The sequence below is a fragment of the Salmo salar genome, unplaced genomic scaffold (genome assembly GCF_965601325.2).
Source record: "Salmo salar unplaced genomic scaffold, fSalSal1 ptg000136l, whole genome shotgun sequence".
NCBI lineage: Eukaryota > Metazoa > Chordata > Actinopteri > Salmoniformes > Salmonidae > Salmo > Salmo salar.
The window spans coordinates 854,428-917,500 of NW_027675321.1; the positions used below are offsets into that span (position 1 = coordinate 854,428).

Below are 63,073 nucleotides of genomic sequence, written 5' to 3' on the forward strand. Positions count from 1 at the left end.
TGAAAGGGCTACCTGGGTTCATATCACACATTGCAGGAGGGTAAGACACACTGACACTGTCAAACAATCACAGAGTTAGGAGAAGAACCAAATACCAATAAGGTTCGGGGGTTACCTCTCTAACGAAGATTCCCTAACCCGCCTGATCCTCACTGTGTGCGTTCATAGAAGTGAAAGTGTGGGTTGGCCTCTAGCCAGTGATATATTCTCCGGGAGGGGGTGGGGCTTTACAGGGGTACTGGTCAGTCTGAGCTGTCTGATTGTGGGAGCCATATTCCTAATACACCATGAACCACTCGAGAAGTCAGAAAGTGGTAACTTGACCCATAGTGTAGAAGATGATGAGTTTTTATGGCCTAGGTACAAAAGGTCACTCGATCTGGATAAAAAGGAATTGAGAGTAGAGTTAGGGAAGGATGTCTCAATAGAGTTCTCTGCAGACCAAATGGGGTCCCTAACCTCCTGGCAGTCTAGGACTCGGACTTCATGGGGAAGATATCTGTGTAGATCCCGGTGTAACTCATGGAATCAGGTCATAGCTCACACAGAGAGAGAAGGCTATGTCAATCCACACACCCAATATAGAAACAGATGGAGTATAGTGAAGGCCAGGGTTTTTGACTGCAATCCAGAGCAAGGGAAGTATTGCTTGAAGATAGGAATGACCAATTAAAGCATAAAGAAAGAGGATTTAGGGTTATGGTATGTTGGCCTTGACCAGACCATTGTCGACACTGCGGTACCATTCTGAGTAGTAGAGGTTAGGACAGGAGATAGTTCTACCGCCAGCCAGAATACCAGTAGTACCCCTGATAAAACGGACATTACCCATGTAGTCATCCAGAGCCAAGGACCGGTGAGGATAGTTCAGACGAAAGATCTTAACCTCTATGGGCTAGGTGGGACGCTAGCGTGCCACCCGTGGTGCACTCCATCAACAGCAGGTGCATTTCAAGAGCGGCAAATTTGAATCCAAATAAATGTCAAAATTCAACTTTTTCAAACATACAACTATTTTACACCCTTTGAAAGATAAACATCTCCTTAATCTAACCACGTTTTACGATTTCAAAAAGGTTTTATGGCGAAAGCATAAATTTAGAGTTATGTTAGGACAGTACATTTACAAGAGTTGTGTGTAATGTTTTGTCAATTCAAAGACAGGCGTCACCAAAACCATAAAACCAGCTAAAATGATGCACTAACCTTTTACAATCTCCATCAGATGACACTCCTAGGACATTATGTTAGACAATGCATGCATTTTTAGTTCTATCAAGTTCATATTTATATCCAAAAACAGCGTTTTACTATGGCATTGATGTTGAGGAAATCGTTTCCCTCCAATAACCGGCAGTCAAGTCAGCGTCACAAATTAAATAATTAAAATTAGAAAACATTGGTAAAATATTATATTGTCATTTAAAGAATTATAGATTTACATCTCTTGAACGCAATCAACTTGCCAGATTTAAAAATAACCTTACTGGGAAAATCACACTTTGCAATAATCTGAGCACTGCGCCCAGAAAAATACGCGTTGCGATACAGACTAGACATCATGTTGGGGAGATCTAAAATCGAAAATACTATGTAAATAATCCATTACCTTTGATTCTCTTCATCAGATGTCACTTCCAGGTATCACAGGTCCATAACGAATGTAGTTTTGTTCAAAAAAGCTCATCATTTATTTCCAAAAATCTCCGTCTTGTTAGCACATGATCTAAGCCAGCCGGACTTCTCGTCATGAACGAGGGGAAAAAATATATTTCCGTTCGTTCAAACATGTCAAACGTTGTATAGCATAAATCATTAGGGCCTTTTTTAACCAGAACATGAATAATATTCAAGGTGGACGAATGCATACTCTTTTATAACGTATTGGAACGAGGGTACCCAACATGAACTCGTGCGCCAGGTGTCTAATGGGACATCATCGTTCCATGGCTCTTGTTCGGTCAGATCTCCCTCCAGAAGACTCAAAACACTTTGTAAAGGCTGGTGACATCTAGTGGAAGCAATTGGAAGTGCCAAAATATTCCTCAGCCCCTGTGTTTTTCAATGGGATAGGTTTAAAGTCAATACAACACATCAGGTATCCACTTCCTGTCAGAAAATGTCTCAGGGTTTTGCCTGCCAAATGAGTTCTGTTATACTCACAGACACCATTCAAACAGTTTTAGAAACTTTAGAGTGTTTTCTATCCATATATAATAAGTATATGCATATTCTAGTTACTGGGTAGGATTAGTAACCAGATTAAATCGGGTACATTTTTTTTATCCAGACGTGCAAATGCTGCCCCCTAGCCCTAACAGGTTAAGGAAGTGATTGAGGTGGAGACTTGGTTTGGGGATTCCAACCTATGGCTGGAATGGATTCAGTATACAGCTAGATCAGTAGCTAAAGAAGAAGGTTATGCCTGCGCAACAGCCAAACTTCAGTTGACAACCATCCCCTTTCTACTCGATGGAATTAATTTACCAAGGGGAATGGCCTGTATGGTAAAGCTGTTCATGAAGGCAAGGAAGCCAGACAGTTGCACTGATCTGCATTATCTGTATCCTATGTGTCCATTTGATTCAGACTTCCCCCTTTCACAGTCGCAGGAGGAGACTATTATTGTGTTGTTCGACACAACACATACACGGATGGAACGTAGGGGAAGTAAGAACATGCAATAGGACAGAGAATGTTACAACTGACGAGACAATGAGGGACCTGACTGGGTGGTTGAGTTCCGAGGACTTTAGTAAGATAAAAAGGCCGAGAGCGGATGTCTGGTGGTTGTGTGGAGGTATGAAGCTGTGGCCAAACCTGCCTGCAAATTGGACTGGTATTTGTGCATTAGTACAGTTAGGCATGCCCTTCACCCTTATACAACACAAAGACCTAGTGCCAGGTGAAAGAGAGGGGAGGAGTGCTCTGTCAGGGTCCTTTGACGATAGAATTTACATTGATAGCATTGGGGTTCCAAGGGGGGTGCCTGATGAGTTTAAAGCTAGGAATCAGATATGGGCTGGATTGGAATCAAGTCTTTTTTGGTGGTCGACTCTCAATAAAAATATGGATTGGATAAATTACATTTATTATAACCAACAGCGTTTCATCAACTATACCAGAGAGGCAATTCAAGGGTTAGCAGAACAGACAGCTGCGACCACTTTGATGGTATTGCAGAATAGAATAGCTTTGGATATGCTTCTGGCTGAAAAGGGTGGTGTGTGTGTGATGTTCGGATCTGAATGCTGTACTTTCATCCCTGAGAACACAGCTCCAGATGGATCAGTGACCAAGGCCCTGGCCGGTCTAAACAATTTAGCTCAGGAGTTAGCAGAAAATTCCGGGGTGGACACGGCACTCACGGGATGGTTTGATAGTACGTTCGGAAAATGGAAAAAGGTTGTAATCACTGTGTTGTGGGCTGCTTTCACCTGTATGACTGTGTTGATATTATGTGGTTGTTGTTTGGTCCCTTGTGCGAGAGGTCTCATTTCCAGGGCTCTGGAGAGATCGATGACGGAGCAGATGGTGAGATACGGACCGATTCCAAGTTCAGACCAGTGGGATGACAAATACCTACCGCCGAGCCTGGTGGAGGATTCATTCAATTACGAGGAGCCCATGTTTAGCAAGACTGTTTCTCTAAATGAAGGTCATAGCAAAAATCCTAATCCGAAGAGTTATGACTGGACATAGGCTTAGAACAGTCATTGATAAGTATGTAATGAAAATACATGTATTCGTTTTCTTTGATCTAGTTTGATTTTGTGTGACATTTCTGAATCCAATAAAAATAGATGTGTTATAGTGTATGTGAAATATTTAGCCTATAGGGTGGATTGTAATGGAAATAATATGATTAAAGTTTTGACTAAATGATTTCACCCTGAAAAGGTATAACCAAGTGATTATAAGATGAATGTACTAATGTGTGTGTGTCGGAAAAGTTGAAGCTTAACCTCTCTAGGCTAGGCGGGACGAATTCGTCCCACCTACGTAACAGCGACTGCTATCCTGTGGCGCGATTTTCAAAACCTTAAAAATCCTATTACTTCAATTTCTCAAACATATGACTATTTTACAGCCATTTAAAGACAAGACTCTCGTTAATCTAACCACACTGTCCGATATCAAAAAGGCTTTACAACGAAAGCAAAACATTAGATTATGTCAGCAGAGTACCAAGCCAGAAATAATCAGACACCCATTTTTCAAGCCAGCATATAATGTCACCAAAACCCAGAAGACAGCTAAATGCAGCACTCACCTTTGATGATCTTCATCAGATGACAACCCTAGGACATTATGTTATACAATACATGCATGTTTTGTTCAATCAAGTTCATATTTATATCAAAAACCAGCTTTTTACATTAGCATGTGACGTTCAGAACTAGCATACCCCCGCAAACTTCCGGGGAATTCGCTAACATTTTACTAAATTACTCACGATAAACGTTCACAAAAAGCATAACAATTATTTTAAGAATTATAGATACAGACCTCCTCTATGCACTCGATATGTCCGATTTTAAAATAGCTTTTTGGTGAAAGCACATTTTGCAATATTCTAAGTACATAGCCCAGGCATCACGGGCTCGCTATTTAGACACCCGGCAAGTTTAGCACTCACCATAATCATATTTACTATTATAAAAATTTCATTACCTATTGTTGTCTTCGTCAGAATACACAGCCAGGACTGCTACTTCAATAACAAATGTTGGTTTGGTCCAAAATAATCCATCGTTATATCCGAATAGCGGCGTTTTGTTCGTGCGTTCCAGACACTATCCGAAATAGTAAAGAAGTGTCACGCGCTTGGCGCAATTCGTGACAATAAAATTCTAAGTATTCCATTACCGTACTTCGAAGCATGTCAACGGCTGTTTAAAATCAATTTTTACGACACTTTTCTCGTAGAAAAGCGATAATATTCCGACAGGGAATCTCCTTTTCGGCAAACAGAGGAAAAAATCCCAAAGGCGGGGGCGGTCGGGGTCACGCGCATAAGCTAGTGTCTCTTGATGGGCCACTTGAGAAAGGCGATAATGTGTTTCAGCCTGGGGCTGGAATGACGACATTCTGTTTTTTCCCGGGCTCTGAGCGCCTATGGACGACGTGGGAAGTGTCACGTTAGAGCAGAGATCCTTAGTAAATGATAGAGATGGAAAAGAAGTTCAACAAATGGTCAGACAGGACACTTCCTGTAAAGGAATCTCTCAGGTTTTGACCTGCCATTTGAGTTCTGTTATACTCACAGACACCATTCAAACAGTTTTAGAAAATTTTGGGTGTTTTCTATCCATATGTAATAAGTATATGCATATTCTAGTTACTGGGTAGGAGTGGTAACCAGATTAAATCGGGTATGTTTTTTATCCAGCCGTGTCAATGCTGCCCCCTAGCCCTAACAGGCTAATGATTTAGCAATGTAAGCAACCAGACAGCAGACAACTTGTGACCACTGTGAAACTGATAACAGGAAGAAGGTCTCCCCACCCAGGGAGGGGAGAAACCTTTAGGCTTGCAGTAGATTATGTAACATGGGGCAGGATATGATAAGCAATGTATGAGATGGAGAAGACTTGTAAATAAGCATTGACAGTGTTAAAGAAGAGGAGGGGCATTTGTAAGGGGTATGACATATGGTATGACCAAATGTCAGGTATAAAAGGCTGTGTACATTGTATGATATTCAGAGCTCTCGTAAATAATCATTCTGACCAATTGTAGGCTGGCTCTCCGTCTGCTTCATTCAACCAGAATCTTACACCCTCTGGGGGGCAGACTGAGTAGTTTAATTGAAGTTCGGTTTATGAACATTGGGAACAGAATTCCCATGACAGAAGGTAGAAACTAGAGCCTGTAGGACCTGCCTTGTTGATAGTGTTGTTATTAACACCCCGGCCGTCCTACAATCCAAGCTAGATGCCCTCAATCTCACACAAATTATCAAGGAACCCACCAGGTACAACCCTAAATCCGTAAACATTGGCACCCTCATAGATATTATCCTGACCAACTTGCCCTCCAAATACACCTCTGCTGTTTTCAATCAGATTCTCAGCAATCTCTGCCTCATTGCCTGCATCTGTTATGGGTTCTCGGTCGAACGATCACCCCTCATCACTGTCAAACGCTCCCTAAAACACTTCTGCAAGCAGGACTTTCTAATCGACCTGGCCCGGGTCTCCTGGAAGGATATTGACCTCATCCCGTCAGTAGAGGATGCCTGGTTGTTTTTTTAATTATAATTTCCTCACCACCTTAAATAAGCATGCCCCTTTCAAAAAATATAGATCTAAGAACAGATATAGCCCTTGGTTCACTCCAGACCTGACTGCCCTCAACCAGCACAAAAACATCCTGTGGCGTACTGCACTAACAGCTCCCCACCCCCCGCAGCTACTTCCCCAAGCCTCCCCAAAATCTCCTTCTTCTTCCATCTTCTCGAGATTCCTAAAGATTGGAACGCTTCCGTGGTCATCCCCCTCTTTAAAGGGGGTGACACTCTAGACCCAAACTGTTACTGACCTATATCCATCCTGCCCTGCCTTTCTAAAGTCTTCGAAAGTCAAGTTAACAAACAGAACACTGACCATTTTGAATCCCACCGTATCTTCTCCGCTGTGCAATCCAGTTTCCGAGCTGGTCACAGGTGCACCTCAGCCACGCTCAAGGTACTAAACGATATCATAACCGCCATCGATAAAAGACAGTACTGTGCAGCCGTCTTCATCAACCTGGCCAAGGCTTCCGACTCTGTCAATCACTGTATTCTTATCGGCAGACTCAACAGCCTTGGTTTCTCAAATGACTGACTCGCCTGGTTCACCAACTACTTCTCAGACAGAGTTCAGTGTGTCAAATCGGAGGGCCTGTTGTCCGAACCTTTGGCAGTCTCTATGGGGGTACCACAGGGTTCAATTCTCAGACCGACTCTTTTCTCTGTATATACCAACGATGTTGCTCTTGCTGCGGGTGATTCCTTGATCCACCTCTACGCAGACGACACCATTTTGTATACATCTGGCCCTTCATTGGACACTGTGTTAACCTCTCTGGGCTATGTGGGACGCTTGCGTCCCACCTACTCAACAGCCAATTGAATCCCGTGGCGCGTTTTTCAAATACCTTAGAAATGCTATTACTTCAATTTCTCAAACATATGACTATTTTACACCATTTTAAAGACAAGACTCTCGTTAATCTAACCACACTGTCCGATTTCAAAAAGGCTTTACAACGAAAGCAAAACATTAGATTATGTCAGCAGAGTACCAAGCCAGAAATAATCAGACACCCATTTTTCAAGCCAGCATATAATGTCACCAAAACCCAGAAGACAGCTAAATGCAGCACTCACCTTTGATGATCTTCATCAGATGACAACCCTAGGACATTATGTTATACAATACATGCATGTTTTGTTCAATCAAGTTCATATTTATATCAAAAACCAGCTTTTTACATTAGCATGTGACGTTCAGAACTAGCATACCCCCCGCAAACTTCCGGGGAATTCGCTAACATTTTACTAAATTACTCACGATAAACGTTCACAAAAAGCATAACAATTATTTTAAGAATTATAGATACAGACCTCCTCTATGCACTCGATATGTCCGATTTTAAAATAGCTTTTTGGTGAAAGCACATTTTGCAATATTCTAAGTACATAGCCCAGGCATCACGGGCTCGCTATTTAGACACCCGGCAAGTTTAGCACTCACCATAATCATATTTACTATTATAAAAGTTTGATTACCTTTTGTTGTCTTCGTCAGAATGCACACCCAGGACTGCTACTTCAATAACAAATGTTGGTTTGGTCCAAAATAATCCATCGTTATATCCGAATAGCGGCGTTTTGTTCGTGCGTTCCAGACACTATCCGAAATAGTAAAGAAGTGTCGCGCGCATGGCGCAATTCGTGACAATAAAATTCTAAATATTCCATTACCGTACTTCGAAGCATCGGTGAAGATAATGTCTTAATTGAGCTTCTTGTCTGTGACTGAGATACGTAATCTGCACATTTACTAAAACGTCAGCTCTCATCTCTCCCAATGTTCTCAAAGTCAAACGATGAAGGCTGGGTAGTTTTTTTTCATGATTGCAACCCAGGTCATTTTAGTCGGCTGGCCCTCGCTACATATTCGTCGCCAGACCCACTGGCTCCAGGTCATCTACAAGTCTATGCTAGGTAAAGCTCCGCCTTATCTCAGCTCCCTGGTCACGATAACAACACCCACCCGTAGCACGTGCTCCAGCAGGTACATCTCACTGGTCATCCCCAAAGCCAACACCTCCTTTGGCCGCCTTTCCTTCCAGTTCTCTGCTGCCAGTGAATGGAACGAATTGCAAAAATCACTGGTTGGAGACTCATATCTCCCTCACCAACTTTACACATCAGCTATCTGAGCAGCTAACCGATTGCTGCAGCTGTACATAGCCCATCTGTAAATAGCCCACCCAATCTACCTACCTCATCCCCATATTGTTTTTATTTACTTTGCTGCTCTTTTGTACTCCAGTATCACTACTTACACATCATCATCTGCTCATCTATCACTCCAGTGTTAATCTGCTAAATTCTGATTACTTTGCTACTACGGACTATTTATTGCCATACCTCCTCACGCCATTTGCACACACTGTATATAGACTTTCTTTTTTCTTTTGTGTTGACTGTACGCTTGTTTATTCCATGTAACTCTGTGTTGTTGTTTCTGTCGCACTGCTTTGCTTTATCTTGGCCAGGTCGCAGTTGTAAATGAGAACTAGCCACCTTGTTAAATAAAGGTGAAATAATACAAATAAAAAGATCCTATATCATAATGAATCAGATTACATGGAGAGGGGGGACCTGATCCTAGATCATAATGAATCAGATTACATGGAGAGGGGGGACCTGATCCTACATCATAATGAATCAGATTACATTGAGAGCCGGATATATATAATATACTGTGGCAAACCTCTTCAAAGTTAGGAGCGTTTGTCACAAATTAAGTGGGAAACTGTCACCAAAGTCAGCCCAGAATGAAAGTTATTTCGAACATGACAGTACCTGTGTGTTTGTTTCGCTGTCCTGGTCCACCCAGGCCGCAGGTAAGGTCAAGGATAGCAGGGTTCGGTACACAAATCTGGTTCTCGGTAGGTCCAGGTCTAAACGGCAACAGGTAAGTCCAAAACAGTCCAGCTCGTACACGGTAAATCCAGCCAATGTAGATTGTCTCTTTCTCTATGGTTCATAGATCCTTCCCGCCCTCTCTCTCTCTTCCTGGTTTTTCTTGACCTTTTATCTGTGGGTCGGCTCCACCTTCTGAGGGTTCCCCTTGCTTCTGGGAATTGTAGTTTTGGCAGTCGGCCATTTTGTGATCTGTAGTTCTGATCGGGGTGGCCATTTTAGTGATCGGGCAGAGCCCGTTTATTAGTTCTGCCCTCACATATCTGCCATTTATCACTCGACCCCCTTCTTTGCCACAATACCCTACTATTTTTTTATATTTAATATGCCATAAACAGTTTTTTTTTAACAGTTTCATTAATTCATTGTAATTAACTTAATCATTATGTCACACCCCTCTCTATTGTCATTGGTTGCATTAATTGCACTGTTCGTTTACATAACCTGGTTCAAGTATTGATGACATCACCCTGAAGAAGGCACAGTGATGCTGAAACGTTGGTAAATACTGTCGTGGCTTTGGCTATGCCGGATTAAGTGATATGACATGCTAACTTATAAAATGATTTCTCTGTAATTAATATTACCTGATTAAGCTAATCATGTAAAAGTAATTAACTAGAAAGTCGGGGCACCACGGAAGAACGTTTATAGAGCCGTTATCTTCCGAATAAACTCTTAAAATACTTTGTAATATTTTACATCGATAGCAGTCAATATTAACCCTTGTTTTATTTTCAGTCTCATAATGAAAGTTTTAAGTTCTTGGCTATTTTCACGAACCCTGGCTAACAAGTTGAATCAGCAATACAAAATTGGGTTTAATTATTTATTTACTAAATAAACTAAGCACACAGAATTACAAATACACAGAATACAGATGATGTCATACAGAAAACGTCCCGGTGGACGGAACCTGTATGATGGCTGGTTACACAAAGGAAAGGGGGTTGGGCTTGAATGAAAGAGCGGGAAGATTTAGGAACACAGAAACAGCAGCTATGCTATCGTAAATACATTATCTTATGCATTCTAAATTACCGCCCATTTGGAAAAGGAAAATGCAATAAATATTTACTCTGAGCTGCGCTTCAGTAGATTGGTCGTAGATGCTGGCCGGGTTGGCCAACAGATCTTCCTGTTTTTGGAAGAATGTCAATGGTGGTCAATTGGATACGTGGTGGTATCTTCATCTGGTTGTTAGACTGGATCCGTCGTCCGTCCTTTCCTAGCCCACGTCTACAGCGGCCGCTGCTAACTCAACGGCTAGGAAGTATCACTTCTGTAGTGAATAAGCTCAAAGTTCATACCATTCGCCACCAAAGCTCACGCCGAGGTTGGCTTAGTTCTGTACTTGACATGTGTGTCCTTCTAACGTAGAGGCTGAAGACCTCCCGTACTGGAACAACGTGATTATCTTTTCGTCAAAGGCTTATATAGTGGAGAGGGGGGAAGGATGTGTTTCATCGTTTATAACCCCTCCTCTTCACAGGGGTGGGCCACTGATCAAGCAGGGCACTTTCCTTATGAAAACACAATTCTCTCATTTGGAAGCTAAAATTACATTTAATCTCCTAACAAACAATTCCAATATCAAACATTTCAATTGCATAACAATTCCATGTTACTCTGATAACTAGAGGGTGTATACTTTCTCAGGTACAGTTTATGTCGTCCTGTCATCAGTCATAATGTCTCAGATGACAACCGAACCTTACATGCATACTCATTACGTTCCCAAGCATATTTCCAACTGGTTTTATTACCAAAATATGGTTCCTTTACCCCATTTGTTTGATGTTCCCAGACTCTCTATATTTAACACAGGCTATTCAAGTCCTTCAGTAGGGTCAGAGAGGGGAAGGGAGAAAGGTATTTATGGGGGGTGGTCATAAACCTTACCCACAGGCCAACGTCATGACAATACCATTCCACTTATTCCACTCCAGCCATTACAAGCCTGTCCTCCCTAAATAAGGTCCCACCAACCTCCTGTGGTACAAACACAAACAGTAAAATATATCATAAAAAAGGCAAAGTGGAAAAAGATCAGAAAATATTACAAGCCTGTCATGTGTGAGTGTCCAGTGTGTGTTTGTCCATTGTGTGTGTTCAGTGTGTGTGTGTTCATTGTGTGTGTGTGTGTGTGTGTGTGTGTGTGTGTGTGTGTGTGTCCAGTGAGTGTGTGTGTGTGTGTCCAGTGGGTTTGTGTGTGTGTGTTCAGTGTGTGTGTGTGTGTGTCTGTGTTTATGTGTGTCAGTGTGTGTGTGTGTGTCAGTGTTTGTGTGTGTGTGTCCAGAGTGTGTGTGTGTGTGTGTGTATCCAGTGTGTTTGTCAAGCATGTGTGTGTCAAGCGTGTGTGTGTCAAGCGTGTGTGTGTGTGTCCAGTGAGTGTGTGTGTGTGTCCAGTGAGTGTGTGTCCAGTGTGTGTGTGTGTTCAGTGTGTGTGTCTGTGTCCAGTGTGTGTGTGTGTGTGTGTGTGTGTGTGTGTGTGTGTGTGTGTGTGTGTGTGTGTGTGTGTGTGTGTGTGTGTGTGTGTGTGTGTGTGTGTGTGTGTCCAGTGGGTTTGTGTGTGTGTGTGTGTTCAGTGTGTGTGTGTGTGTGTCTGTGTTTATGTGTGTCAGTGTGTGTGTGTGTGTGTGTCAGTGTTTGTGTGTGTGTCCCCAGAGTGTGTGTGTGTGTATCCAGTGTGTTTGTCAAGCATGTGTGTGTCAAGCGTGTGTGTGTCAAGCGTGTGTGTGTGTGTCCAGTGAGTGTGTGTGTGTGTCCAGTCAGTGTGTGTCCAGTGTGTGTGTGTGTTCAGTGTGTGTGTCTGTGTCCAGTGTGTGTGTGTGTGTGTGTGTGTGTGTGTGTGTGTGTGTGTCCAGTGGGTTTGTGTGTGTGTGTGTGTTCAGTGTGTGTGTGTGTGTCTGTGTTTATGTGTGTCAGTGTGTGTGTGTGTGTGTGTCAGTGTTTGTGTGTGTGTCCCCAGAGTGTGTGTGTGTGTATCCAGTGTGTTTGTCAAGCATGTGTGTGTCAAGCGTGTGTGTGTCAAGCGTGTGTGTCAAGCGTGTGTGTGTGTCCAGTGAGTGTGTGTGTGTGTGTCCAGTGAGTGTGTGTCCAGTGTGTGTGTGTGTTCAGTGTGTGTCTGTGTCCAGTGTGTGTGTCCAGTGTGTGTGTGTGTGTGTGTGTGTGTGTGTGTGTGTGTGTGTGTGTGTGTGTGTGTGTGTGTGTGTGTGTGTGTGTGTGTGTGTGTGTGTGTGTGTGTGTGTGTGTGTCCAGTTATTATTTCAGGGACACTGAGGAGTCAACATCACAAACCCTAAACCCTGGATAGAGGGGCTCAGGGAATGTGGAGGTGAATGTGATCAGGTGGGTCAGTGTGTCAGAGGAGGCTCTATAGAAGGACAGAGTGCCGGCTGGCCAGTCCAGATACACTCCTACTCTGTGGGGGCTGGAGGAGGGGACGTCTATGGTAGTGGGATTATTATTGTGACAGGCAGTGTATCTGTTGTCAGAGCAGAACAGACACCAGGACTTGTCATTGTATCCAAGACAACAGTCCTTAACCCCTCCTCTCCTGCTGATTCCTTTATATGTCACTCCTATATCAGCCCCCCCATTCCACTCTACCTCCCAGTAACAGCGCCCAGTCAGACCCTCTCTACACAGCACCTGTCTACAGTCCTCAAATCTCTCTGGGTGATCAGGATACAGCTGCTTCTCTCTCCTCCATGTCACATTTCTGTTCTCCTCAGACAGAGAGAGGAGTCTGTTTACTGTGTTTAGGTCCAGTGTGAGATCACAGACATCTGATGGATGAAACCAGACACAATATTAGAAATCATCATCATTCACATTAGAATGTTAACTCACTTTTCACTAATTCATTTAATGTAGATGTTTCTAGGTATCAAAAGGAGAAGTTAAGGTAACTTGAGACTTGTTGAATGATCATATGTTATACTGTATGGTAATATAATACACACTTATTCACATTAATTACACACACACACACACACACACACACACACACACACACACACACACACACACACACACACACACACACACACACACACACACACACACACACACACACACACACACACACACACACACATCAACTCTTTGTAAACTTTGGTGTCCCTGATTTCTGCTTCTGTAGAACTCCAGCTGATATTTAATATGACCAAGTCAGTAATGATGGTGGTCTTTGACTTTGACTTAACTTGAATTAAGACTTATTCTTAGTCATATTCTTCACAGCAGTCAACACTCACATTTTCTAAGCCCAGGTTTCATTCTGATCTCTTCACCATGTTCCACACTGTAGCGGTAAGCAGAAAAACAGACAGTCATTGAGGGATACACCTGAACTCACACACACACACACACACACACACACACACACACACACACACACACACACACACACACACACACACACACACACACACACACACACACACACACACACACACACACACACACACACACACACACACACACACACACACACACACACACAGCATATAATTTTGTCCAAGTGGTGGTCAGAATGTTTGTCTTAACTAGCCTGAAAAGTCAAACATGTCTGATATGAACATTGACATAAACCCTCTACATACTTGAGTTTCTCCAGTCTGCAGTGTGGATCCTCCAGTCCAGCAGTCAGCAGTCTGACTCCTGAGTCTCCTGGGTGATTGTAGCTCAGGTCCAGCTCTCTCAGGTGTGAGGGGTTTGACCTCAGAGCTGAGACCAGAGAAGCACAGCCTTCCTCTGTGACTAGACAGCCTGACAGCCTGCAAAGAGTAAAATCATATTAAAATCACACTGCTAGTCTTTGGTGGTGAAAATAGTGGCAGTATATTTCTTAAACATATTCAGATATATCAGTGTCCTGAAACCTTCCATATCTATTCATAAATTAATGTATCATATTATGAATTACAAATTATCAACGTTTTGCCTGCAGATAGAAACATGTATAGTACAAATATTTGAGTAGACTGACCAGACCAGTTTAAAAGCAGTATCAGTCAAAAGACAGACAGTGAGGTATCAGATTTAGATTGTATTGAGTATACAGTCCACACCATATCTATTTTGACAGTGAAGATAACATTTTAAATGTGGCTCTAAACTCCAACATTTTGGATTTGAGATCAAATGTTTCATATGAGGTGACAGTATATAATGTCACCTTTTATTTGAGGATATTTTCATACATATCTGTTTCACCATTTAGTAAAATGAAAGCACTTCATGTATCTAGTCCCCCTATTTAAATAAGTCATATGTTTTCTGACCAATTAAATCATAGTGTGTTAAAATAGTCAAAAGTTTAGTATTTGGTCCCATATTCTTTGACTGCAATGACGACATCAAGCCTGTGACTGCCATGATTGAGAAGGATCATGAAAAATAATGAGTGAAAAAGTTACAGAGGCCACAACAAAACATGCTAACCTCTGTCATGACGTTGGCCTCTTTGGGTACAGGAAGGACACTTGACCCCCCTCCCCTTTGTACCAACACCCATACAGGACCAGGCTTCATTTGACAAGCTGTTCTATGGGCACTATAAAACACTCCCTGATTTACATTTCTCCAGACCAGGCCTACACTCCGTTGGCACATAGGTTCTACCTTCCAATTCCTCTACTGAAAGTGAACCATACCACGTGGTTAACTTTTAGACTATTGATACCGACAGAATAAGAACAAGTCTTTGATATTAATTATTAGTCTGCAGCTAAGTAAATTATATCATCGAACGCGAAGACCAACGAAACCACCATTCTATGACGACATTAATGAATGTTGCTTTGAAAGATCCATTCTAACCGAGAGAGAGACTCTCCAACAGAACCGAACTCTCCAACAAAGAACGACGACACACTGAGCGTAAATATATATTGATTGCAATTGTTCCCGAATGAGTGAGCCTTCAATTGTCAATTGTTAATATTAATGAACTCTGTGTAACTTCTCAGCGGACCGTTTATGACCCATTGTTCAACAGGCCGACCTGCCTGTTTAGCCCACAAGGGCACATTCCTCTACCAATCCTTTGTGACGATAATTACTGTTTGTATGTTTTTCTGTTAATTACTTAGTGTAGTAAATAAATGATTTTAAGACAATTGATGTATCGATGATTTTAGTAAAGACTGGGTTCGTGCAGATACAACAATTTATGACGTTTTGGAATGAGACTGGACTAGAGGTAAATACACCATTTAAACTTAGAAGATAATCGACCTATATTATAATAGAATATAATATTATAGTACAGGAAAGTTATATTAGGAAAATTATAGCTTTGTAATCTGAATATTCTCCTTGGTGCCCCGACCTCCTAGTTAATTACAATTAAACGATTAATCAGTTTAATCGCGTGATAATAATTACAGGGAGCTAATTGATAAACATATCTTCCGTTTAATGGTACCCCCAAAGACACGACACCTCTCACCATTACCAATAACAGAGGCTACAACAAAACATGCTAACCTCTCACCATTACCAATAACAGAGGCTACAACAAAACATGCTAACCTCTCACCATTACCAATAACAGAGGCTACAACAAAACATGCTAACCTCTCACCATTACCAATAACAGAGACTACAACAAAACATGCTAACCTCTCACCATTACCAATAACAGAGGCTACAACAAAACATGCTAACCTCTCACCATTACCAATAACAGAGGCTACAACAAAACATGCTAACCTCTCACCATTACCAATAACAGAGGCTACAACAAAACATGCTAACCTCTCACCATTACCAATAACAGAGACTACAACAAAACACTTGTGGACCAACTACAGGAATACTGACCTCAGAGTCTCCAGTCTGCAGTGTGGATCCTCCAGTCCAGCAGAGAGCAGCTTCACTCCTGAATCCTTCAGGTCATTGTTACTCAGGTCCAGCTCTCTCAGGTGTGAGGGGTTTGAACTGAGAACTGAGGCCAACACTTTACAGGATGTGTCTGTGAGTTTACAGCCAGTGAGTCTGCCAACACAGAAGAAATACAATGACAGACAGGTTGTATTAAAATTATATTCTTAGCTTTCCATGTTTACGCTGTTACCCGTTTACAAATAATGTGTTGGGTTTGACCACAGAGCTGAGACCAGATAAGCACAGCCTTCCTCTGTGACTAGACAGCCTGACAGCCTGCAACGAGTAAAATCATCTTGTAGAGAGAAAAATATATAATACAAATATTTGAGTAGACTGACCAGACCAGTTTAAAAGCAGTATCAGTCAAAAGACAGACATTGAGGTATCAGATTTAGATTGTATTGAGTATACAGTCCACACCATATCTATTTTGACAGGAATAGATGAATGAGGCTGAGGGTGATGACTACAACAACGATGGTGATATTGATGGAGGAATAGATGAATGAGGCTGATGGTGTTGACTACAACAAGTATGGCAAAGTCAACAACGCAGCCACTGCTAGCTAGCCTACTTCACCAGCCAGCAGTACTGCATCATTTGTAATTTTAGTCAATAAGATTTTTGCAACGTAAGCTTAACTTTCTGAACATTCGAGACGTGTAGTCCACTTGTCATTCCAACGTGATATGGACCTGTGGACTATTGCGGAGGTTAGGAGGAGTATATCCAGGGCTTTGGAGGAATTAGGGGCAGGAGAAAAGCACCTCCCACGAGAACAGGTGGAGGCAGCGAGAGCGCGGCAACAAGGGAAGCACGAGAGGCAGACACACCCCCCCAAAAAATTAGGGAGATTGGCACAGTCAGGTTGGAGACCTGAGCCAGCTCCTCATGCTTACCGTGGGGAGCGAGTGACTGAGCAAGCACCGTGTTATGCGGTGATGCGCACTGTGTCGCCAGTGCGCATTCACAGCCCGGTGAGCTCTGTGCCTGCCCCACGTACCAGGCCTCCAGTGAGTCTATCCAGCCTGGTACGCCCTGTTCCTGCTCCTCGCACTTGCCCTGAGGTGCGTGTCACCAGTCGGGCGCCACCTGTTCCAGCCCCACGCATCAGGTCTCTAGTGCGCCTGCCCAGTCCGGTGTGTCTTGTTCCTGCTCCTTGCCCTGAGGTGTGTGTTACCAGTCTGGCGCCACCTGTGCCAGCCCCACGCATCAGGCCTCCAGTACGCCTTCCCAGTCCAGAGCTTCCGGCAACGTCCCCCAGTCCGGAGCCTCCAGCGACGTTCCCCAGTCCGGTGAGACCTGTTCCGGCTCCATGTAAAAAGCCTCCAGTGATGATCCATGGTCCGAAGCCTCCAATGATGATCCATGGCACGAAGACTCCAGTGATGATCCATGGCACGAAGCCTCCAATAATGATCCATGGCACGAAGCCTCCAGTGATGATCCATGGCACGAAGCCTCCAGTGATGATCCATGGCCTGGAGTCTCCAGTGATAATCCATGGCAAGAAGGCTGTTGGGATGATCCATGGCCCGGAGCCTCCAGTGATGATCCATGGCACGAAGACTCCAGTGATGATCCATGGCCCGGAGCCTCCAGTGGTGATCCACGGCACGGAGCCTGCAATGATGATCCAATGATGATCCAAGCTAATATTTTAAATGTGGCTCTAAACTCCAACATTTTGGATTTCAGATCAAATGTTTCATATGAGGTAACAGTATATAATGTCACCTTTTATTTGAGGATATTTTCATACATATCTGATTCACCATTTAGAAATGAAAGCAGTTTATGTATCTAGTCCCCCCATTTGAAGAAGTCATAAGTATTCTGACCAATTCATTTATAGTGTATTAAAGTAGTCAATAGATTAGTGTTTCGTTGTAAACTAGTTGGTTGCATTTGCAGTTTGTTTTGGTTGTGTTTTGCCCAATAATAAAATGGTGGATGATGACTGGATAATTTTCTGTCTAAGTGAGTAGATAACATGTTTCTAAACACTACTAAATGAATCCTGATTATGCCATGATTACTACAAATCATGAATGAATCATGAATAATAATGAGTGAGAAAGTTACAGAGGCTACAACAAGACATGCTAACCTCTCACCATTACGAATAACAGAGGATACAACAAAACATGCTAACCTCTCACCATTACCAATAACAGAGGCTACAACAAGACATGCTAACCTCTCACCATTACCAATAACAGAGGATACAACAAAACATGCTAACCTCTCACCATTACCAATAACAGAGGCTACAACAAAACATGCTAACCTCTCACCATTACCAATAACAGAGGCTACAACAAAACATGTTAACCTCTCACCATTACCAATAACAGAGACTACAACAAAACATGCTAACCTCTCACCATTACCAATAACAGAGGCTACAACAAAACATGCTAACCTCTCAACACTCCCAATAACAGAGGATACAACAAAACATGCTAACCTCTCACCATTAACAATAACAGAGGCTACAACAAAACATACTAACCTCTCACCATTACCTAAAACAGAGGATACAACAAAACATGCTAACCTCTCACCATTACCAATAACAGAGGCTACAACAAAACATGCTAACCTCTCACCATTACCAATAACAGAGACTACAACAAAACATGCTAACCTCTCACCATTACCAATAACAGAGGCTACAACAAAACATGCTAACCTCTCAGCATCACCAATGACAGAGGCTACAACAAAACATGCTAACCTCTCACCATTACCAATAACAGAGTCTACAACAAAACATGCTAACCTCTCACCATTACCAATAACAGAGGATACAACAAAACATGCTAACCTCTCACCATTACCAATAACAGAGGCTGCAACAAAACATGCTAACCTCTCACCATTACCAATAACAGAGACTACAACAAAACATGCTAACCTCTCACCATTACCAATAACAGAGGCTACAACAAAACATGCTAACCTCTCTCCATTACCAATAACAGAGGCTACAACAAAACATGCTAACCTCTCACCATTACCAATAACAGAGGCTGCAAAAAAACATGCTAACCTCTCACCATTACCAATAACAGAGACTTCAACAAAACATGCTAACCTCTCTCCATTACCAATAACAGAGGCTACAACAAAACATGCTAACCTCTCACCATTACCAATAACAGAGGCTACAACAAAACATGCTAACCTCTCACCATTACCAATAACAGAGACTACAACAACACATGCTAACCTCTCACCATTACCAATAACAGAGGCTCATTTATCATTATTCACGATTCATTCCTGATTATTCATAATCATGGTAGCATCCACATGAATGTAGAAGTGTTCAGAAACATCTTCTATTCTTACTGACAATACAAGTGAAGTGACTCCAAAATTACAGGACATTATTCACCATTAAGTTACTATTAGGAAAAATATTATCTAAAACACAACTAGGACAAACAGCAAATTAATTCAACAATTTAGTAGAATCACAAGCTTGATGTAATCACTGCAGGCATGAATATGGGACAAAACATTCAACTTTTGACTAAATACATTTGTCCAAATAATTAATCATTTTTAAATGTAAATATTGATTCATTGCTTCAACTTCATGTAATTGTCAATAAAAGCCTTTGACACTTATGAAATGCTTGTAATTATAATTCAGTATTCCACAGTAACATCTGACAAAAATATCTAAAGACACTGAAGCAGCAAACTTTGTGGAAATTAATATTTGTGTCATTCTCAAAACTTTTGGCCACGACTGTATATGTATGAATACGTTTAAATAAAAGGTGACATTCTGTACTGTCACCTAATATGAAACATCTCAAATCCAAAATGCTGGAGCATAGCACCACATTTAAAACTGTAAACTTCACTGTCCAAACACATATGGTGTGGACTATGTGTGTCTGGTAAACACATGTGGATCTGGTGAACAGTTATCACTTGTTGACCAACTACAGGAATACTGACCTCAGAGTCTCCAGTTTACAGTGTGGATCCTCCAGTCCAGCAGAGAGCAGCTCCACTCCTGAATCCTTCAGGTCATTGTTACTCAGGTCCAGCTCTCTCAGGTGTGAGGGGTTTGAACTGAGAACTGAGGCCAACACTTTACAGGATGTGTCTGTGAGTTTACAGCCAGTGAGTCTGCCAACACAGAAGAAATACAATGACAGACATTTTGTATTAAAATGATACGCTTAGCTTTCCCTGTTTACACTGTTACCCGTTTACAAATAATGTGTTGGGTTTGATCACAGAACTGAGACCAGAGAAGCACAGACTTCCTCTGTGACTCCACAGGCTGACAGCCTGCAAAGAGTCAAATCATATTAAAATCACACTGCTATTCTTTGGTGGTGAAAATAGTGGCGGTATATTTTTTCAACATATGAAACCTTCCATATCTATTTGTAAATTAATATATCGTCATTAAAAATGACAAATTATCAAAGTTTTTCCTGCAGATAGAAACATGTATAGTACAAATATTTGAGTAGACTGACCAGACCAGTTTAAAAGCAGTATCAGTCAAAAGACAGACAGTGAGGTATCAGATTTAGATTGTATTGAGTATACAGTCCACACCATATCTATTTTGATAGTGAAGCAAAACATTTAAATGTGGCCCTACACTCCAGCATTTTGGATTTCAGATCAAATGTTTCATAAGAGGTGACATTGACGCATTTGCAGTTATTTTAATAATAATGAGTGAGAAAAGTTACAGAAGCTACAACAAAACATGCTAACCTCTCACCATTACAAATAACAGAGGCTACAACAAAACATGCTAACCTCTCACCATTACCATTAACAGAGGCTACAACAAAACATGCTAACCTCTCACCATTACCAATAACAGAGGCTACAACAAAACATGCTAACCTCTCACCATTACCACTAACAGAGGATACAACAAAACATGCTAACCTCTCACCATTACTAATAACAGAGGCTACAGCAAAACATGCTAACCTCTCACCATTACCAATAACAGAGGCTACAACAAACATGCTAACCTCTCACCATTACCAATAACAGAGGATACAACAAAACCTGCTAACCTCTCACCATTACCAATAACAAAGGACACAACAAAACATGCTAACCTCTCACCATTACCAAAAACAGTGGCTACAACAAAACATACTAACCATTACCAATAACAGAGGCTACAACAAAACATGCTAACCTCTCACCATTACCATTAACAGAGGCTACAACAAAACATGCTAACCTCTCACCATTACCAATAACAGAGGCTACAACAAAACATGCTAACCTCTCACCATTACCAATAACAGAGGCTACAACAAAACATGCTAACCTCTCACCATTACCAATAACAGAGGCTACAACAAAACATGCTAACCTCTCATCATTACTAATAACAGAGGCTTCAACAAAACATGCTAACCTCTCACCATTACCAATAACAGAGGATACAACAAAACATACTAACCTCTCACCATTACCAATAACAGAGGCTACAATCTAAAACACAACCAAATGTACAACTGTAAGCTTCACTGTCCAAACACATATGGTGTGGACTATGTGTGCCTGGTAAACACATGTGGATCTGGTGAACAGTTATCACTTGTTGACCAACTACAGGAATACTGACCTCAGAGTCTCCAGTTTACAGTGGGGATTCCCCAGTCCAGCAGAGAGCAGCTCCACTCCTGAATCCTTCAGGTCATTGTTACTCAGGTCCAGCTCTCTCAGGTGTGAGGGGTTTGAACTGAGAACTGAGACCAGAGAAGCACAGCCTTCCTCTGTGACTCCACAGCCTGACAGCCTGCAACGAGATCATCATGACTTCACAAACACACTGTTAATTTAACACCAGTAGTGTAGAAGGACAACGGTAGATGCATTTGGTTTATTCTCTCAAACAACATATAGATTCATCTTCCGTCTCCTAGAATTGTATGGTCATATTGTAATACTAGATTGAATATCTGATTCAATATGTTATTCAATTTAATATTATATACATATTATAATACACATTTTTCTCTAAACATAATATTTCTTTCTTCCTGATGATTACTTCTTATATGTCATTTTATTTACTCACAGAGCAGCTCTGGAGGCTTTGACCACTGGCAGCAGCCTCAGAAGACCTTCCTCTGATCTGGAGTATTTCTTCAGGTCAAACACATCCAGCTCCTTTTCTGAAGTCAGCAACACAAAGACCAGAGCTGACCACTGTGCAGGTGACAGGTTGGGTTTTGAGAGACTTCCTGATTTCAGGTAGCTTTGGATTTCCTCCACTAGAGAATGGTCATTCAGTTCATTCAGACAGTGGAACAGATTGATGCTCCTCTCTGGAGAGGTATTCTCCCTGATCTTCTCCTTGATGTACTTGACTGTTTCTTCATGGCTCTGTGAGCTGATTCTTGTCTTTGTCAGTAGACCTCGTAAGTGCTTCTGATTGGACTCCAGTGAGAGGCCCAGAAGGAAGCGGAGGAAAAGGTCCAGGTTTCCTGTCTCACTTTGTAAGGCTTTATCCACAGCACTCTTGTAGACAGTAACTTCAGGCTCGTCTCTGTACAGCAAAGAAAATATACTGGACTTTGTTTGCTGTTTGTCCATTAGATTCTCATTGTTGTTGATGAATGAGAGGAACACATACACAGCAGCCAGAAACTCCTGAATGCTCAGATGCACGAAGCAGTACACCTTCATCTGGTGCAGCACACATTCCTCTTTAAAGATCTGTGTGCACAATCCTGAGTACACTGAGGCTTCATTGACATCAATGCCAGCCTCTTTCAGGTCTTCTTCATAGAAAATCAGATTGCCATTCACAAGCTGTTGAAAAGCCAGTTTTCCCAGTGACAGAATGCTCTCGTTACTCAAGTGTGGATCTGTCTCTTCTTTCCCAAGATACTTTTCATTCTTCTGTTTGGTATGAAACACCACAAGGTGTGTGTACATCTCAGTCAGAGTCTTGGGCATCTCTTCTCTCTTATGTTTCAGCATGTGTTCGAGGACTGTTGCAGAAATCCAACAGAAGACTGGAATGTGGCACATGATGTGGAGGCTCCTTGATGTCTTTATGTGTGAGATGATTCTGTTGGCCAGGTCCTCATCAATGAATCTCTTTCTGAAGTACTCCTCCTTCTGTGGGTCATTGAACCCTCGTACCTCTGTCACCTGGTCAACACACCCTGAAGGGATCTTATTGGCTGCTGCAGGTCGGGTAGTTATCCAGAGGAGAGCAGAGGGAAGCAGATTTCCCTTGATGAGATTTATCAGCAGAACATCCACTGAGGTTGACTCTGTGACGTCCCAACAGATCTTGTTCTTCTGGAAGTCTAGGGGCAGTCGGCACTCATCCAGACCATCAAAGATGAACACAACTTTGTACTTGTTGTAATTGGAGATTCTTGATTGTTTGGTTTCCATTGAGAAGTGATTGACAAGTTCAATGAAAGTGTGTTTGTCCCCTTTCATCAAATTCAGCTCCCGAAAAGGGAATGAAAACACAAATTGAACATCCTGATTTGCTTTTCCTTCAGCCCAGTCCAGAATGAACTTCTGCACAGAGACTGTTTTTCCAATGCCAGCGACTCCCTTTGTCAGCACAGTTCTGATGAGTTTGTCTTGTCCAGTTAAGGGTTTGAAGATGTCGTTACATTTGATTGCAGTCTCTGGTCTTGCTTGTTTCCTGGTTGTTGTCTCAATCTGTCTCAGCTCATGTTCATTATTGACCTCTCCTGTTCCACCCTCTGTGATGTAGAGCTCTGTGTAGATCTTATTGAGAAGTGTTGGGTTTCCTTGTTTAGCGATCCCCTCAAATACATATTGAAACTTCTTCTTTAGATTAGATTTGAGTTCACGTTGGCAAATCACAGCAAGTTCATCTGAATGAAGAAATAACAAGGATGATATTAATATTACATTTGTTTTAATGCCTACAGTATTGTAGGACTGTTATAAAGTTAAATTATAATCATTTATTCTCTTAACTGACTGTATAAATGTGTAAATGTTTTCATAATGCATTACAGACTGGTGTGACTGATTACATTATTTTTGGTATTATTGATGGTATTATTAATGTTGTCTCTCTCTCTCTCTGCTGCTACGTGATGAGGTCACTAGGTGTTGTGTTAAGGCTGCTACAATATCATTGAGTTACACAGCTACTTTAGCTGTACTTTAGCTACAGCTTTTAAATGTTATAAAACAGCATTCAACATGAGGCAGACAGGTCTTACATTTCTCCAGTGTGTCAGCAAGCTCCTTCTGGTTCATTTTCCTCAGGATGTGCAGTGTGATCTTCAGAGCCCCCTCTCTGGCACTGCTCTCCTGCTTCTCATCTTCAGCATCCACCACTTCCTTATCCTGCTTCTGACTCTCAAAGCCTTCTGGGAGTTCTGGACTAAGAATCGTCTTGAACATCTTCAGCTCGTTCTTCACAAATGTCATCATTTTCTCTTCAAGCAACTAAAATAAATCAAGTAAATAAGTTAAGCAAGAGAAGAAAGGCTTTCTCATTAACACATTAATGAATGATTGACAGATCAACTTTACTTGAGGTCAACAAAAACAAATGTTCATAACAGGACCACATACACTGAATATGGAGGCCAGGTCTGTTTGATGACTCTGGGAAGACTGACCACTGAGAATCTCTGACTCTGATCTCTCCTGTTGGTTTCTGTGCACAAAACATGAGATTACATCTCCTCATCCAGGGAGTACACACACACACACACACACACACACACACACACACACACAGACACACACACACACACACACACACACACACACACACACACACACACACACACACACACACACACACACACACACACACACACACACACACAAAGGGAGGGAACGTTGTGTTTGTTTAATATTGTTTTAGGACTATGAAAATGAACTAAAGAATTAGCCTATGGATTATGAAAACAACCAAAAGAAATGTGAAAATGGGAGAGGAGAAATGACTAGAGACAGTGTTGTTTAACTCACTGACCATGACCCATGAGTTCTTCTTACCTTTGTTCAGTAGAAAAGTCTCCCTCTCTAAACTTTATAGGTTGATCCATAGACTTGTCACTCTTCATGGACACACAGCTGGGTACAGGGGAGGCTGGTCTCTCCTGCTTGATTAGTCTTCAACACAACAGAGACAAACATTACATCTCTCATCTACTCTGAGCTCAGATGGGGAAACATAAGAAGAGTTTCATTACAAAACGCAACATTTCACTTTACAGAAATGTTCGTAAATTAGTCTTTATTGTTTAAAGAAATTAGTAAAGAGATTGGTGTGTTTTTTCACTATCTAATCATTACATGGGGTAGTTCAACGACAGACATGTATTTGTTTAAAATCTATCACTTGATGGTTTCATTTCAGAGACAAATAATGTTTTTTGCTAAATGCAATATATCTGCCTCACTCTCAGAGAAATCAGTACTACTGCTAGGTTTAATACAGTAATAATATATATCTGCCTCACTCTCAGAGAAATCAGTAGTACTGCTAGGTTTAACACAGTAATAATATATATCTGCCTCACTCTCAGAGAAATCAGTAGTACTGCTAGGTTTAACACAGTAATAATATATATCTGCCTCTCAGAGAAATCAGTAGTACTGCTAGGTTTTACACAGTAATAATATATATCTGCCTCTCAGAGAAATCAGTAGTACTGCTAGGTTTTACACAGTAATAATATATATCTGCCTCACTCTCAGAGAAATCAGTAGTACTGCTAGGTTTAATACAGTAATAATATATATCTGTCTCACTGTCAGAGAAATCAGTAGTACTGCTAGGTTTAATACAGTAATAATATATATCTGCCTCTCAGAGAAATCAGTAGTACTGCTAGGTTTAACACAGTAATAATATATATCTGCCTCTCAGAGAAATCAGTAGTACTGCTAGGTTTAACACAGTAATAATATATATCTGCCTCACTCTCAGAGAAATCAGTAGTACTGCTAGGTTTAATACAGTAATAATATATATCTGCCTCACTCTCAGAGAAATCATACAGTCAAATATAACAAATTACTACATTTTTAATAAAGATATGTACAAATGATACATTTGTGACATCAATATATATATATTTTTTTTAAAATATTCAAGAAATGTATATGTGATCTGTTTGTAAATTTTTTACATTTAACACTTTTTTTAGCAGATGTTCTTATCCAGGGCCTGGTTTCCCAAAAGCATCTGAAGGCTAAATTAATTGTTAGAACCTTCATAGGAACATCGTTAAATCTCAGAGCTTGAAAGAGAGCGACCCGTCTCTACCTATTTTACTGGTTTGTGACTCACTGACTCCACCCCCAGCCAGAGGGGAATAAAGTAGCCCAGGAGTTAACACACTCAGGTCAGGGAGAGTTGGAGAGGCAGGTTTATAGTTCCCCCCTAGACACTCAGGAGTTAACACACTCAGGTCAGGGAGAGTTGGAGAGGCAGGTTTATGGTTCCCCCTAGACACTCAGGAGTTAACACACTCAGGTCAGGGAGAGATGGAGAGGCAGGTTTATGGTTCCCCCTAGACACTCAGGAGTTAAAACACTCAGGTCAGGGAGAGATGGAGAGGCAGGTTTATGGTTCCCCCCTAGACTCTCAGGAGTTAACACACTCAGGTCAGGGAGAGTTGGAGAGGCAGGTTTATGGTTCCCCCTAGACACTCAGGAGTTAACACACTCAGGTCAGGGAGAGTTGGAGAGGCAGGTTTATGGTTCCCCCCTAGACTCTCAGGAGTTAACACACTCAGGTCAGGGAGAGATGGAGAGGCAGGTTTATGGTTCGCCCTCTAGACTCTCAGGAGTTAACACACTCAGGTCAGGGAGAGATGGAGAGGCAGGTTTATGGTTCCCCCCCCCTAGACTCTCAGGAGTTAACACACTCAGGTCAGGGAGAGATGGAGAGGCAGGTTTATGGTTCCCCCCTAGACTCTCAGGAGTTAACACACTCAGGTCAGGGAGAGTTGGAGAGGCAGGTTTGTGGTTCCCCCCTAGACTCTCAGGAGTAAAAACACTCAGGTCAGGGAGAGTTGGAGAGGCAGGTTTATGGTTCCCCCCCTAGACTCTCAGGAGTTAACACACTCAGGTCAGGGAGAGTTGGAGAGGCAGGTTTATGGTTCCCCCCCCCCTAGACTCTCAGGAGTTAAAACACTCAGGTCAGGGAGAGATGGAGAGGCAGGTTTATGGTTCCCCCCTAGACACTCAGGAGTTAAAACACTCAGGTCAGGGAGAGTTGGAGAGGCAGGTTTATGGTTCCCCCTTGACGATCAGGCTCTGGTTGTGGGGGATGTTCAGCTTGGGGTTGTGAGGAGCTGATAACAGTAACCCGCATGGATTTCGTAAAAGAGCTGTTTCCCGAAACCATCAATAACATTACACTTGGAAAATGCTTGTGATCTACCTCCTGTCTTAGACCACTAGAACAGCTGAGTGATCTACCTCCTGTCTCAGACCACTAGAACAGCTGAGTGATCTACCTCCTGCCTCAGACCACTAGAACAGCTGAGTAATCTACCTCCTGTCTCAGACCACTAGAATAGCTGAGTAATCTACCTCCTGTCTCAGACCACTAGAACAGCTGAGTAATCTACCTCCTCCCTCAGACCACTAGAACAGCTGAGTAATCTACCTCCTGTCTCAGACCACTAGAACAGCTGAGTAATCTACCTCCTGTCTCAGACCACTAGAACAGCTGAGTAATCTACCTCCTGCCCAGACCACTAGAACAGCTGAGTAATCTACCTCCTGTCTCAGACCACTAGAACAGCTGAGTAATCTACCTCCTGCCTCAGACCACTAGAACAGCTGAGTAATCTACCTCCTCCCTCAGACCACTAGAACAGCTGAGTAATCTACCTCCTGTATCAGACCACTAGAACAGCTGAGTGATCTACCTCCTCCCTCAGACCACTAGAACAGCGGAGTAATCTACCTCCTGTCTCAGACCACTAGAACAGCTGAGTAATCTACCTCCTGTCTCAGACCACTAGAACAGCTGAGTAATCTACCTCCTGTCTCAGACCACTAGAACAGCTGAGTAATCTACCTCCTCCCTCAGACCACTAGAACAGCTGAGTAATCTACCTCCTGTCTCTGACCACTATAACAGCTGAGTAATCTACCTCCTGTCTCAGTCCACTAGAACAGCTGAGTAATCTACCTCCTGTCTCAGACCACTAGAACAGCTGAGTAATCTACCTCCTGTCTCAGACCACTAGAACAGCTGAGTAATCTACCTCCTGTCTCAGACCACTAGAACAGCTGAGTAATCTAACTCCTGTCTCAGACTACTAGAACAGCGGAGTAATCTACCTCCTGTCTCAGACCACTAGAACAGCTGAGTAATCTACCTCCTGTCTCAGACCACTAGAACAGCTGAGTAATCTACCTCCTGTCTCAGACCACTAGAACTGCTGAGTAATCTACCTCCTGTCTCAGACCACTAGAACAGCTGAGTAATCTACCTCCTCCCTCAGACCACTAGAACAGCTGAGTAATCTACCTCCTGTCTCAGACCACTATAACAGCTGAGTAATCTACCTCCTGTCTCAGTCCACTAGAACAGCTGAGTAATCTACCTCCTGTCTCAGACCACTAGAACAGCTGAGTAATCTACCTCCTGTCTCAGACCACTAGAACAGCTGAGTAATCTACCTCCTGTCTCAGACCACTAGAACAGCTGAGTAATCTACCTCCTGTCTCAGACCACTAGAACAGATGAGTAATCTACCTCCTGTCTCAGACCACTATAACAGCTGAGTAATCTACCTCCTGTCTCAGACCACTAGAACAGCTGAGTAATCTACCTCCTGTCTCAGACCACTAGAACAGCTGAGTATTCTACCTCCTGTCTCAGACCACTAGAACAGCTGAGTAATCTACCTCCTGTCTCAGACCACTAGAACAGCTGAGTAACCTACCTCCTGTCTCAGTCCACTAGAACAGCTGAGTAATCTACATACTCCCTCAGACCACTAGAACAGCTGAGTAATCTACCTCCTGCCTCAGACCACTAGAACAGCTGAGTAATCTACCTCCTCCCTCAGACCACTAGAACAGCTGAGTAATCTACCTCCTGTATCAGACCACTAGAACAGCTGAGTAATCTACCTCCTGTCTCAGACCACTAGAACAGCTGAGTAATCTACCTCCTCCCTCAGACCACTAGAACAGCTGAGTAATCTACCTCCTGTCTCAGACCACTAGAACAGCTGAGTAATCTACCTCCTGTCTCAGACCACTAGAACAGCTGAGTAATCTACCTCCTCCCTCAGACCACTAGAACAGCTGAGTAATCTACCTCCTGCCTCAGACCACTAGAACAGCTGAGTAATCTACCTCCTGTCTCAGACCACTAGAACAGCTGAGTAATCTACCTCCTGTCTCAGACCACTAGAACAGCTGAGTAATCTACCTCCTGCCTCAGACCACTAGAACAGCTGAGTAATCTACCTCCTGTCTCAGACCACTAGAACAGCTGAGTAATCTACCTCCTGTCTCAGACCACTAGAACAGCTGAGTAATCTACCTCCTGTATCAGACCACTAGAACAGCTGAGTAATCTTACTCCTGTCTCAGACCACTAGAACAGCTGAGTGATCTACCTCCTGTCTCAGACCACTAGAACAGCTGAGTAATCTACCTCCTCCCTCAGACCACTAGAACAGCTGAGTAATCTACCTCCTGTCTCAGACCACTAGAACAGCTGAGTAATCTACCTCCTGTCTCAGACCACTAGAACAGCTGAGTAATCTACCTCCTCCCTCAGACCACTAGAACAGCTGAGTAATCTACCTCCTGTCTCAGACCACTACAACAGCGGATTAATCTACCTCCTGTCTCAGACCACTAGAACAGCTGAGTAATCTACCTCCTGTCTCAGACCACTAGAACAGCTGAGTAATGTACCTCCTGTCTCAGACCACTAGAACTGCTGAGTAATCTACCTCCTGTCTCAGACCACTAGAACAGCTGAGTAATCTACCTCCTCCCTCAGACCACTAGAACAGCTGAGTAATCTACCTCCTGTCTCAGACCACTATAACAGCTGAGTAATCTACCTCCTGTCTCAGTCCACTAGAACAGCTGAGTAATCTACCTCCTGTCTCAGACCACTAGAACAGCTGAGTAATCTACCTCCTGTCTCAGACCACTAGAACAGCTGAGTAATCTACCTCCTGTCTCAGACCACTAGAACAGCTGAGTAATCTACCTCCTGTCTCAGACCACTAGAACAGCTGAGTAATCTACCTCCTGTCTCAGACCACTAGAACAGCTGAGTAATCTACCTCCTGTCTCAGACCACTAGAACAGCTGAGTAATCTACCTCCTGTCTCAGTCCACTAGAACAGCTGAGTAATCTACCTCCTGTCTCAGACCACTAGAACAGCTGAGTAATCTACCTCCTGTCTCAGACCACTAGAACAGCTGAGTAACCTACCTCCTGTCTCAGTCCACTAGAACAGCTGAGTAATCTACCTCCTCCCTCAGACCACTAGAACAGCTGAGTAATCTACCTCCTGCCTCAGACCACTAGAACAGCTGAGTAATCTACCTCCTCCCTCAGACCACTAGAACAGCTGAGTAATCTACCTCCTGTATCAGACCACTAGAACAGCTGAGTAATCTACCTCCTGTCTCAGACCACTAGAACAGCTGAGTAATCTACCTCCTCCCTCAGACCACTAGAACAGCTGAGTAATCTACCTCCTGTCTCAGACCACTAGAACAGCTGAGTAATCTACCTCCTGTCTCAGACCACTAGAACAGCTGAGTAATCTACCTCCTGTCTCAGACCACTAGAACAGCTGAGTAATCTACCTCCTGTATCAGACCACTAGAACAGCTGAGTAATCTACCTCCTGTCTCAGACCACTAGAACAGCTGAGTGATCTACCTCCTGTCTCAGACCACTAGAACAGCTGAGTAATCTACCTCCTGTCTCAGACCACTAGAACAGCTGAGTAATCTACCTCCTGTCTCAGACCACTAGAACAGCTGAGTAATCTACCTCCTCCCTCAGACCACTAGAACAGCTGAGTGCGTCATTAGATGCTTTTTTTGCCCTTCCACTTGACTTTATACACAGAAGATCTCTGCTAAACATAGAATCATATAGTTTATCCATCTCTCTGTGTCAGCAGATGATTTCAGAACAAAGTTGACTACAAATACGAAGTTGCCAATGTCTTTGCATTTGATAAAAACAAGCGACGCATAAAATTATTCTTCAAATGAAAACCGAGATGACTACATTAAAATATGAACAGTAGTCTTTAGGCCTATTTCAATCATATTGTTCAATATATTGAGTAATATTTTGATACTTGTAGGCTACTGTCTGAAATATGTCTCAATATATTTCATGATGTGTATCCAAACATGAACACAATGATGTGCCAAATCTGTGATTTAGTGCGTTTTTATTGGGTAAGCATTAGACTAAGCCTCCCCAATACTTGCAGCCATAGGTGCTAATAGAAGCTGATCCTGGGTCAGTATTGTGACATAACTATAATGTTAAGGAAATATCTGAATGGAGAAAACTGATCCGAGAGCAGCGCTCCCTTTCTTTCCATCCTATCAGTATTGATACATGCTCCACCAGACGTGATACCTTGTAGTGCTGCTGATCCAGATTCTACTGGTCTGACTGAGGATATGAACTCTGACCTGTCCACCAGACGTGATACCTTGTAGTGCTGCTGATCCAGTTTCTACTGGTCTGCCTGAGGATATGAACTCTGACCTGTCCACCAGACGTGATACCTTGTAGTGCTGCTGATCCAGTTTCTACTGGTCTGCCTGAGGATATGAACTCTGACCTGTCCACCAGACGTGATACCTTGTAGTGCTGCTGATCCAGTTTCTACTGGTCTGCCTGAGGATATGAACTCTGACCTGTCCACCAGACGTGATACCTTGTAGTGCTGCTGATCCAGTTCCTGCTAGTCTGCCTGAGGATATGAACTCTGACCTGTTCACCAGACGTGATACCTTGTAGTGCTGCTGATCCAGTTTCTGCTGGTCTGACTGCGGGTATGGAGCTCTGCCCTGTTCACCAGACATGATACGTTGACCTTATACCTTGTAAATAAAAAAAAGGAAATAGTAACACAAAATAACAATAATTACGCTATAAGGAGTACCAGTACTGAGTCAATGTGCAGGGGTACCAGGTAGTTGAGGCAATAATGAGGCTATAAGGAGTACCAGTACTGAGTCAATGTGCAGGGGTACCAGGTAGTTGAGGTAATAATGAGACTATAAGGAGTACCAGTACTGAGTCAATGTGCAGGGGTACCAGGTAGTTGAGGTAATAATGAGGCTATAAGGAGTACCAGTACTGAGTCAATGTGCAGGGGTACCAGGTAGTTGAGGTAATAATGAGACTATAAGGAGTACCAGTACTGAGTCAATGTGCAGGGGTACCAGGTAGTTGAGGTAATAATGAGACTATAAGGAGTACCAGTACTGAGTCAATGTGCAGGGGTACCAGGTAGTTGAGGTAATAATGAGACTATAAGGAGTACCAGTACTGAGTCAATGTGCAGGGGTACCAGGTAGTTGAGGTAATAATGAGGCTATAAGGAGTACCAGTACTGAGTCAATGTGCAGGGGTACCAGGTAGTTGAGGTAATAATGAGACTATAAAGAGTACCAGTACTGAGTCAATGTGCAGGGGTACCAGGTAGTTGAGGAAAGTTGAGGTAATATGTACATGTAGGTAGGGGTAAAAGTGACTAGGCTATCAGGATAGAGATTATATCTCTTCATCCAGGGAGTGCACACACACACACACACACACACACACACACACACACACACACACACACACACACACACACACACACACACACACACACACACACAAACAGGGAGGGAATGTTGTGTTTGTTTAATATTGTTTTAGGAATATATAAATGGATAAAAGGATTAGCCTATGGATTATGAAAACAACCAAAAGAAATGTGAAAATGGGAGAGGAGAAATGACTAGAGACAGTGTTGTTTAACTCACTGACCATGACCCATGAGTTCTTCTTACCTTTGTTCAGTAGAAAAGTCTCCCTCTCTAAACAGTATAGGAGGACCCATAGACCAGTCACTCTTCATGGACACACAGCTGGGTACAGGGGAGGCTGGTCTCTCCTGCTTGATTGGACTTCAACACAACAGAGACAAACATTACATCTCTCATCTACTCATTTTCAGAAATGTTCATAAATTAGATTTTATTGTTTAAGTGTGTTTTTTCACTATCTAATCATGGCATCGGATTGTTCAACGACAGACATGTATTTGTTTAAAATCTATCACTTGATGGTTTCATTTCAGAGAGACAATGTTTTTTTGCAAAATGTTATATATCTGCCTTTCTCTCAAATGAACGGCTCGGTCTTATGTAGCAAAATTTGAAATTGTGTTTTTCACATTTGATAATAGTAGAGCCTCAGAGCTAGAACATGGTATATCACTACAGTTGAGGAACAGTGGAAAAGTGTTTCTGCTTTGGAAGATGATATACTTGTAACCTCACTTTTGAGAAAATGGCCTTTTAATGTTTTGATACCTGCTGGAGAGCTCTTTTTGGTCTACATTATTTTGCATGTACATGTTTTTGCATTTTGCATCTACATGTTATTTTGGCAGATAATGTCACCCATCTAAATAAATAGTTTTATATATATAATTAACTAAATGTGTGATGTTTATGGTTAACTTGTTATGGATAGGGGGCAGTATTTTCACGGCCGGATAAAAAACGTACCCGATTTAATCTGATTATTACTCCTGCCCAGAAACTAGAATATGCATATAATTATTAGCTTTGGATAGAAAACACTCCAACGTTTCTAAAACTGTTTGAATGGTTCTGTGAGTATAACAGAACTCATTTGGCAGGCCAAAACCTGAGAAGATTCTGTACAGGAAGTACCCTGTCTGACCATTTCTTGGCCTTCTTGATCATCTCTATCCAAAACAGGGGATCTCTGGCATAACGTGACATTTTCTAACGCTCCCATGGGCTCTCAGAAGGCGCCAGAACTTTGAATGATGACTTTGCAGGCCATGGCTGAAAAACAGTAGCGCATTTGGATAGTGGTCGATCTGAGAACAATGAGACTGGGGGCGCATGCACGAGGAGACTCCATGTTTTTATTTTTTCATCTTTGAACTAGGCTCATAATCTGAGGTAGCAACTACGTCAGATCTACAAATCAATGAGCTAGACCTATCCATTTGGTTTGCAACTCTGTGAACCTACGCAACTCTGTGAACCTGCGATGCAACGATTTCAATGCATATCCAATTACCCAGCAGCCATTTAGAAACAACAAGTCATCAAAAAAAGTGTTATTTCTTAATTAAAAAATGTATTCTGGATGTTTAAAATCGGCCACATCTGAAAAAGAGGACAGGGACATGCGTTTTGTTTAGGTGGTATACCTTTTTCTGAAAACAAATATGGTTAACCATGACCAGAAAATGGTTAACGTTTAGGACTGTGGTACAATATGTACCCAAGCGAACAGGGATAGCACTCACAAAGTAGCCAGAACCCTGTTAATAATAATAAGTTACCTGATAATAATAATAATAATAATAATAATAATTGAGGTCAGCCTACAAGGTTAATAGTAATTTACCCGAGGTCGGCGTTCACGGTTATTGCCGACAGGTCTCATTGATAACAATAGAGAAGCTGCCATTTTAACGCAGAACAATGAGCTGGGAATAGAATGTTCAGAATGTGAGTTGGCGTCACGGTGCTCAATTCAACTAGAAAAGCTGAAAAATGACCTAAAATAAGGTCTGTTTTTTAGCGATTACTTCATAACATAACGTAATATTATGAAACTGAGCTCCATGGAGGATGCAATGAACTAGTTTTCATCAGAAAAAAAACATTGTTAAAAATGTCATGTGTCCAGCCTACTTGAGGCGCCCGAAAATAATATTCAAAAGTTCGGTCCTTGGACATAGAGGGGTTAAACACTAAAGTTACAGTCCATCTAGTGAAGAGAGGAGAATCGGACAGAGGTAACTTCTGCCGAAGTCGGTCCCTCTCCTTGTTCGGCGGTGTTCGGCGGTCGACACTACCGACCTTCTAGCCATCATTGATCCACTTTTCATTTTCCATTGGTTTTGTCTTGTCTTCCATCACACCTGGTTCCAATCCCATCAATGACATGTTGTGTATTTAACCCTCTGTTTCCCCTCATGTCCCTGTCGGAGATTGTTTGTTGTATGTAGGTGTTTATTGTTATTCTGGTGTGGGACGGGTTTCGCACCCTCTATTTGTTATTTTGTATACTTTGGTTTTCTGAGGTTTTGATGTTTATTAAACAGCTCCATTTTTACCAAGTTCATTCTCCTGCGCCTGACTTCCCTGCCACCAGCACGCAACGCATTACAGCATCCATCAATGAGAAAGGGAGAAGCCCTCCACGGGATTTAACAGGTGGAAGAAACAACCGGGGAGCTCCATCGGTCCACAAGAAATGCAGGCAGCCGGTGATGATGTAGTGTTAGCTAGGATAACTAAGATGCTGCTGGTAGAGTAGCTAGCTAGCTTACCTAGCTGTAGCGACTAGCTAGGATAACTAGGATGCTGCTGGTAGAGTAGCTAGCTAGCTTACCTAGCTGTAGCGACTAGCTAGGATAACTAGGATGCTGCTGGTAGAGTAGCTAGCTAGCTTACCTAGCTGTACCGACTAGCTAGGATAACTAGGATGCTGCTGGTAGAGTAGCTAGCTAGCTTACCTAGCTGTACCGACTAGCTAGGATAACTAGGATGCTGCTGGTAGAGTAGCTAGCTAGCTTACCTAGCTGTACCGACTAGCTAGGATAACTAGGATGCTGCTGGTAGAGTAGCTAGCTAGCTTACCTAGCTGTACCGACTAGCTAGGATAACTAGGATGCTGCTGGTAGAGTAGCTAGCTAGCTTACCGAGCTTTATCGACTAGCCAGGATAACTAGGATGCTGCTGATAGAGTAGCTAGCTAGCTTTCCTAGCTGTACCGACTAGCTTGGCTAGCTAGCAGGTCGTTCGTCTGTAACCTCGTCTCGATGATGATGACGAATCCGGTGAACCACAAAATGAAACAAGGACAGAGAGTGAAAAGGATCTGGCGACACTCATACTGTCCCTGACCGTAAAGCAGAAAGCAAATTGAACAATAAACTTTGACATCTCAACACTGTAGCGAACTCCATCGTTGGTATCCAAGATCACCTCAGCCACTCTGCGCGTAACCGGGACAATATGCTTGGCACCGCACCGGACGTGGACGCGGGCAGTTTTGTACAGGGACGGGGACAGATCCAGAACGCGGACATAAGCAGTGCCACACAATCAACTAAACCCAGTCTTTACAGTGGGTTACATTAGTAATATTCATTTTTTATTATTATTATGAAAAACTGAATTATTCATTTTTTAAAACAATATTTTGAGATTGATTTTAGAAGTGCTGACAATGAAGACAATTTACTCTTATAGGTATATGGGGGGGGGGGGTATTGCAATGTATTGTAATATATTGTAATGTATTGTATAGTAATGTATAGTATTGTATAGTAATGTATAGTAATGTATAGTATTGTATAGTATTGTATAGTAATGTATAGTATTGTGTAGTATTGTATAGTAATGTATAGTATTGTATAGTATTGTGTAGTAATGTATAGTGTTGTATAGTAATGTATAGTATTGTGTAGTAATGTATAGTATTGTGTAGTAATGTATAGTATTGTATAGTATTGTATAGTAATGTATAGTATTGTATAGTATTGTATAGTAATGTATAGTATTGTATAGTAATGTATAGTATTGAAAAAAAGTCAGATGTTGTCTGTCTTCCTAAGTGATTTATTTATTGTATTATAATTTATTGTATTACAATGTATTGTATTATAATGTATTGTATTATAATGTATTTTATTATAATGTATTGTATTATAATGTATTGTTTTATAATGTATTGTATTATAATGTATTGTTTTATAATGTATTGTATTGTATAGTAATGTATTGTTTTGTTTTGTATTGTATTGTAATGTATTGTATTGTATTGTATTGTAATGTAAGGTATTGTATAGTAATGTATTGTTTTGTATTGTATTGTATTGTATTGTATTGCATTGTATTGTATTGTATTGTATTGTAATGTAATGTATTGTATTGTATTGTATTGTATTGTATTGTATTCTAATGTATTGTATTGTAATGTATTGTATTGTATTGTATTGTATTGTAATATATTGTATTGTATTGTATTGTATTGTATTGTATTGTATTGTAATGTATTGTATTGTAATGTATTGTATTGTATTGTATAGTATTGTATTGTATTGTAATGTATTGTATTGTATTGTATTGTAATGTATTGTATTGTATTGTAATGTATTGTATTATATTGTAATGTATTGTATTGTATTGTAATGTATTGTATTGTATTTTATTGTATAGTAATGTATTGTATTGTATTGTATTGTAATGCATTGTAATGTATTGTATTGTATTGTATTGTAATGTATTGTATTGTATTGTAATGTATTGTATTGTATTATAATGTATTGTATTATAATGTATTGTATTATAATGTATTGTATTATAATGTATTGTATTATAATATATTGTATTATAATGTATTGTATTGTAAAGTGTTGTAATATATCATATTGTAAAAAAGTCAGCCAGAGTTGACGTGGGCCATCGTTCAAACAAAGAAATGCCTCCCTGACCACCAGTGTGTTTGGATATAATGAAGATCAGTTCAGTGAAGAAGAACCACTAGAGTTCTGATCAAAGAGCCCTATAAAGGGTTCTATATATATATATTAAATATACTGTATACTCAGACACTTCCTAACCTCCTATAAAGGGTTCTATATATATTATATATACTGTATACTCAGACACTTCCTAACCTCCTATAAAGGGTTCTATATATATTCTATATATACTGTATACTCAGACACTTCCTAACCTCCTATAAAGGGTTCTATATATATTATATATACTGTATACCCAGACACTTCCTAACCTCCTATAAAGGGTTCTATATATATTCTATATATACTGTATACTCAGACAGGCTAACCTCCTATAAAGGGTTCTATATATATTATATATATACTGTATACTCAGACAGGCTAACCTCCTATAAAGGGTTCTATGTAGAACTTTAGTGATTCCGTATATTAAGAAAGATAGAACCCTTTTTGGTTTAAACAGGAGTGAAGTGGGTTGATATAACGGATATATTGTCCAAATTCAGCTTGTAACAACGATCAGAATTAGTAAGAACAATAAAGTTATGCCTGCCAACATATTAGGCAATAATTAAGAGTAGACTAAATGATTGTGTCATGCTAAAATTCTATAGATATGTGTGTGTATACTGGTAAAGATGTGTGTGTGTGTGTGTGTGTGTGTGTGTGTGTGTGTGTGTGTGTGTGTGTGTGTGTGTGTGTGTGTGTGTGTGTGTGTGTGTGTGTGTGTGTGTGTGTGTGTGTGTGTGTGTGTGTGTGTGTGTGCTGGTGAGACAACCACATATCACAGTGAAATATACAGGATACAAACATTTCATTCCAGCTATATAGCGTTTTGCAAAACAAAAATGAATACACAAAAATCTATGAATTAAAATCTTACAACAACAATATTTTACAGACACATGAAGGTACCCGTAAGAAATCATTTCCGATTAAAAATAACAAATGTTGGAAATAATGTTTAAGAAACAAAGTCCATTGTCATCTCACCTCTTAGCTTTGTTGTCATGTCCCTCAGATAGATGCATTTTAGAGGCAGGACCCCCCTCCTCTCTCTCCCCAGAGAGACTCATTTTAGAGGCAGGGCCCCCCTCCTCTCTCTCCCCAGAGAGACTCATTTTAGAGCACTGACCCCTGTAAACAGAGATCCAGCATGTTGGTTGTGGTTGACACAGTGACAACTAAACAGAGATCCAGCATGTTGGTTGTGGTTAACACAGTAACAACTAAACAGAGATCCAGCATGTTGGTTGTGGTTAACACAGTGACAACTAAACAGAGATCCAGCATGATGGTTGTGGTTAACACAGTGACAACTAAACAGAGATCCAGCATGTTGGTTGTGGTTAACACAGTAACAACTAAACAGAGATCCAGCATGTTGGTTAACACAGTGACAACTAAACAGAGATCCAGCATGTTGGTTGTGGTTAACACAGTGACAACTAAACAGAGATCCAGCATGTTGGTTGTGGTTAACACAGTAACAACTAAACAGAGATCCAGCATGTTGGTTGTGGTTAACACAGTGACAACTAAACAGAGATCCAGCATGTTGGTTGTGGTTAACACAGTGACAACTAATTATTGAATGTCAATTGTTCTCTTATATTCATTATCTCTTAGAAATAAAACATTTACTAACATACATAGAAACAGTCAGGTGATTTAATTAATAGATAATAATAGATAATAACTAATAATAATATTAATGTCTCACTTTCTCTTTTAATAATTTCTCTCATTCTAGTGTGTTGTTTTGTTCAACAGGTATGATATTATTATGCTGTTACTGAATTCAGTTCATAATAACAATGTTAAGAAAAGTATGTTCAGTGGTTTCATACCAGATTACACAGGAAAGAGGAGCTCATTGTAAGTTTGAAAACAAATTTTACGATATTTTGAAAGACGATTTACAACTTATACATAAAAATATACAAATTGTAAAATAACCACAATATATGAATATATGAACAATATGTTTTTGAATTTGACTCGCCTACGCCCAGTTAGCGCCATTTTGTATGATTGAACTGTCACATAACTGTCCCAGGTGAAATGGACTTTTAGATCTGAGTGTTTTACTGTCAGTCACTATACTAAAATAACACCATACATTTAATTTCTCTACACACTTTACAATAATCACTGAGAAGATTCTTACCTTGTAGCCTGAATTCACAACCAGAACATGTCAAGTCATTGAGATATTTTCCGTTGTGCTGAGAGAGCACCTTCCTGATAACAAGTGGCTCTGTATCTATGTTCTAGGTACAGTTGATCTTTGGATGTAATAATATCTGGTCAAAGTCTAGTGACACAACACCATAGTATATCATAAACATAACAGCAGTTGGCCAGTAAAGGCCATGACATACTATAAAACAGGGTTTGTCAACTAGATTTGGCTTCGGGTGTCACGGTTGTCATAGAGAGGAGCGGACCAAAGTGCAGTGTGATTATCGTTCCACATATTTTATTGAACTGTGAAACTATGCAATACATACACATAACCTAAAGAACAAAAAAACAACAAACCGTGATGCAGAGGTGAAACATACACTACTCAAAAACAATCTCCCACAAACCCAGGTGGGAAAAACACCTACTTAAGTATGATCTCCAATTAGAGACAACGATGACCAGCTGCCTCTAATTGGAGATCATCCCAAACAAAACCCAACATAGAAATACAAAACTAGAAAACAACATAGAAAAACTAAACTAGAAACCCCCCTGTCACGCCCTGACCTACTCTACCATAGAAAATAACAGCTTTCTCTGGTCAGGACGTGACATCGGGAGAATGTTTTTCTGAGTTAAAGTGGGCGGGCCAGAACATAATTAGCGTATAATATTAGCACAATTAATAGGCCTACACTACAAATTTAACAACATGTTTAACACATTTGATTAGTACATAGTACATTCAGTGACAATAAAATAATTTAGATCTGATAAAATCATAAAATCACCAATATCTCTATTCAATTATAACTTTTTGTTTATTTCTCTGTGTGTTGATTGGTGGGGAAAAACAGGTCTACGTAGCCTACTGTAGTCTACACTACTTTATTAATATCAACATTCATTCAGAACAATTAGCTTGATAGCAAGAGAACATGTCGCTCTCAAAAAGTAACAAAAGGTGGATAATGAAAATCAAAGTTTCAGGGAAGAACAGACAGAGTGATATCCATTCATCTTACCATCTTTCTCCAATGCCAAGCCAGTGCGTCTTGTTGCAATAAAAATGTCACTGTTTGCAAATAATTCAATCTCAGACGGCATTATGAATCTAAACACGGTACTTTCAAAGTAGCCTTCCCGCCCCAGACAGAGGCCCGACGCAGAAACACTGAAGCATTAACTTCAACCTACAAACACGGCAGTAGAATCCTCCTTCGTGGCTTGACCCAACAACAGAAGGTCACAAGTGCTTTCCTAAAAGCATCCTGGGTTCTAACCAAACACAACATGCCCTTCACAGACGCAGAGCTGTTTAAAAAATGCATGGTGACAGTTTTGGAGGAATTGGCTACAGACCAGTCTATGGATAGCATAATTGCGTTTGTCAAACAGGTGCCCCTGTCTGTGACATCAGCCGGACGCCGTGTCTGTGCTCTGAAGGATGATCTGCATAGGATTGTTCTGGAGGGGCTCAGTCAGGCTGAGCATTTTCCCCTGGCTATTGATGAGAGTACTGACAACACTGATGTAGCACAGTTGTGTGTATATGTCTGTTATTTTCATGGAAATGACTTTAAAGAAGAGCTACTGGCACTGATTCAACTGGAAGGACACACCACCGGGGACGTTCCCCTGGAAGGACACACCACCGGGGACGTTCCCCTGGAAGGACACACCACCAGGGACGTTCCCCTGGAAGGACACACCACCGGGGACGTTCCCCTGGAAGGACACACCACCGGGGACGTTCCCCTGGAAGGACACACCACCAGGGACGTTCCCCTGGAAGGACACACCGCCTGGGACGTTCCCCTGGAAGGACACACCGCCTGGGATGTTCCCCTGGAAGGACACACCACCGGGGACGTTCCCCTGGAAGGACACACCACCGGGGACGTTCCCCTGGAAGGACACACCACCGGGGACGTTCCCCTGGAAGGACACACCGCCGGGGACGTTCCCCTGGAAGGACACACCGCCGGGGACGTTCCCCTGGAAGGACACACCGCCGGGGACGTTCCCCTGGAAGGACACACCGCCGGGGACGTTCCCCTGGAAGGACACACCGCCGGGGACGTTTCCCTGGATGGACACACCACCGGGGACATCCTATTCACAAAGCTGGAACAATTGTTTACGTAGCATGGCCTGTCATTCGAAAAAGTCAACTTTGTGATCACCGTCAGGGCTCCTGCTATGGTGGACAGACACAGGGGCCTGGTCAGCAGGTTGAAGGAAATCGCCCCACAAATGAATGGCTTGCATTGTCTCATCCATCAGAGTGTGAAACCCTCTCTCTATACTGCACGAGGGAGAGAGTCTCCTCCAGGAATTTATGACCTGAGATAACAGAACCTGGGTGAGAGAGAGGGGGATGGAGGGAGAGAGAGGGGAATGGAGGGAGAGAGAGGGGGATGGAGGGGGAGAGAGGGGGATGGAGGGAGAGAGAGGGGGATGGAGGGAGAGAGAGGGGGATGGAGGGAGAGAGAGTGGGAAGGAGGGAGAGAGAGGGGGATGGAGGGAGAGAGAGGGGGATGGAGGGGGAGAGAGGGGGATGGAGGGGGAGAGAGGGGGATGGAGGGGGAGAGAGGGGGATGGAGGGAGACAGAGGGGGATGGAGGGAGAGAGAGTGGGAAGGAGGGAGAGAGAGGGGGATGGAGGGAGAGAGAGGGGGATGGGGAGAGAGAGGGGGATGGAGGGAGAGAGAGGGGGAAGGAGGGAGAGAGAGGGGGATGGAGGGAGAGAGAGTGGGAAGGAGGGAGAGAGGGGGATGGAGGGAGAGAGAGGGGGATGGAGGGAGAGAGAGGGAGATGGTGGGAGAGAGAGGGGGATAGAGGGAGAGAGAGGGGGAAGGAGGGAGAGAGAGGGGGATGGTGCTCGCTATACCCAATGAGGGCAGCAGCTGACCACCATCGTTGTTGTAGTCATCACCATTCCTTTTATGTGCTAACTATGTTTGGATCAACTTACACCTGTGAGTCCTTTTCCTCTATGAATGCAATCGACTCACGACAGGAACCGGCTTTCACATAAGGCAACCGAGGACTGCCTGCTCATCAACATCACATCCCTCTCACCTGACATCCACAAGATCGTGTCCAAGGGGAAATGCAACTTTTCCCATTAAGTAAATAACTTAGTATTTAATAAATAGTCATATAGGCTACTAACATTATTGTAATTATTATTATTATTATTATTATTATAATTGTTATTATTGCTATTATTATTATTGTGATTATTAGTGCTTATCGATGGCTATTTTAGGTGTCATGCTGACAGTATTTTCTGTTTGTTTTATCGTTACAGGAGCAGATTATCCCAGACTCCTGATACAGGGCTACAGACACTCAGGTTACTCTGGTCACTCTGATACAGGGCTACAGACTCTCAGGTTATCCCAGACTCCTGATACAGGGCTACAGACACTCAGGTTATCCCAGACTCCTGGTACAGGGCTACAGACACTCAGGTTATCCCCAGACTCCTGGTACAGGGCTACAGACACTCAGGTTATCCCCAGACTCCTGGTACAGGGCTACAGACACTCAGGTTACTCTGGTCACTCTGATACAGGGCTACAGACACTCAGGTTACTCTGGTCACTCTGATACAGGGCTACAGACACTCAGGTTATCCCAGACTCCTGATACAGGGCTACAGACACTCAGACACAGACATCACCTGTTTTTCTTAAATTATTGTTTTATGTAGGATGCTGCCTTTTTGGCCAGATGCAGTTGTAAGTCGGCCTAATAAATAAATACAAATCCCTCTTCTATTAGGCCATGTTGTTGTCTTGTGAAAGATGCTGTTAAGCCACACAGCCTAGCTCAGCCAGTTAAGTTATTTATATGGGCCTTCGTCCCCACACAGCCTAGCTCAGACAGTTAAGTTATTTATATGGGCCTTCGCCCCCACACAGCCTAGCTCAGCCAGTTAAGTTATTTATATGGGCCTTCGTCCCCACACAGCCTAGCTCAGACAGTTAAGTTATTTATATGGGCCTTCGCCCCCACACAGCCTAGCTCAGCCAGTTAAGTTATTTATATGGGCCTTCGTCCCCACACAGCCTAGCTCAGACAGTTAAGTTATTTATATGGGCCTTCGTCCCCACACAGCCTAGCTCAGACAGTTAAGTTATTTATATGGGCCTTCGCCCCCACACAGCCTAGCTCAGACAGTTAAGTTATTTATATGGGCCTTCGCCCCCACACAGCCTAGCTCAGACAGTTAAGTTATTTATATGGGCCTTCGTCCCCACACAGCCTAGCTCAGCCAGTTATTTATATGGGCCTTCGCTCTGAAGACATTGACTCAAATTAAGCCCTCTTGTTGTTTGTAAAGTCAAATTAAAATGAAGATTATTGTTGAAATGAATTACTCGACTGGTGTAGTTTTTCTCCACCTGTTGATTGGCGCCACTTGCATAACAAGTTACCTATATTTTCAGCACCAGGCACTGTTCACCTCCTATTGATTACGCTGTGGTTGCAGCTTTACATTTCAACACCACTAAATGGCCTGCTTTATTAGTTGACTGTCTCCTGCATTCTCTCTCCATTTTTTTATTTAACTAGGCAAGTCAGTTAAGAACATTCTTGTTTTCAATGACGGCCTAGGAAATGTGGGTTAACTGCCTTATTCAGCGGCAGAACAACAGATTTGTACCTTTCGGTTACTAGTCCAATGCTCTAACCACTAGGCTATCCTGCCGCCCCTCATGAATAAAGTTAAAAATGTAACTTTTGCATAATGTAGTGAGGTCACATCCTTCTTGGGACATTGCTTTTGGGACTTTTTGCATCTCAGGTGCAAGATAAAACATTTTTAATTGATTTTTTGAATGAACAAAATATTAATTTATTTGGTGGGCTTTGTAGGGGCCAAATAATATTGTTGGCGGCCAGATTTGGCCCGCGGGCCGCCAGTTGGAGAACCCTGGGTTAGGCATTAGGGTTAGCATTGTGGTTAGGGTTTAAAAACAGATTTTATGACTTTGTGTCTGTGGCAGCTAGTCACCACTCTGCAGAGCTGCCTTTGGAACAAGATTCCTGATGAAAACGGCAAACCTGCACTTCACAATTCCAGACTCGGTAACAATGCAGAAACAGTCTATTTTCTGTGAGTTCATCAGCTCATTTTACCAGCATTGCGCCACGAGAAAAATAGCTTTCTAATTTGGCTTTCTATATATTTGTGATGCCGTTGATGCCCGTAGCCTGTCTATTTTCCCTCATTGACTCCCATGCATTATATTACCAGAGTAACACTCACAGCCTGTCTGTCTTCTCTCATTGACTCCCATGCATTCTATTACCAGAGTAACGCTCACAGCCTGTCTGTCTTCTCTCATTGACTCCCATGCATTCTATTACCATGCTTGTTCACACACGTATAAAAAAGGCTCCCCGTGTGGTTTGGGCTTTACCCATAGAGAATCAGTTCACTACCTAACTCTTTACCCATAGAGAATCAGTTCACTACCTAACTCTTTACCCATAGAGAATCAGTTCACTATCTAACTCTTTACCCATAGAGAATCCGTTCACTACCTAACTCTTTACCCATACAGAATCAGTTCACTACCTAACTCTTTACCCATAGTGAATCAGTTCACTACCTAACTCTTTACCCATAGAGAATCAGTTCACTACCTAACTCTTTACCCATAGTGAATCAGTTCACTACCTAACTCTTTACCCATAGAGAATCAGTTCACTACCTAACTCTTTACCCATAGAGAATCAGTTCACTACCTAACTCTTTGCCCATAGAGAATCAGTTCACTACCTAACTCTTTGCCCATAGAGAATCAGTTCACTACCTAACTCTTTGCCCATAGAGAATCAGCTGTTCCCAGTTCACTACCTAACTCTTTCCCTTGGCCCTAACCCTTAGATGTTTGTATATGTGAAAGGTGTAAGCAATATGGTGTAAGCTCCACCACTTTCCTGATTATACCTATCCAGACCCTTCAGAATAATCTAAAGGTTAAGTCAGGGCCAAGGAGGAGGGGAAGGGTGTTAATTTGGACCAGCAAATAATTTGTATGTGCCACCTAAGAGTTTCAATACCAATCATGTCTGTGTGTGTTCATTCAGGTTGAAGTTCACAGTGGAAGAGAAGCAGGGGTCCATTGTGACCATGGAGGAGGACACTGGCACTGCAGAGGGCCAGAAAGACAGAAACCAAATAACATGGAGGAGGACACTGGCACTGCAGAGGAACAGAAAAGACAGAAACCAAATAACATGGAGGAGGACACTGGCACTGCAGAGGGCCAGAAAGACAGAAACCAAATGAGTGCAAAGGTACATGGACCTATCTTCCATTTGTCACTGTCCACAATGCTAGTCTGGGCTGCCATCTCTATAGTACAGCATGTTATCTTAGTTGTTTATTAATGTACCAGCAATGACAGTGAAAGTCAACCAAGTTATCAACAGCATGTATTGCTATGTCTGAGGCAACGACTAAAATACATTACCATTCTATCAGGTGGTAGAATACAATACATTACCATTCTATCAGGTGGTAGAATACAATACATTACCATTCTATCAGGTGGTAGAATACAATACATTACCATTCTATCAGGTGTAATAATACAATACATTACCATTCTATCAGGTGGTAGAATACAATACATTACCATTCTATCAGGTGGTAGAATATAATACATTACCATTCTATCAGGTGTAATAATACAATACATTACCATTCTATCAGGTGGTAGAATACAATACATTACCATTCTATCAGGTGGTAGAATATAATACATTACCATTCTATCAGGTGGTAGAATACAATACATTACCATTCTATCAGGTGGTAGAATATAATACATTACCATTCTATCAGGTGGTAGAATACAATACATTACCATTCTATCAGGTGTTAGAATACAATACATTACCATTCTATCAGGTGTTAGAATATAATACATTACCATTCTATCAGGTGGTAGAATATAATACATTACCATTCTATCAGGTGGTAGAATATAATACATTACCATTCTATCAGGTGTAATAATATAATACATTACCATTCTATCAGGTGTAATAATATAATACATTACCATTCTATCAGGTGGTAGAATATAATACATTACCATTCTATCAGGTGTTAGAATACAATACATTACCATTCTATCAGGTGTAATAATACAATACATTACCATTCTATCAGGTGGTAGAATACAATACATTACCATTCTATCAGGTGGTAGAATACAATACATTACCATTCTATCAGGTGGTAGAATACAATACATTACCATTCTATCAGGTGGTAGAATACAATACATTACCATTCTATCAGGTGTAATAATACAATACATTACCATTCTATCAGGTGGTAGAATACAATACATTACCATTCTATCAGGTGGTAGAATATAATACATTACCATTCTATCAGGTGGTAGAATACAATACATTACCATTCTATCAGGTGGTAGAATATAATACATTACCATTCTATCAGGTGGTAGAATACAATACATTACCATTCTATCAGGTGTAATAATACAATACATTACCATTCTATCAGGTGGTAGAATACAATACATATAAAGAGGGAGAATGGTCAACATGCAGGTTTGGATCCCTGCTAAGGTTATCTGACATATAAAGAGGGAGAATGGTCAACATGCAGGTTTGGATCCCTGCTAAGGTTATCTGACATATAAAGAGGGAGAATGGTCAACATGCAGGTTTGGATCCCTGCTAAGGTTATCTGACATATAAAGAGGGAGAATGGTCAACATGCAGGTTTGGATCCCTGCTAAGGTTATCTGTCATATAAAGAGGGAGAATGGTCAACATGCAGGTTTGGATCCCTGCTAAGGTTATCTGACATATAAAGAGGGAGAATGGTCAACATGCAGGTTTGGATCCCTGCTAAGGTTATCTGACATATAAAGAGGGAGAATGGTCAACATGCAGGTTTGGATCCCTGCTAAGGTTATCTGTCATATAAAGAGGGAGAATGGTCAACATGCAGGTTTGGATCCCTGCTAAGGTTATGTTGCGTGACGTTGATACTTCCTTTGTTGGAAAGGTATCAGATTTGTATTATTACTTTCTGATAGTCTTCATCAATTATTGTAGCTGCACCTGTCTCATAGTCTTCATCAATTATTGTATCTGCATCCTTCTCATAGTCTTCATCAATTATTGTAGCTGCATCTGTCTCATAGTCTTCATCAATTATTGTAGCTGCATCTGTCTCATAGTCTTCATCAATTATTGTAGCTGCATCTGTCTCATAGTCTTCATCAATTATTGTAGCTGCATCCTTCTCATAGGTTTCATCAATTATTGTAGCTGCATCTGTCTCATAGTCTTCATCAATTATTGTAGCTGCACCTGTCTGATAGTCTTCATCAATTATTGTAGCGGCATCTGTCTGATAGTCTTCATCAATTATTGTAGTTGCACCTGTCTCATAATCTTCATCAATTATTGTAGCTGCACCTGTCTGATAGTCTTCATCAATTATTGGAGCTGCATCTGTCTGATAGTCTTCATCAATTATTGTAGCTGCATCTGTCTGATAGTCTTCATCAATTATTGTAGCTGCACCTGTCTGATAGTCTTCATCAATTGTTGTAGCTGCATCTGTCATTCATTTGAATCACTTTGACGTTTGCATTTGCAATATCTGTGTTTTCTGAAATCATCATTGACTGGGAACTACAAATATGGCCACATTTTGTAGTTTATTTTTCGAACCCTAATTGGATTCTTATCAAATATATTTGCCAATATCATAATAATATGCCTGTAAATTGATATGTACCCCATAGCCACCAGGGGGATGGGATTGCACAAATATGTCTGATTCACCCCAAATATATTTTGTGCCAAGCCACAAGTCTGAGCTCCCAAAAACAAAACAAATAATTTTGGGGATTCCATGACCAGAAAAGGCTTGTTAAAATATAAGGTTTTCTAGGGGTGTATAGAGCTTCATGGCAGAAAACAAGTGTATGTATGTAAATGTTTATAAAAACTGTTTTATATTGATTTTGGAGCCTTGAGGACCTGGGAAATATACAACTAAAACATTCTACACCCTTTATATGGCCATTCAACCTCCTATATCCATTATCCACACAATGTCCATAACCTCACCTCTATTACCATGGTGTTCAGCACAGCATATTTCTGATAACAAGACAGTTATGTACTGAATTCTCACTGTCTATCCAAATAGAGCATGAGTCGGCCTAGTCCTATTCAGCCTGTTCCCGCTCCTCGCACTAGCCCTAGGGTGCGTGTTTTCAGCCTGGTACCACCTCTACCAGCCCCACGCACCAGGCCTCCAGTGCGTCGGCCCAGCCTCAAGAGCCCGGCACCAGCGTTCAGTCCAGAGTATCCGGCACCAGTGTGCAGTCCAGAGTATCCGGCACCAGTGTGCAGTCCAGAGTATCTGGCACCAGTGTGCAGTCCAGAGTATCCGGCAACAGTGTGCAGTCCAGAGTATCCGGCAACAGTGTCTAGTCCGGAACCGAGGGAGACTGCCTGCGACCCGGAACCAGAGGGGTCTGCCTGTGACCCGGAACCGAGGGAGCCTGCCTGCAACCCGGAACCGAGGGGGTCTGCTTGTGACCCGGAACCGGGTGAGTCTGCCTGCGACCCGGAACTGAAATTGACTAACTGTGTTGTAAATGAGTCTGCCTACAGTGTGGAAATGAGGGAACCTGCCCACGAGCCACAACAAATTGAGTCTGTCTACGACCAGGACCCCAATGAGTCTGCCTACAACCTGGAGGGCAGGAGGCCGGAACCAGAGCCACCTCCAGGATAGGTGGGTTGGGGAGGGAGGGTGTAGCACAGTGCTGTCGTTGACGGCAGCCACCCTCCCTTCCCTCCCTTTTTTTGTTTAGGGGGTATTATTTTTTGTTGTGGTATTGGGGATTTTTGTGTTTTCTTTTAAGGTGCATTCCGGGGTCTGCACCTTTAGGGGGGGGGTACTGTCACGTCCTGACCAGTAGAGGGAGTAGTGGTGTAGTATTTTGGTCAGGACGTGGCAGAAGAAGTCTGTATGTGTTGTCTAGTATGTCTGTTTCTGTGTTAGTCTTGTGACTCCTGATCAGGAACAGCTGGGGATCGTTGTTCCTGATTGTTAGTCATATATTTAGGAGTATGTTTGTCACTTGGGTTTGTGGGTGGTTGTGCTAACACCGCTAGTCTTTTGTTTGTATGTAGCCTGTTAGCCTGTAGTTAGTAGTTATTGTTTTTCCTGTGGATGCTTTGCTCGTATATATTAAAAAGATGAGTATCCACATTCCGTCTGCAGTTTGGTCCATTCAACACGACAACAACCGTTACTAATATGCTGCTGTAAATAGGCATACTAGGTTATTGTCCTACCATCAGCCAGTAAGCTTCAACAGGACACATGTCCTACCATCAGCCAGTAAGCTTCAACAGGACACATGTCCTACCATCAGCCAGTAAGGTTCAACAGGACACATGTCCTACCATCAGCCAGTTAGCTTCAACAGGACACATGTCCTACCATCAGCCAGTTTACTTCAACAGGACACATGTCCTACCATCAGCCAGTTAGCTTCAACAGGACACATGTCCTACCATCAGCCAGTTAGCTTCAAACGGCACATGTCCTACCATCAGCCAGTTAGCTTCAACAGGACACATGTCCTACCATTTGAAATGATGGTGTGAGGAACACTTCCCTGCTGAAATATATGGGTTGGTCAACAGTACATTCCACTCTGTATCAGATTTTCATTGATACACCGTTAACTGATTTAAAGTTAAACATAAAATCGAGTGATAGGCTCCTGTTAGATAGTGATAGGCTCCTGTTAGATAGTGATAGGCTACTGTTAGATAGTGATAGGCTCCTGTTAGATAGTGATAGGCTCCTGTTAGATAGTGATAGGCTACTGTTAGATAGTGATAGGCTACTGTTAGGCTCCTGTTAGATAGTGATAGGCTCCTGTTAGATAGTGATAGGTTACTGTTAGATAGTGACAGGCTCCTGTTAGATAGTGATAGGCTACTGTTAGATAGTGATAGGCTCCTGTTAGATAGTGATAGGCTCCTGTTAGATAGTGATAGGCTACTGTTAGATAGTGATAGGCCACTGTTAGATAGTGATAGGCTCCTGTTAGATAGTGATAGGCTACTGTTAGATAGTGATAGGCTCCTGTTAGATAGTGATAGGCTCCTGTTAGATAGTGATAGGCTACTGTTAGATAGTGATAGGCTACTGTTAGATAGTGATAGGCCACTGTTAGATAGTGATAGGCTCCTGTTAGATAGTGATAGGCTCCTGTTAGATAGTGATAGGCTACTGTTAGATAGTGATAGGCTCCTGTTAGATAGTGATAGGCTCCTGTTAGATAGTGATAGGCTACTGTTAGATAGTGATAGGCTACTGTTAGGCTCCTGTTAGATAGTGATAGGCTACTGTTAGATAGTGATAGGCTACTGTTAGATAGTGATAGGCTCCTGTTAGATAGTGATAGGCTCCTGTTAGATAGTGATAGGCTACTGTTAGATAGTGATAGGCTACTGTTAGGCTCCTGTTAGATAGTGATAGGCTACTGTTAGATAGTGATAGGCTACTGTTAGATAGTGATAGGCTACTGTTAGATAGTGATAGGCTCCTGTTAGATAGTGATAGGCTCCTGTTAGATAGTGATAGGTTACTGTTAGATAGTGATAGGCTCCTGTTAGATAGTGATAGGCTCCTGTTAGATAGTGATAGGTTACTGTTAGATAGTGATAGGCTCCTGTTAGATAGTGATAGGCTACTGTTAGATAGTGATAGGCTACTGTTAGATAGTGATAGGCTCCTGTTAGATAGTGATAGGCTACTGTTAGATAGTGATAGGCTCCTGTTAGATAGTGATAGGCTACTGTTAGATAGTGATAGGCTCCTGTTAGATAGTGATAGGCTCCTGTTAGATAGTGATAGGCTACTGTTAGATAGTGATAGGCTACTGTTAGATAGTGATAGGCTCCTGTTAGATAGTGATAGGCTCCTGTTAGATAGTGATAGGCCACTGTTAGATAGTGATAGGCCACTGTTAGATAGTGATAGGCTCCTGTTAGATAGTGATAGGCTCCTGTTAGATAGTGATAGGCTACTGTTAGATAGTGATAGGCTCCTGTTAGATAGTGATAGGCTCCTGTTAGATAGTGATAGGCTACTGTTAGATAGTGATAGGCTACTGTTAGGCTCCTGTTAGATAGTGATAGGCTACTGTTAGATAGTGATAGGCTACTGTTAGATAGTGATAGGCTACTGTTAGATAGTGATAGGCTCCTGTTAGATAGTGATAGGCTCCTGTTAGATAGTGATAGGCTCCTGTTAGATAGTGATAGGCTCCTGTTAGATAGTGATAGGCTACTGTTAGATAGTAATAGGCTACTGTTAGGCTCCTGTTAGATAGTGATAGGCTACTGTTAGATAGTGATAGGCTACTGTTAGATAGTGATAGGCTACTGTTAGATAGTGATAGGCTACTGTTAGATAGTGACAGGCTCCTGTTAGATAGCGATAGGCTCCTGTTAGATAGCGATAGGCTCCTGTTAGATAGTGATAGGCTCCTGTTAGATAGCGATAGGCTCCTGTTAGATAGCGATAGGCTACTGTTAGATAGTGATAGGCTACTGTTAGGCTCCTGTTAGATAGTGATAGGCTCCTGTTAGATAGTGATAGGCCACTGTTAGATAGTGATAGGCTACTGTTAGATAGTGATAGGCTACTGTTAGATAGTGATAGGCCACTGTTAGATAGTGATAGGCTCCTGTTAGATAGTGATAGGCTCCTGTTAGATAGTGAGTGGCTGCTGTTAGATAGCGATAGGCTGCTGTTAGATAGCGATAGGCTACTGTTAGATAGCGATAGGCTACTGTTAGATAGCGATAGGCTACTGTTAGATAGCGATAGGCTCCTGTTAGATAGCGATAGGCTACTGTTAGATAGCGATAGGCTACTGTTAGATAGCGATAGGCTACTGTTAGATAGCGATAGGCTCCTGTTAGATAGCGATAGGCTACTGTTAGATAGCGATAGGCTACTGTTAGATAGCGATAGGCTACTGTTAGATAGCGATAGGCTACTGTTAGATAGCGATAGGCTACTGTTAGATAGCGATAGGCTCCTGTTAGATAGCGATAGGCTACTGTTAGATAGCGATAGGCTCCTGTTAGATAGCGATAGGCCACTGTTAGATAGCGATAGGCCACTGTTAGATAGCGATAGGCCACTGTTAGATAGCGATAGGCTACTGTTAGATAGCGATAGGCTACTGTTAGATAGCGATAGGCTACTGTTAGATAGCGATAGGCTACTGTTAGATAGTGATAGGCTACTGTTAGATAGTGATAGGCTCCTGTTAGATAGTGATAGGCCACTGTTAGATAGCGATAGGCCACTGTTAGATATCGATATGCTACTGTTAGATAGCGATAGGCTACTGTTAGATAGCGATAGGCTCCTGTTAGATAGCGATAGGCTCCTGTTAGATAGGCTCCTGTTAGATAGCGATAGGCTACTGTTAGATAGCGATAGGCTACTGTTAGATAGCGATAGGCTCCTGTTAGATAGCGATAGGCTACCCTTAGATAGCGATAGGCTACCCTTAGATACTGATAGGCTACCCTTAGATAGCGATAGGCTACCCTTAGATAGCGATAGGCTACCCTTAGATAGCGATAGGCTACCCTTAGATAGCGATAGGCTACCCTTAGATAGCGAAAGGCTCCTGATAGGCCACTGTTAGATAGTGATAGGCTACTGTTAGATAGTGATAGGCCACTGTTAGATAGTGATAGGCTACTGTTAGATAGTGATAGGCTACTGTTAGATAGCGATAGGCTACTGTTAGATAGCGATAGGCTACTGTTAGATAGCGATAGGCTACTGTCAGATAGTGATAGGCTACTGTTAGATAGTGATAGGCTACTGTTAGATAGTGATAGGCTACTGTTAGATAGTGATAGGCTACTGTTAGATAGTGATAGGCTACTGTTAGATAGTGATAGGCCACTGTTAGATAGTGATAGGCTCCTGTTAGATAGTGATAGGCTCCTGTTAGATAGTGATAGGCTACTGTTAGATAGTGATAGGCTACTGTTAGATAGTGATAGGCTCCTGTTAGATAGTGATAGGCTCCTGTTAGATAGTGATAGGCTACTGTTAGATAGTGATAGGCTACTGTTAGGCTCCTGTTAGATAGTGATAGGCTACTGTTAGATAGTGATAGGCTACTGTTAGATAGTGATAGGCTACTGTTAGATAGTGATAGGCTCCTGTTAGATAGTGATAGGCTACTGTTATATAGTGATAGGCTACTGTTAGATAGTGATAGGCTACTGTTAGATAGTGATAGGCTACTGTTAGATAGTGATAGGCTACTGTTAGATAGTGATAGGCTACTGTTAGATAGTGATAGGCCACTGTTAGATAGTGATAGGCTCCTGTTAGATAGTGATAGGCTACTGTTAGATAGTGATAGGCTCCTGTTAGATAGTGATAGGCCACTGTTAGATAGTGATACGCTCCTGTTAGATAGTGATAGGCTCCTGTTAGATAGTGATAGGCTCCTGTGAGATAGTGATAGGCTCCTGTTAGATAGTGATAGGCTCCTGTTAGATAGCGATAGGCTACTGTTAGATAGTGATAGGCTACTGTTAGATAGTGATAGGCTACTGTTAGATAGTGATAGGCTCCTGTTAGATAGTGATAGGCTACTGTTAGATAGTGATAGGCTCCTGTTAGATAGTGATAGGCTACTGTTAGATAGTGATAGGCTCCTGTTAGATAGTGATAGGCTCCTTTTAGATAGCGATAGGCTACTGTTAGATAGTGATAGGCTACTGTTAGATAGTGATAGGCTACTGTTAGATAGTGATAGGCTCCTGTTAGATAGTGATAGGCCACTGTTAGATAGTGATAGGCTACTGTTAGATAGTGATAGGCTACTGTTAGATAGTGATAGGCTCCTGTTAGATAGTGATAGGCTACTGTTAGATAGTGATAGGCTACTGTTAGATAGTGATAGGCTACTGTTAGATAGTGATAGGCTACTGTTAGATAGTGATAGGCTCCTGTTATATAGTGATAGGCTCCTGTTAGATAGTGATAGGCTACTGTTAGATAGCGATAGGCTACTGTTAGATAGTGATAGGCTACTGTTAGATAGTGATAGGTTACTGTTAGATAGTGATAGGCTACTGTTAGATAGTGATAGGCTCCTGTTAGATAGTGATAGGTTACTGTTAGATAGTGATAGGCCACTGTTAGATAGTGATAGTCTACTGTTAGATAGTGATAGGCCACTGTTAGATAGTGATAGGCTACTGTTAGATAGTGATAGGCTACTGTTAGATAGTGATAGGCTACTGTTAGATAGCGATAGGCTCCTGTTAGATAGCGATAGGCTACTGTTAGATAGCGATAGGCCACTGTTAGATAGTGATAGGCTACTGTTAGATAGTGATAGGCTACTGTTAGATAGTGATAGGCTCCTGTTAGGTAGCGATAGGCTCCTGTTAGATAGTGATAGGCTACTGTTAGATAGCGATAGGCTCCTGTTAGATAGTGATAGGCTCCTGTTAGATAGTGATAGGCTACTGTTAGATAGCGATAGGCTCCTGTTAGATAGTGATAGGCCACTGTTAGATAGTGATAGGCTACTGTTAGATAGTGATAGGCTACTATTAGATAGCGATAGGCTCCTGTTAGGTAGCGATAGGCTCCTGTTAGATAGTGATAGGCTACTGTTAGATAGTGATAGGCTACTGTTAGATAGTGATAGGTTACTGTTAGATAGTGATAGGTTACTGTTAGATAGCGATAGGCTGCTGTTAGATAGTGATAGGCTACTATTAGATAGCGATAGGCTCCTGTTAGATAGTGATAGGCTACTGTTAGATAGTGATAGGTTACTGTTAGATAGTGATAGGCTCCTGTTAGATAGCGATATGCTACTGTTAGATTTGGCAAGTGACATTTTAGAAAGATGATGTTGAACATACAATGTTGCAAGGAGCAGCAACGGCCTGCTGCACCAACACATATTTATTACATCACAATCATACATTCATACTAGGGAAGGGATGGAAAGACACTCAGAGCTGTTAGTGCTGAATGCATTTATTTATTAACACCTTTATCTATCTGTTTTAGCAGTCCCATTGAGAACAAGGACTCCATTACAACTCACAATTACACAACAATCTGAATCACATACTGAATAATACATGGAGATGTTAAGGGGCTCAATGAAGGTTGAAGAGGAACTTTGGGGATGGACAGTTACTGAGTGAGACAAGGGGAAGTGCAGAAAGATCATATTCTGTTCAAACATGTTATTGGTGAAAATTCATATTTCTAAGTAAGGAGGCAAAGGGTAGCATATGGTTTCAGTTCCTGATAAGGCAGGCCAGTTGCTATGGTACCAGGACAATGAGGGATGTGGAACTCAACTCCAGATGAGGTCAGCAGTTGAAGAGAGAAGACACTGCTGGGAGGGGGGCCATATGGGCCCACCCTGAAACACTTCTGACTACAGTCCTATCCCATACAGACACTGCTGGGAGGGGGTCCATATGGGCCCACCCTGAAAACCTGACTACAGTCCTATCCCATACAGACACTGCTGGGAGGGGGGCCAAAGGGGCCCACCCTGAAAACCTTCTGACTACAGTCCTATCCCATACAGAGTCTGCTGGGAGGGGGTCCATAGGGGCCCACCCTGAAAACCATCAGACTCAGGCCTCAGCAACCCACTCCTGAACCTAACATACCTTCAGGTCACTGCTGGACCTCAACAACCCACTCCTGAACCTAACATACCTTCAGGCCACTGCTGAACCTCACCAACCCACTCCTGAACCTAACATACCTTCAGGCTACTCCTGAACCTAACATACCTTCAGACCACTGCTGGACCTCACCAACCCACTCCTGAACCTAACATACCTTCAGGCCACTCCTGAACCTAACATACCTTCAGACCACTGCTGGACCTCACCAACCCACTCCTGAACCTAACATACCTTCAGGCCACTCCTGAATCTAACATACCTTCAGGCCACTGCTGAACCTCAACAACCCACTCCTGAACCTAACATACCTTCAGGCCACTCCTGAACCTAACATACCTTCAGACCACTGCTGGACCTCAGCAACCCACTCCTGAACCTAACATACCTTCAGGCCACTGCTGGACCTCAACATCCCACTCCTGAACCTAACATACCTTCAGACCACTGCTGGACCTCAACATCCCACTCCTGAACCTAACATACCTTCAGGCCACTGCTGGACCTCAACATCCCACTCCTGAACCTAACATACCTTCAGACCACTGCTGGACCTCAACATCCCACTCCTGAACCTAACATACCTTCAGGCCACTGCTGGACCTCAACATCCCACTCCTGAACCTAGCATACCTTCAGGCCACTCCTGAACCTAACATACCTTCAGGCCACTCCTGAACCTAACATACCTTCAGACCACTGCTGGACCACAGCAACCCACTCCTGAACCTAACATACCTTCAGGCCACTCCTGAACCTAACATACCTTCAGGCCACTGCTGGACCTCAACATCCCACTCCTGAACCTAACATACCTTCAGGCCACTGCTGGACCTCAACATCCCACTCCTGAACCTAACATACCTTCAGGCCACTGCTGGACCTCAACATCCCACTCCTGAACCTAGCATACCTTCAGGCCACTCCTGAACCTAACATACCTTCAGGCCACTCCTGAACCTAACATACCTTCAGACCACTGCTGGACCACAGCAACCCACTCCTGAACCTAACATACCTTCAGGCCACTGCTGAACCTCAACATCCCACTCCTGAACCTAACATACCTTCAGGCCACTCCTGAACCTAGCATACCTTCAGGCCACTGCTGAACCTCAGAAATGTGGGACTCCTCAGTGTCCCTGTGTCACACACTGTGTCACACACACACACACACACACACACACACACACACACACACACACACACACACACACACACACACACACACACACACACACAGGTCACACACACACACACACACACACACACACACACACACACACACAGGACACACACAGTGGACACACACACACCCACTGGACACACACACACACCCACTGGACACACACACACACACACACACACACACACACACACACACACACACACACACACACACACACACACACACACACTGGACACACACACACAATGGACACACATACACACTGGACAGACACACACACGCACATTCTGGACAGACACACAAACACACACACACACACTGGACAGAAAAACACACACAAACTCGACACACACACTGGACAAACACACACACACACACACACACACACACACACACACACACACACACACACACACACACACACACACACACACACACACACACACAGGACACACACAGTGGACACACACACACCCACTGGACACACACACACACACACACACACACACACACACACACACACACACACACACACACACACACACACTGGACACACACACACAATGGACACACATACACACTGGACAGACACACACACGCACATTCTGGACAGACACACAAACACACACACACACACTGGACAGAAAAACACACACAAACTCGACACACACACTGGACAAACACACACACACACACACACACACACACACACACACACACACACACACACACACACACACACACACACACACACACACGGACAGGCACACAAACTGGACACACACACACACCCACCCTGAAAACCATCTGACTACAGTCCTATCCAACACAGACACACCACCCATCAGGGTTCTAGACTTAATACCAGTGAGAGGAACCTATTGTGTTTCTGCCTAACAACAGAGAAGGTGTGTTTATCTTAGATATGCAAGGTTAAATAAACTCCTAGTCAGAAGGTATACATACATGCTTGTGGGTTGAATAAACTTGGTTTGAGCTTTTTCTGGTTGTCCGTTTCAGTTTCTGCTCTATTTGTTCAGAACCTAACATACCTTCAGGCCCCTGCTGGACCTCAGAAATGTGGGACTCCTCACACACAGACCACATGCACACACAGGGCACACACACTCACTGGGCACACACACACACACACACACACACACACAGGACACACACACAGGACACACACACTCACTGGGCACACACACACACACTGGACACACACACAGGACACACAGACAGGACACACACAGTGGGCACACACACATACCGACACACACACACACACACACATACACACTGGACACACAAACAGGGCACAGACACACACGCACACACGCACACACACACACACACACACACACACACACACACACACACACACACACACACACACACACACACACAGGGCACACATGCACACTGGACAGACACACACACACTCACTGGACAGAAAAACACACACACACACACACTGACACACACACATTCTTGACAAACACACACACACACACACCGGACAAACAGGGCACACACGCACACACTGGAAACACACACACACACACACTGACACACACATTCTTGACACACACACACACACACCGGACAAACAGGACACACACACACACACACACACACACACACACACACACACACACACTGGTCACACACACAGTACACACACACAGGACACACACACACACACACACACACACACACACACACACACACTGGACAGACACACACACACACACACACTGGACAGAAAAACACACACAAACTCGACACACACACACTGGACAAACACACACACACACACACACACACACACACACACACACACACACACACACACACACACACACGGACAGGCACACACACTGGACACACACACTGGACACACAAACTGGACACACACACACACACACACACACACAGGACGCACACTCTCACACACACACACACACACACACACTGGACCCACATACACTGGACCCACAAACACACACTGGACCCACACACACACACACACACACACACACACACACACACACACACACACACATACTGGACACACACACACACTGGACCCACACACACACACACACACACACACACACACCAACACACTGGACACACACACACACACACTGGACCAACACACACATGACACACACACACCAGTTTGGACCAGCTTATTCCTGTAAATACACTGAATTAAAATATAAAGGCAACATGTAAAGTGTTGGTCCCATGTTTCATGAGCTGAAATAAAAGATCCCAGAAATGTTCCATACACACAAAAGCTTATTTCTGTCAAATGTTGTGCACAAATTTCTTTACATCCCTGTTAGTGAGCATTTCTCCTTTGCCAAGATAATCCACCACCTGACAGGCTGTGGCATATCAACAATCTGATTAAACAGCGTGATCATTACACAGGTGCACCTTGTGCTGAGGGCAATAAAAGGCCACTCTAAAATGTGCAGTTTTTTCACATAACACAATACCAGAGATGTCTCTGTTTTGAGGGAGTGTGCAGTTGGCATGTTGACTGCAGGAATGTCCAACAGAGATGTTGCTAGAAAATTGAAAGCTAATTTCTCTAAATCACCTTGAACGTTGGTTTATAGAATTTGGCAGTACGTCCAACCGGCCTAAAAAAAGCAGACCACATGTACGGCATCATGTGGGCGAGCGGTTTGCTGATGTCAACTTTGTGAACAGAGTGCCCTATGGTGGTGGTGAGGTTATGGAATGGGCATAAGCTTCGGACAACAAAAAACAAGTGCATTTAATCGAGGGCAATTTGAATGCACAGAGATACCGTGATGAGATCCCATTGTCGTGCCATTCATCCACACCAATCACCTCATGTTTAAGTATGATAATGCACGGGCCCGATGTCGCTGAACACAATTCCTGGAATCTGAAAAAAAACAGTTCTTCCATGGCCTGAGTACTCACCAGACATGTCACCCATTGAGCATGTTTGGGATGCTCTGGATCGACGAGTACGACAGCGTGTTCCAATTCCCACCAATATCAAGCAACTTCTCACAGCTATTGAAGAGGAGTGGGACAACATTCCACAGGCCACAATCAACAGCCTGATCCTCTCTATGCGAAGGAGATGTGTCTTGCCATGATCAGAATGTGTCTCTGTCTATTTCCAGCCCTGCCATTTCTACCTGTCCTGATCTAGTGTTTGACCCCTGACCTCCTCACACCGTCTCACTGTCCATGTCTGCTTTTAGCGCCCACCTCTACTTCACTGTGTTATAATGGACAGAGGTGACATAACAAGCATATCAAACATACTGACCTTTCTGACCCTATCCCACCTCTAATTCACTGTGTTATACAGACTAGAATGTGGGCTACGGAGTGAAGCTACACAGAAGAGACTGTTGACTGAAAGTTATTCGTTTTTTGGGCACATCATTTGTCTCCATGGCAACATGGGCAATACTGGTTAAAGCTGAATAGTTTAAGGAACTGAGATCATTCATTGTCTTCACCTTCTACTAACCAGAGTTTCTGTCACATGGGATGACGCTGGAGAGACAAAAGCAGGTACGGGGAGTCAAACACTTAATATGGAACGAGACAGGAACAGCGTCAGAAAATGAGCAACAGACAAAAACAATGAATACAGCAGCGGGGAACAGAGCAGGGAACTGACAAATACAGGGGAGGAAATAAACAGGTGATGAGGGAGTCCAGGTGAGTCCAATAACGCTGATGTGCGTGACGAGGGAAAGCAGGCGTGCGTAATGGATGATAGGAGTGATGCACGCGCCGGGGGGGGGGGGAGCTGGAGGAGACGTGACAGTTTCAGTAAACCAGCTGATAAACCACAGAACACAGCTTTGTAAGAACACTATAAGAAGGAGAAAACATGTATGCAGTCATATTCACTGTTATCTTTCTACCTTCCTCCATGTCTCATATTCACTGTTATCTTTCTACCTTCCCCCATGTCTCATATTCACTGTTATCTTTCTACCTTCCCCCATGTCTCATATTCACTGTTATCTTTCTACCTTCCCCCATGTCTCATATTCACTGTTATCTTTCTACCTTCCCCCGTGTCTCATATTCACTGTTATCTTTCTACCTTCCTCCATGTCTCATATTCACTGTTATCTTTCTACCTTCCTCCATGTCTCATATTCACTGTTATCTTTCTACCTTCCTCCATGTCTCATATTCACTGTTATCTTTCTACCTTCCCCCATGTCTCATATTCACTGTTATCTTTCTACCTTCCTCCATGTCTCATATTCACTGTTATCTTTCTACCTTCCTCCATGTCTCATATTCACTGTTATATTTCTACCTTCCTCCATGTCTCATATTCACTGTTATCTTTCTACCTTCCCCCATGTCTCATATTCACTGTTATCTTTCTACCTTCCTCCATGTCTCATATTCACTGTTATATTTCTACCTTCCTCCATGTCTCATATTCACTGTTATCTTTCTACCTTCCTCCATGTCTCATATTCACTGTTATCTTTCTACCTTCCTCCATGTCTCATATTCACTGTTATCTTTCTACCTTCCTCCATGTCTCATATTCACTGTTATCTTTCTACCTTCCTCCATGTCTCACTGTTATCTTTCTACCTTCCTCCATGTCTCATATTCACTGTTATCTTTCTACCTTCCTCCATGTCTCATATTCACTGTTATCTTTCTACCTTCCTCCATGTCTCATATTCACTGTTATCTTTCTACCGTCATCCATGTCTCATATTCACTGTTATCTTTCTACCTTCCCCCATGTCTCAAATTCACTGTTATCTTTCTACCTTCCTCCATGTCTCACTGTTATCTTTCTACCTTCCTCCATGTCTCATATTCACTGTTATCTTTCTACCTTCCCCCATGTCTCATATTCACTGTTATCTTTCTACCTTCCTCCATGTCTCACTGTTATCTTTCTACCTTCCC

At 42.4% G+C, this 63,073-nt stretch overlaps 1 protein-coding gene and 2 long non-coding RNA genes across 3 annotated transcripts; all 3 read right to left on the bottom strand.

The window, feature by feature from the left end:
* Window positions 1-10,017: 10,017 nt before the first annotated feature.
* On the bottom strand, window positions 10,018-14,006 carry LOC145866937 (uncharacterized). Its single transcript, XR_014383174.1, has 3 exons — window positions 13,813-14,006; window positions 13,465-13,511; window positions 10,018-12,993 (listed from the first exon to the last, which is right to left on the bottom strand). It is a non-coding gene; the product is annotated as an uncharacterized LOC145866937 (long non-coding RNA).
* Window positions 14,007-16,487: 2,481 nt separating this feature from the next.
* LOC145866938 (uncharacterized) lies at window positions 16,488-21,406 on the bottom strand. Its single transcript, XR_014383175.1, has 2 exons — window positions 20,082-21,406; window positions 16,488-17,726 (listed from the first exon to the last, which is right to left on the bottom strand). It is a non-coding gene; the product is annotated as an uncharacterized LOC145866938 (long non-coding RNA).
* A 346-nt stretch (window positions 21,407-21,752) lies between these two features.
* On the bottom strand, window positions 21,753-40,174 carry LOC145850280 (NLR family CARD domain-containing protein 3-like). Its single transcript, XM_082971001.1, has 8 exons — window positions 40,080-40,174; window positions 38,903-39,046; window positions 33,177-33,293; window positions 32,127-32,216; window positions 25,134-25,250; window positions 24,702-24,786; window positions 24,344-24,572; window positions 21,753-23,986 (listed from the first exon to the last, which is right to left on the bottom strand). The coding sequence occupies exons 2-8, from the start codon at window positions 39,028-39,030 to the stop codon at window positions 22,191-22,193; spliced, it is 2,562 nt and encodes an 853-aa protein (XP_082827127.1). The 5' UTR covers window positions 39,031-39,046; window positions 40,080-40,174; the 3' UTR covers window positions 21,753-22,190.
* Between the last annotated feature and the right edge of the window lie 22,899 nt (window positions 40,175-63,073).

Coding starts and splice junctions, on each gene's coding strand:
- LOC145850280 (XM_082971001.1), bottom strand. CDS start 39,030: ATGAGTCTCTCTGGGGAGAGAGAGGAGGGGGGCCCTGCCTCTAAAATG. Junction 32,217..33,176: donor GACTTTTCTACTGAACAAAG/GTAAGAAGAACT, acceptor TTTATTTACAAG/GTATAAGGTCAACGTATCAT. Junction 24,787..25,133: donor GACTTTTCTACTGAACAAAG/GTAAGAAGAACT, acceptor TTTTGTGCACAG/AAACCAACAGGAGAGATCAG.